Source organism: Cervus elaphus, chromosome 19 (genome assembly GCF_910594005.1).
Source record: "Cervus elaphus chromosome 19, mCerEla1.1, whole genome shotgun sequence".
NCBI lineage: Eukaryota > Metazoa > Chordata > Mammalia > Artiodactyla > Cervidae > Cervus > Cervus elaphus.
In genome coordinates this window covers 102,199,728-102,270,453 of record NC_057833.1, presented here as the reverse complement: position 1 = coordinate 102,270,453, position 70,726 = coordinate 102,199,728, and positions in this window count along the sequence as shown.

The following is a 70,726-nucleotide window of genomic DNA, read 5'->3' as shown; positions in this document are numbered from 1 at the left end:
TTTTTCTCGAGTTGCGGCGGGAACCTGGGGTATATTCTCGAGTTACGACGGGGGTGGCCCTTCCACCCACGTGTTTGTTCAGCGACGTCAGGACTCCTGCCTAGTTGCGAGGGACAACTCGGGATTCTCCTCGAGGCTTGGCAGGGCAATTGGGACGCCTCTCCACCTGAGGCGGGAGACCAAGGATCCCTTTCCACGTGCCACAGGAATCCTGGGACTCCTATCAAGTTTCACGAGGAGTCAGGCATCGTCTCCTTTGGAGGCACTGATCTCCGCGTACCTCTGGAGTTTTCAAAGGATGTGAGGCCTCCGGTCGCGATGAGGTGGGGAACTAGGTCTTTCTCTGTGGTCTACACAGGTGATTCAGACATCCTTTCGTCTTGGGAGATGCAAGACGAGCCTGCATTCAAGTCACTGCAGGGATATCCGGCCTTATTTCGCGTCAGGGCATCGCGGTGTCCATTCCACTTGAGGCTGCAAACTCAGGGTCCCTCTCACATACCTAGAGCTGAGAGAAGCCTCCTCTTGAGGTGCTTGTGGTAAGGTGGTATTCCTCTGGAGTCGAAGCCAGGGACTAACCTCTCATCTCGAGTTGATTTTTGGTCCACGGAGCTCTTTCGTGTTGCTACAGTGACCTCGGGATCCCTCTAGCCTTGAAACAGTGTTCTTGGGGTTTCTCTGGAGTGCCATCAAGGAAATCAAGGCTCCTTTCATGTGTGATGTGCAACACGGAATTGCTCTGCACGCAGTGCAGGGGAATCGGGCCTCATCTCGCGGCGAGGGGGAAGTCTCATGGTTTTTCTCGAGTTGCGGCGGGAACCTGGGGTATATTCTCGAGTTACGACGGGGACGGTCCTTCCACACACGTGTTAGTTCAGCGACGGCAGGACACCTGCCTAGTTGCGAGGGACAACTCGGGATTCTCCTCGAGGCTTGGCAGGGCAATTGGGACGCCTCTCCAGCTGAGGCGGGAGACCAAGGGTCCCTTTCCACGTGCCACAGGAATCCTGGGACTCCTATCAAGTTTCACGAGGAGTCAGGCATCGTCTCCTTTGGAGGCACTGATCTCCGCGTACCTCTGGAGTTTTCAAAGGATGTGAGGCCTAAGGTCGCGATGAGGTGGGGAACTAGGTCTTTCTCTGTGGTCTCCACAGGGGATTCAGACATCCTTTCGTCTTGGGAGATGCAAGACGAGCCTGCATTCAAGTCACTGCAGGGATATCCGGCCTTATTTCGCGTCAGGGCATCGCGGTGTCCATTCCACTTGAGGCTGCAAACTCAGGGTCCCTCTCACATACCTAGAGCTGAGAGAAGCCTCCTCTTGAGGTGCTTGTGCAAGGTGGTATTCCTCTGGAGTCGAAGCCAGGGACTAACCTCTCATCTCGAGTTGATTTTTGGTCCACGGAGCTCTTTCGTGTGGCTACAGTGACCTCAGGATCCCTCTAGCCTTGAAACAGTGTTCTTGGGGTTTCTATGGAGTGCCATCAAGGAAATCAAGGCTACTTTCATGTTTGATGTTCAACACGGAATTGCTCTCCACGCAGTGCAGGGGAATCGGGCCTCATCTCACGGCGAGGGGGAATTCTCATGGTTTTTCTCGATTTCCGGCGGGAACCTGGGGTATATTCTCGAGTTACGACGGGGATGGCCCTTCCACCCACGTGTTTGTTCAGCGACGTCAGGACTCCTGCCTAGTTGCGAGGGACAACTCGGGATTCTCCTCGAGGCTTGGCAGGGCAATTGGGACGCCTCTCCACCTGAGGCGGGAGACCAAGGATCCCTTTCCACGTGCCACAGGAATCCTGGGACTCCTATCAAGTTTCACGAGGAGTCAGGCATCGTCTCCTTTGGAGGCACTGATCTCCGCGTACCTCTGGAGTTTTCAAAGGATGTGAGGCCTCCGGTCGCGATGAGGTGGGGAACTAGGTCTTTCTCTGTGGTCTACACAGGTGATTCAGACATCCTTTCGTCTTGGGAGATGCAAGACGAGCCTGCATTCAAGTCACTGCAGGGATATCCGGCCTTATTTCGCGTCAGGGCATCGCGGTGTCCATTCCACTTGAGGCTGCAAACTCAGGGTCCCTCTCACATACCTAGAGCTGAGAGAAGCCTCCTCTTGAGGTGCTTGTGGTAAGGTGGTATTCCTCTGGAGTCGAAGCCAGGGACTAACCTCTCATCTCGAGTTGATTTTTGGTCCACGGAGCTCTTTCGTGTTGCTACAGTGACCTCAGGATCCCTCTTGCCTTGAAACAGTGTTCTTGGGGTTTCTCTGGAGTGCCATCAAGGAAATCAAGGCTCCTTTCATGTGTGATGTGCAACACGGAATTGCTCTGCACGCAGTGCAGGGGAATCGGGCCTCATTTTGCGGCGAGAGGGAAGTCTCATGGTTTTTCTCGAGTTGCGGCGGGATCCTGGGGTATATTCTCGAGTTACGACGGGGACGGCCCTTCCACACACGTGTTAGTTCAGCCGCCGGCAGGACACCTGCCTAGTTGCGAGGGACAACTCGGGATTCTCCTCGAGGCTTGGCAGGGCAATTGGGACGCCTCTCCAGCTGAGGCGGGAGACCAAGGGTCCCTTTCCACGTGCCACAGGAATCCTGGGACTCCTATCAAGTTTCACGAGGAGTCAGGCATCGTCTCCTTTGGAGGCACTGATCTCCGTGTACCTCTGGAGTTTTCAAAGGATGTGTGGCCTCCGGTCGCCATGAGGTGGGGAACTAGGTCTTTCTCTGTGGTCTCCATAGGGGATTCAGACATCCTTTCATCTTGGGAGATGCAAGAAGAGCCTGCATTCAAGTCACTGCAGGGATATCCGGCATTATTTTGCGTCAGGGCATCGCAGTGTCCATTCCACTTGAGGCCGCAAAATCAGGGTCCCTCTCACATACCTAGAGCTGAGAGAAGCCTCCTCTTGAGGTGCTTGTGGTAAGGTGGTATTCCTCTGGAGTCGAAGCCAGGGACTAACCTCTCATCTCGAGTTGATTTTTCGTCCACGGAGCTCTTTCGGGTGGCTACAGTGACCTCAGGATCCCTCTAGCCTTGAAACAGTGTTCTTGGGTTTTCTCTGGAGTGCCATCAAAGAAATCAAGGCTACTTTCATGTGTGATGTGCAACACGGAATTGCTCTGCACGCAGTGCAGGGGAATCGGGCCTCATCTCGCGGCTTGGGGGAAGTCTCATGGTTTTTCTCAAGTTGCGGCGGGAACCTGGGGTATATTCTCGAGTTACGACGGGGATGGCCCTTCCACCCACGTGTTTGTTCAGCGACGTCAGGACTCCTGCCTAGTTGCGAGGGACAACTCGGGATTCTCCTCGAGGCTTGGCAGGGCAATTGGGACGCCTCTCCACCTGAGGCGGGAGACCAAGGGTCCCTTTCCACGTGCCACAGGAATCCTGGGACTCCTATCAAGTTTCACGAGGAGTCAGGCATCGTCTCCTTTGGAGGCACTGATCTCCGCGTACCTCTGGAGTTTTCAAAGGATGTGAGGCCTCCGGTCGCGATGAGGTGGGGAACTAGGTCTTTCTCAGTGGTCTACACAGGTGATTCAGACATCCTTTCGTCTTGGGAGATGCAAGACGAGCCTGCATTCAAGTCACTGCAGGGATATCCGGCCTTATTTCGCGTCAGGGCATCGCGGTGTCCATTCCACTTGAGGCTGCAAACTCAGGGTCCCTCTCACATACCTAGAGCTGAGAGAAGCCTCCTCTTGAGGTGCTTGTGGTAAGGTGGTATTCCTCTGGAGTCGAAGCCAGGGACTAACCTCTCATCTCGAGTTGATTTTTGGTCCACGGAGCTCTTTCGTGTTGCTACAGTGACCTCGGGATCCCTCTAGCCTTGAAACAGTGTTCTTGGGGTTTCTCTGGAGTGCCATCAAGGAAATCAAGGCTCCTTTCATGTGTGATGTGCAACACGGAATTGCTCTGCACGCAGTGCAGGGGAATCGGGCCTCATCTCGCGGCGAGGGGGAAGTCTCATGGTTTTTCTCGAGTTGCGGCGGGAACCTGGGGTATATTCTCGAGTTACGACGGGGACGGCCCTTCCACCCACGTGTTTGTTCAGCGACGTCAGGACTCCTGCCTAGTTGCGAGGGACAACTCGGGATTCTCCTCGAGGCTTGGCAGGGCAATTGGGACGCCTCTCCAGCTGAGGCGGGAGACCAAGGGTCCCTTTCCACGTGCCACAGGAATCCTGGGACTCCTATCAAGTTTCACGAGGAGTCAGGCATCGTCTCCTTTGGAGGCACTGATCTCCGCGTACCTCTGGAGTTTTCAAAGGATGTGAGGCCTCCGGTCGCGATGAGGTGGGGAACTAGGTCTTTCTCTGTGGTCTCCACAGGGGATTCAGACATCCTTTCGTCTTGGGAGATGCAAGACGAGCCTGCATTCAAGTCACTGCAGGGATATCCGGCCTTATTTCGAGTCAGGGCATCGCGGTGTCCATTCCATTTGAGGCCGCAAACTCAGGGTCCCTCTCACATACCTAGAGCTGAGAGAAGCCTCCTCTTGAGGTGCTTGTGCAAGGTGGTATTCCTCTGGAGTCGAAGCCAGGGACTAACCTCTCATCTCGAGTTGATTTTTGGTCCACGGAGCTCTTTCGTGTGGCTACAGTGACCTCAGGATCCCTCTAGCCTTGAAACAGTGTTCTTGGGGTTTCTATGGAGTGCCATCAAGGAAATCAAGGCTACTTTCATGTATGATGTTCAACACGGAATTGCTCTCCACGCAGTGCAGGGGAATCGGGCCTCATCTCACGGCGAGGGGGAATTCTCATGGTTTTTCTCGAGTTGCGGCGGGAACCTGGGGTATATTCTCGAGTTACGACGGGGGTGGCCCTTCCACCCACGTGTTTGTTCAGCGACGTCAGGACTCCTGCCTAGTTGCGAGGGACAACTCGGGATTCTCCTCGAGGCTTGGCAGGGCAATTGGGACGCCTCTCCACCTGAGGCGGGAGACCAAGGATCCCTTTCCACGTGCCACAGGAATCCTGGGACTCCTATCAAGTTTCACGAGGAGTCAGGCATCGTCTCCTTTGGAGGCACTGATCTCCGCGTACCTCTGGAGTTTTCAAAGGATGTGAGGCCTCCGGTCGCGATGAGGTGGGGAACTAGGTCTTTCTCTGTGGTCTACACAGGTGATTCAGACATCCTTTCGTCTTGGGAGATGCAAGACGAGCCTGCATTCAAGTCACTGCAGGGATATCCGGCCTTATTTCGCGTCAGGGCATCGCGGTGTCCATTCCACTTGAGGCTGCAAACTCAGGGTCCCTCTCACATACCTAGAGCTGAGAGAAGCCTCCTCTTGAGGTGCTTGTGGAAAGGTGGTATTCCTCTGGAGTCGAAGCCAGGGACTAACCTCTCATCTCGAGTTGATTTTTGTTCCACGGAGCTCTTTCGTGTTGCTACAGTGACCTCGGGATCCCTCTTGCCTTGAAACAGTGTTCTTGGGGTTTCTCTGGAGTGCCATCAAGGAAATCAAGGCTCCTTTCATGTGTGATGTGCAACACGGAATTGCTCTGCACGCAGTGCAGGGGAATCGGGCCTCATTTTGCGGCGAGGGGGAAGTCTCATGGTTTTTCTCGAGTTGCGGCGGGAACCTGGGGTATATTCTCGAGTTACGACGGGGACGGCCCTTCCACACACGTGTTAGTTCAGCGACGGCAGGACACCTGCCTAGTTGCGAGGGACAACTCGGGATTCTCCTCGAGGCTTGGCAGGGCAATTGGGACGCCTCTCCAGCTGAGGAGGGAGACCAAGGGTCCCTTTCCACGTGCCACAGGAATCCTGGGACTCCTATCAAGTTTCACGAGGAGTCAGGCATCGTCTCCTTTGGAGGCACTGATCTCCGTGTACCTCTGGAGTTTTCAAAGGATGTGTGGCCTCCGGTCGCCATGAGGTGGGGAACTAGGTCTTTCTCTGTGGTCTCCATAGGGGATTCAGACATCCTTTCATCTTGGGAGATGCAAGACGAGCCTGCATTCAAGTCACTGCAGGGATATCCGGCATTATTTTGCGTCAGGGCATCGCAGTGTCCATTCCACTTGAGGCCGCAAAATCAGGGTCCCTCTCACATACCTAGAGCTGAGAGAAGCCTCCTCTTCAACTGATTGTGGTAAGGTGGTATTCCCCTGGAGTCGAAGCCAGGGACTAACCTCTCATCTCGAGTTGACTTTTGGTCCACGGAGCTCTTTCGTGTTGCTACAGTGACCTCAGGATCCCTCTAGCCTTGAAACAGTGTTCTTGGGGTTTCTCTGGAGTGCCAGCAAGGAAATCAAGGCTCCTTTCATTTGTGATGTGCAACATGGAATTGCTCTGCACGCAGTGCAGTGTATCGGGCTTTATTTTGCGACAAGGGGGAAGTCTCATGGTTTTTCTCGAGTTGCGATGAGAACCTGGGGTATATTCTCGAGTTACGACGGGGATGGCCCTTCCTCCCACGTGTTTCTTCAGCGACGTCAGACTCCTGCCTATTTGCGAGGGACAACTCGGGATTCTCCTCGAGGCTTGGCAGGGCAATTGGGACGCCTCTCCAGCTGAGGCGGGAGACCAAGGGTCCCTTTCCACGTGCCACAGGAATCCTGGGACTCCTATCAAGTTTCACGAGGAGTCAGGCATCGTCTCCTTTGGAGGCACTGATCTCCGCGTACCTCTGGAGTTTTCAAAGGATGTGAGGCCTCCGGTCGCCATGAGGTGGGGAACTAGGTCTTTCTCTGTGGTCTCCACAGGGGATTCAGACATCCTTTCGTCTTGGGAGATGCAAGACGAGCCTGCATTCAAGTCACTGCAGGGATATCCGGCCTTATTTCGAGTCAGGGCATCGCGGTCTCCATTCCACTTGAGGCCGCAAACTCAGGGTCCCTCTCACATACCTAGAGCTGAGAGAAGCCTCCTCTTGAGGTGCTTGTGGTAAGGTGGTATTCCTCTGGAGTCGAAGCCAGGGACTAACCTCTCATCTCGAGTTGATTTTTGGTCCATGGAGCTCTTTCCTGTTGCTACAGTGACCTCAGGATCCCTCTAGCCTTGAAACAGTGTTCTTGGGGTTTCTCTGGAGTGCCATCAAGGAAATCAAGGCTCCTTTCATGTGTGATGTGCAACACGGAATTGCTCTGCACGCAGTGCAGGGGAATCGGGCCTCATCTCGCGGCCAGGGGGAAGTCTCATGGTTTTTCTCGAGTTGCGGCGGGAACCTGGGGTATATTCTCGAGTTACGACGGGGATGGCCCTTCCACACACGTGTTTCTTCAGCGACGTCAGGACTCCTGCCTAGTTGCGAGGGACAACTCGGGATTCTCCTCGAGGCTTGGCAGGGCAATTGGGACACCTCTCCAGCTGAGGCGGGAGACCAAGGGTCCCTTTCCACGTGCCACAGGAATCCTGGGACTCCTATCAAGTTTCACAAGGAGTCAGGCATCGTCTCCTTTGGAGGCACTGATCTCCGCGAACCTCTGGAGTTTTCAAAGGATGTGAGGCCTCCGGTCGCCATGAGGTGGGGAACTAGGTCTTTCTCTGTGGTCTCCACAGGGGATTCAGACATCCTTTCATCTTGGGAGATGCAAGACGAGCCTGCATTCAAGTCACTGCAGGGATATCCGGCCTTATTTCACGTCAGGGCTTCGCAGTGTCCATTCCACTTGAGGCCGCAAAATCAGGGTCCCTCTAACATACCTAGAGCTGAGAGAAGCCTCCTCTTGAGGTGCTTGTGGTAAGGTGGTATTCCTCTGGAGTCGAAGCCAGGGACTAACCTCTCATCTCGAGTTGATTTTTGGTCCACGGAGCTATTTCGTGTGGCTACAGTGGCCTCAGGATCCCTCTAGCCTTGAAACAGTGTTCTTGGGGTTTCTATGGAGTGCCATCAAGGAAATCAAGGCTACTTTCATGTTTGATGTGCAACACGGAATTGCTCTCCACGCAGTGCAGGGGAATCGTGCCTCATCTCACGGCGAGGGGGAAGTCTCATGGTTTTTCTCGAGTTGCGGCGGGAACCTGGGGTATATTCTCGAGTTACGACGGGGATGGCCCTTCCACCCACGTGTTTGTTCAGCGACGTCAGGACTCCTGCCTAGTTGCGAGGGACAACTCGGGATTCTCCTCGAGGCTTGGCAGGGCAATTGGGACGCCTCTCCAGCTGAAGCCGGAGACCAAGGGTCCCATTCCACGTGCCACAGGAATCCTGGGACTCCTATCAAGTTTCACGAGGAGTCAGGCATCGTCTCCTTTGGAGGCACTGATCTCCGCGTACCTCTGGAGTTTTCAAAGGATGTGAGGCCTCCGGTCGCGATGAGGTGGGTAACTAGGTCTTTCTCTGTGGTCTACACAGGTGATTCAGACATCCTTTCGTCTTGGGAGATGCAAGACGAGCCTGCATTCAAGTCACTGCAGGGATATGCGGCCTTATTTCGAGCCAGAGCATCGCGGTGTCCATTCCACTTGAGGCCGCAAACTCAGGGTCCCTCTCACAAACCTAGAGCTGAGAGAAGCCTCCTCTTGAGGTGCTTGTGGTAAGGTGGTATTCCTCTGGAGTCGAAGCCAGGGACTAACCTCTCATCTCGAGTTGATTTTTGGTCCACGGAGCTCTTTCGTGTTGCTACAGTGACCTCAGGATCCCTCTCGCCTTGAAACAGTGTTCTTGGGGTTTCTCTGGATTGCCATCAAAGAAATCAAGGCTCCTTTCATGTGTGATGTGCAACACGGAATTGCTCTGCATGCAGTGCAGGGGAATCGGGCCTCATCTCGCGGCGAGGGGGAAGTCTCATGGTTTATCTCGAGTTGCGGCGGGAACCTGGGGTATATTCTCGAGTTACGACGGGGATGGCCCTTCCACCCACGTGTTTGTTCAGCGACGTCAGGACTCCTGCCTAGTTGCGAGGGACAACTCGGGATTCTCCTCGAGGCTTGGCAGGGCAATTGGGACACCTCTCCAGCTGAGGCGGGAGACCAAGGGTCCCTTTCCACGTGCCACAGGAATCCTGGGACTCCTATCAAGTTTCACGAGGAGTCAGGCATCGTCTCCTTTGGAGGCACTGATCTCCGCGTACCTCTGGAGTTTTCAAAGGATGTGAGGCCTCCGGTCGCGATGAGGTGGGGAACTAGGTCTTTCTCTGTGGTCTCAACAGGGGATTCAGACATCCTTTCGTCTTGGGAGATGCAAGACGAGCCTGCATTCAAGTCACTGCAGGGATATCCGGCCTTATTTCGCGTCAGGGCTTCGCAGTGTCCATTCCACTTGAGGCCGCAAAATCAGGGTCCCTCTAACATACCTAGAGCTGAGAGAAGCCTCCTCTTGAGGTGCTTGTGGTAAGGTGGTATTGCTCTGGAGTCGAAGCCAGGGACTAACCTCTCATCTCGAGTTGATTTTTGGTCCACGGAGCTATTTCGTGTGGCTACAGTGGCCTCAGGATCCCTCTAGCCTTGAAACAGTGTTCTTGGGGTTTCTATGGAGTGCCATCAAGGAAATCAAGGCTACTTTCATGTTTGATGTGCAACACGGAATTGCTCTCCACGCAGTGCAGGGGAATCGTGCCTCATCTCACGGCGAGGGGGAAGTCTCATGGTTTTTCTCGAGTTGCGGCGGGAACCTGGGGTATATTCTCGAGTTACGACGGGGATGGCCCTTCCACACACGTGTTTGTTCAGTGACGTCAGGACTCCTGCCTAGTTGCGAGGGACAACTCGGGATTCTCCTCGAGGCTTGGCAGGGCAATTGGGACGCCTCTCCAGCTGAAGCCGGAGACCAAGGGTCCCTTTCCACGTGCCACAGGAATCCTGGGACTCCTATCAAGTTTCACGAGGAGTCAGGCATCGTCTCCTTTGGAGGCACTGATCTCCGCGTACCTCTGGAGTTTTCAAAGGATGTGAGGCCTCCGGTCGCGATGAGGTGGGTAACTAGGTCTTTCTCTGTGGTCTACACAGGTGATTCAGACATCCTTTCGTCTTGGGAGATGCAAGACGAGCCTGCATTCAAGTCACTGCAGGGATATGCGGCCTTATTTCGAGCCAGAGCATCGCGGTGTCCATTCCACTTGAGGCCGCAAACTCAGGGTCCCTCTCACAAACCTAGAGCTGAGAGAAGCCTCCTCTTGAGGTGCTTGTGGTAAGGTGGTATTCCTCTGGAGTCGAAGCCAGGGACTAACCTCTCATCTCGAGTTGATTTTTGGTCCACGGAGCTCTTTCGTGTTGCTACAGTGACCTCAGGATCCCTCTCGCCTTGAAACAGTGTTCTTGGGGTTTCTCTGGATTGCCATCAAAGAAATCAAGGCTCCTTTCATGTGTGATGTGCAACACGGAATTGCTCTGCATGCAGTGCAGGGGAATCGGGCCTCATCTCGCGGCGAGGGGGAAGTCTCATGGTTTTTCTCGAGTTGCGGCGGGAACCTGGGGTATATTCTCGAGTTACGACGGGGATGGCCCTTCCACCCACGTGTTTGTTCAGCGACGTCAGGACTCCTGCCTAGTTGCGAGGGACAACTCGGGATTCTCCTCGAGGCTTGGCAGGGCAATTGGGACGCCTCTCCAGCTGAGGCGGGAGACCAAGGGTCCCTTTCCACGTGCCCCAGGAATCCTGGGACTCCTATCAAGTTTCACGAGGAGTCAGGCATCGTCTCCTTTGGAGGCACTGATCTCCGCGTACCTCTGGAGTTTTCAAAGGATGTGAGGCCTCCGGTCGCCATGAGGTGGGGAACTAGGTCTTTCTCTGTGGTCTCCACAGGGGATTCAGACATCCTTTCGTCTTGGGAGATGCAAGACGAGCCTGCATTCAAGTCACTGCAGGGATATTCGGCCTTATTTCGCGTCAGGGCATCGCGGTGTCCATTCCATTTGAGGCCGCAAACTCAGGGTCCCTCTCACATACCTAGAGCTGAGAGAAGCCTCCTCTTGAGGTGCTTGTGGAAAGGTGGTATTCCTCTGGAGTCGAAGCCAGGGACTAACCTCTCATCTCGAGTTGATTTTTGGTCCACGGAGCTCTTTCGTGTTGCTACAGTGACCTCGGGATCCCTCTTGCCTTGAAACAGTGTTCTTGGGGTTTCTCTGGAGTGCCATCAAGGAAATCAAGGCTCCTTTCATGTGTGATGTGCAACACGGAATTGCTCTGCACGCAGTGCAGGGGAATCGGGCCTCATCTCGCGGCGAGGGGGAAGTCTCATGGTTTTTCTCGAGTTGCGGCGGGAACCTGGGGTATATTCTCGAGTTACGACGGGGACGGCCCTTCCACACACGTGTTAGTTCAGCGACGGCAGGACACCTGCCTAGTTGCGAGGGACAACTCGGGATTCTCCTCGAGGCTTGGCAGGGCAATTGGGACGCCTCTCCAGCTGAGGCGGGAGACCAAGGGTCCCTTTCCACGTGCCACAGGAATCCTGGGACTCCTATCAAGTTTCACGAGGAGTCAGGCATCGTCTCCTTTGGAGGCACTGATCTCCGTGTACCTCTGGAGTTTTCAAAGGATGTGTGGCCTCCGGTCGCCATGAGGTGGGGAACTAGGTCTTTCTCTGTGGTCTCCATAGGGGATTCAGACATCCTTTCATCTTGGGAGATGCAAGAAGAGCCTGCATTCAAGTCACTGCAGGGATATCCGGCATTATTTTGCGTCAGGGCATCGCAGTGTCCATTCCACTTGAGGCCGCAAAATCAGGGTCCCTCTCACATACCTAGAGCTGAGAGAAGCCTCCTCTTGAACTGATTGTGGTAAGGTGGTATTCCCCTGGAGTCGAAGCCAGGGACTAACCTCTCATCTCGAGTTGACTTTTGGTCCACGGAGCTCTTTCGTGTTGCTACAGTGACCTCAGGATCCCTCTAGCCTTGAAACAGTGTTCTTGGGGTTTCTCTGGAGTGCCATCAAGGAAATCAAGGCTCCTTTCGTTTGTGATGTGCAACATGGAATTGCTCTGCACGCAGTGCAGTGTATCGGGCTTTATTTTGCGACGAGGGGGAAGTCTCATGGTTTTTCTCGAGTTGCGATGAGAACCTGGGGTATATTCTCGAGTTACGACGGGGATGGCCCTTCCTCCCACGTGTTTCTTCAGCGACGTCAGACTCCTGCCTATTTGCGAGGGACAACTCGGGATTCTCCTCGAGGCTTGGCAGGGCAATTGGGACGCCTCTCCAGCTGAGGCCGGAGACCAAGGGTCCCTTTCCACGTGCCACAGGAATCCTGGGACTCCTATCAAGTTTCACGAGGAGTCAGGCATCGTCTCCTTTGGAGGCACTGATCTCCGCGTACCTCTGGAGTTTTCAAAGGATGTGAGGCCTCCGGTCGCCATGAGGTGGGGAACTAGGTCTTTCTCTGTGGTCTCCACAGGGGATTCAGACATCCTTTCGTCTTGGGAGATGCAAGACGAGCCTGCATTCAAGTCACTGCAGGGATATCCGGCCTTATTTCGAGTCAGGGCATCGCGGTCTCCATTCCACTTGAGGCCGCAAACTCAGGGTCCCTCTCACATACCTAGAGCTGAGAGAAGCCTCCTCTTGAGGTGCTTGTGGTAAGGTGGTATTCCTCTGGAGTCGAAGCCAGGGACTAACCTCTCATCTCGAGTTGATTTTTGGTCCATGGAGCTCTTTCCTGTTGCTACAGTGACCTCAGGATCCCTCTAGCCTTGAAACAGTGTTCTTGGGGTTTCTCTGGAGTGCCATCAAGGAAATCAAGGCTCCTTTCATGTGTGATGTGCAACACGGAATTGCTCTGCACGCAGTGCAGGGGAATCGGGCCTCATCTCGCGGCGAGGGGGAAGTCTCATGGTTTTTCTCGAGTTGCGGCGGGAACCTGGGGTATATTCTCGAGTTACGACGGGGATGGCCCTTCCACACACGTGTTTCTTCAGCGACGTCAGGACTCCTGCCTAGTTGCGAGGGACAACTCGGGATTCTCCTCGAGGCTTGGCAGGGCAATTGGGACACCTCTCCAGCTGAGGCGGGAGACCAAGGGTCCCTTTCCACGTGCCACAGGAATCCTGGGACTCCTATCAAGTTTCACAAGGAGTCAGGCATCGTCTCCTTTGGAGGCACTGATCTCCGCGAACCTCTGGAGTTTTCAAAGTATGTGAGGCCTCCGGTCGCCATGAGGTGGGGAACTAGGTCTTTCTCTGTGGTCTCCACAGGGGATTCAGACATCCTTTCATCTTGGGAGATGCAAGACGAGCCTGCATTCAAGTCACTGCAGGGATATCCGGCCTTATTTCGCGTCAGGGCTTCGCAGTGTCCATTCCACTTGAGGCCGCAAAATCAGGGTCCCTCTAACATACCTAGAGCTGAGAGAAGCCTCCTCTTGAGGTGCTTGTGGTAAGGTGGTATTCCTCTGGAGTCGAAGCCAGGGACTAACCTCTCATCTCGAGTTGATTTTTGGTCCACGGAGCTATTTCGTGTGGCTACAGTGGCCTCAGGATCCCTCTAGCCTTGAAACAGTGTTCTTGGGGTTTCTATGGAGTGCCATCAAGGAAATCAAGGCTACTTTCATGTTTGATGTGCAACACGGAATTGCTCTGCACGCAGTGCAGGGGAATCGTGCCTCATCTCACGGCGAGGGGGAAGTCTCATGGTTTTTCTCGAGTTGCGGCGGGAACCTGGGGTATATTCTCGAGTTACGACGGGGATGGCCCTTCCACCCACGTGTTTGTTCAGCGACGTCATGACTCCTGCCTAGTTGCGAGGGACAACTCGGGATTCTCCTCGAGGCTTGGCAGGGCAATTGGGACGCCTCTCCAGCTGAAGCCGGAGACCAAGGGTCCCATTCCACGTGCCACAGGAATCCTGGGACTCCTATCAAGTTTCACGAGGAGTCAGGCATCGTCTCCTTTGGAGGCACTGATCTCCGCGTACCTCTGGAGTTTTCAAAGGATGTGAGGCCTCCGGTCGCGATGAGGTGGGTAACTAGGTCTTTCTCTGTGGTCTACACAGGTGATTCAGACATCCTTTCGTCTTGGGAGATGCAAGACGAGCCTGCATTCAAGTCACTGCAGGGATATGCGGCCTTATTTCGAGCCAGAGCATCGCGGTGTCCATTCCACTTGAGGCCGCAAACTCAGGGTCCCTCTCACAAACCTAGAGCTGAGAGAAGCCTCCTCTTGAGGTGCTTGTGGTAAGGTGGTATTCCTCTGGAGTCGAAGCCAGGGACTAACCTCTCATCTCGAGTTGATTTTTGGTCCACGGAGCTCTTTCGTGTTGCTACAGTGACCTCAGGATCCCTCTCGCCTTGAAACAGTGTTCTTGGGGTTTCTCTGGATTGCCATCAAAGAAATCAAGGCTCCTTTCATGTGTGATGTGCAACACGGAATTGCTCTGCATGCAGTGCAGGGGAATCGGGCCTCATCTCGCGGCGAGGGGGAAGTCTCATGGTTTTTCTCGAGTTGCGGCGGGAACCTGGGGTATATTCTCGAGTTACGACGGGGATGGCCCTTCCACCCACGTGTTTGTTCAGCGACGTCAGGACTCCTGCCTAGTTGCGAGGGACAACTCGGGATTCTCCTCGAGGCTTGGCAGGGCAATTGGGACGCCTCTCCAGCTGAGGCGGGAGACCAAGGGTCCCTTTCCACGTGCCACAGGAATCCTGGGACTCCTATCAAGTTTCACGAGGAGTCAGGCATCGTCTCCTTTGGAGGCACTGATCTCCGCGTACCTCTGGAGTTTTCAAAGGATGTGAGGCCTCCGGTCGCGATGAGGTGGGGAACTAGGTCTTTCTCTGTGGTCTCCACAGGGGATTCAGACATCCTTTCGTCTTGGGAGATGCAAGACGAGCCTGCATTCAAGTCACTGCAGGGATATTCGGCCTTATTTCGCGTCAGGGCATCGCGGTGTCCATTCCATTTGAGGCCGCAAACTCAGGGTCCCTCTCACATACCTAGAGCTGAGAGAAGCCTCCTCTTGAGGTGCTTGTGCAAGGTGGTATTCCTCTGGAGTCGAAGCCAGGGACTAACCTCTCATCTCGAGTTGATTTTTGGTCCACGGAGCTCTTTCTTGTTGCTACAGTGACCTCTGGATCCCTCTAGCCTTGAAACAGTGTTCTTGGGGTTTCTCTGGAGTGCCATCAAGGAAATCAAGGCTCCTTTCATGTGTGATGTGCAACACGGAATTGCTCTGCACGCAGTGCAGGGGAATCGGGCCTCATCTCGCGGCGAGGGGGAAGTCTCATGGTTTTTCTCGAGTTGCGGCGGGAACCTGGGGTATATTCTCGAGTTACGACGGGGATGGCACTTCCACCCACGTGTTTGTTCAGCGACGTCAGGACTCCTGCCTAGTTGCGAGGGACAACTCGGGATTCTCCTCGAGGCTTGGCAGGGCAATTGGGACACCTCTCCAGCTGAGGCGGGAGACCAAGGGTCCCTTTCCACGTGCCACAGGAATCCTGGGACTCCTATCAAGTTTCACGAGGAGTCAGGCATCGTCTCCTTTGGAGGCACTGATCTCCGCGTACCTCTGGAGTTTTCAAAGGATGTGAGGCCTCCGGTCGCCATGAGGTGGGGAACTAGGTCTTTCTCTGTGGTCTCCACAGGGGATTCAGACATCCTTTCGTCTTGGGAGATGCAAGACGAGCCTGCATTCAAGTCACTGCAGGGATATCCGGCCTTATTTCGCGTCAGGGCTTCGCAGTGTCCATTCCACTTGAGGCCGCAAAATCAGGGTCCCTCTAACATACCTAGAGCTGAGAGAAGCCTCCTCTTGAGGTGCTTGTGGTAAGGTGGTATTGCTCTGGAGTCGAAGCCAGGGACTAACCTCTCATCTCGAGTTGACTTTTGGTCCACGGAGCTCTTTCGTGTTGCTACAGTGACCTCAGGATCCCTCTAGCCTTGAAACAGTGTTCTTGGGGTTTCTCTGGAGTGCCATCAAGGAAATCAAGGCTCCTTTCATTTGTGATGTGCAACATGGAATTGCTCTGCACGCAGTGCAGTGTATCGGGCTTTATTTTGCGACGAGGGGGAAGTCTCATGGTTTTTCTCGAGTTGCGATGAGAACCTGGGGTATATTCTCGAGTTACGACGGGGATGGCCCTTCCTCCCACGTGTTTCTTCAGCGACGTTAGACTCCTGCCTATTTGCGAGGGACAACTCGGGATTCTCCTCGAGGCTTGGCAGGTCAATTGGGACGCCTCTCCAGCTGAGGCGGGAGACCAAGGGTCCCTTTCCACGTGCCACAGGAATCCTGGGACTCCTATCAAGTTTCACGAGGAGTCAGGCATCGTCTCCTTTGGAGGCACTGATCTCCGCATACCTCTGGAGTTTTCAAAGGATGTGAGGCCTCCGGTCGCCATGAGGTGGGGAACTAGGTCTTTCTCTGTGGTCTCCACAGGGGATTCAGACATCCTTTCGTCTTGGGAGATGCAAGACGAGCCTGCATTCAAGTCACTGCAGGGATATCCGGCCTTATTTCGAGTCAGGGCATCGCGGTCTCCATTCCACTTGAGGCCGCAATCTCAGGGTCCCTCTCACATACCTAGAGCTGAGAGAAGCCTCCTCTTGAGGTGCTTGTGGTAAGCTGGTATTCCTCTGGAGTCGAAGCCAGGGTCTAACCTCTCATCTCGAGTTGATTTTTGGTCCACGGAGCTCTTTCCTGTTGCTACAGTGACCTCAGGATCCCTCTAGCCTTGAAACAGTGTTCTTGGGGTTTCGCTGGAGTGCCGTCAAGGAAATCAAGGCTCCTTTCATGTGTGATGTGCAACACGGAATTGCTCTGCACGCAGTGCAGGGGAATCGGGCCTCATCTCGCGGCGAGGGGGAAGTCTCATGGTTTTTCTCGAGTTGCGGCGGGAACCTGGGGTATATTCTCGAAGTTCGACGGGGATGACCCTTCCAACCACGTGTTTGTTCAGCGACGTCAGGACTCCTGCCTAGTTGCGAGGGACAACTCGGGATTCTCCTCAAGGCTTGGCAGGGCAATTGGGACGCCTGTCCAGCTGAGGCGGGAGACCAAGGCTCCCTTTCCACGTGCCACAGGAATCCTGGGACTCCTATCAAGTTTCACGAGGAGTCAGGCATCGTCTCCTTTGGAGGCACTGATCTCGGCGTACCTCTGGAGTTTTCAAAGGATGTGAGGCCTCCGGTCGCGATGAGGTGGGGAACTAGGTCTTTCTCTGTGGTCTCCACAGGGGATTCAGACATCCTTTCGTCTTGGGAGATGCAAGACGAGCCTGCATTCAAGTCACTGCAGGGATATCCGGCCTTATTTCGTGTCAGGGCTTCGCGGTGTCCATTCCACTTGAGGCCGCAAACTCAGGGTCCCTCTCACAAACCTAGAGCTGAGAGAAGCCTCCTCTTGAGGTGCTTCTGGTGAGGTGGTATTCCTCTGGAGTCAAAGCCAGGGACTAACCTCTCATCTCGAGTTGATTTTTGGTCCACGGAGCTCTTTCCTGTTGCTACAATGACCTCAGGATCCCTCTAGCCTTGAAACAGTGTTCTTGGGGTTTCGCTGGAGTGCCGTCAAGGAAATCAAGGCTCCTTTCATGTGTGATGTGCAACACGGAATTGCTCTGCACGCAGTGCAGGGGAATCGTGCCTCATCTCGCGGCGAGGGGGAAGTCTCATGGTTTTTCTCGAGTTGCGGCGGGAACCTGGTGTATATTCTCGAGTTACGACGAGGATGGCCCTTCCACCCACGTGTTTCTTCAGCGACGTCAGGACTCCTGCCTAGTTGGGAAGGACAACTCGGGATTCTCCTCGAGGCTCGGAAGGGCAATTGGGACGCCTCTCCAGCTGAGGCGGGAGACCAAGGGTCCCTTTCCACGTGCCACAGGAATCCTGGGACTCCTATCAAGTTTCACGAGGAGTCAGGCATCGTCTCCTTTGGAGGCACTGATCTCTGCGTACCTCTGGAGTTTTCAAAGGATGTGAGGCCTCCGGTCGCCATGAGGTGGGGAACTAGGTCTTTTTCTGTGGTCTCCACAGGGGATTCAGACATCCTTTCGTCTTGGGAGATGCAAGACGAGCCTGCATTCAAGTCACTGCAGGGATATCCGGCCTTATTTCGAGTCAGGGCATCGCGGTGTCCATTCCACTTGAGGCCGCAAACTCAGGGTCCCTCTCACATACCTAGAGCTGAGAGAAGCCTCCTCTTGAGGTGCTTGTGGTAAGGTGGTATTTCTCTGGAGTCGAAGCCAGGGACTAACCTCTCATCTAGAGTTGATTTTTGGTCCACGGAGCTCTTTCGTGTTGCTACAGTGACCTCAGGATCCCTCTAGCCTTGAAACAGTGTTCTTGGGGTTTCTCTGGAGTGCCCTCAAGGAAATCAAGGCTCCTTTCATGTGTGATGTGCAACACGGAATTGCTCTGCACGCAGTGCAGGGGAATCGGGCCTCATCTCGCGGCGAGGGGGAAGTCTCATGGTTTTTCTCGAGTTGCGGCGGGAACCTGGGGTATATTCTCGAGTTACGACGGGGATGGCCCTTCCACCCACGTGTTTCTTCAGCGACGTCAGGACTCCTGTCTAGTTGCGAGGGACAACTCGGGATTCTCCTCGAGGCTTGGCAGGGCAATTGGGACGCCTCTCCAGCTGAGGCGGGAGACCAAGGGTCCCTTTCCACGTGCCACAGGAATCCTGGGACTCCTATCAAGTTTCACGAGGAGTCAGGCATCGTCTCCTTTGGAGGCACTGATCTCCGCGTACCTCTGGAGTTTTCAAAGGATGTGAGGCCTCCGGTCGCCATGAGGTGGGGAACTAGGTCTTTCTCTGTGGTCTCCACAGGGGATTCAGACATCCTTTCGTCTTGGGAGATGCAAGACGAGCCTGCATTCAAGTCACTGCAGGGATATTCGGCCTTATTTCGCGTCAGGGCTTCGCAGTGTCCATTCCACTTGAAGCCGCAAAATCAGGGTCCCTCTCACATACCTAGAGCTGAGAGAAGCCTCCTCTTGAGGTGCTTGTGGTAAGGTGGTATTCCTCTGGAGTCGAAGCCAGGGACTAACCTCTCATCTCGAGTTGATTTTTCGTCCACGGAGCTCTTTCGGGTGGCTACAGTGACCTCAGGATCCCTCTAGCCTTGAAACAGTGTTCTTGGGGTTTCTCTGGAGTGCCATCAAAGAAATCAAGGCTCCTTTCATGTGTGATGTGCAACACGGAATTGCTCTGCACGCAGTGCAGGGGAATCGGGCCTCATCTCGCGGCGAGGGGGAAGTCTCATGGTTTTTCTCAAGTTGCGGCGGGAACCTGGGGTATATTCTCGAGTTACGACGGGGATGGCCCTTCCACCCACGTGTTTGTTCAGCCACGTCAGGACTCCTGCCTAGTTGCGAGGGACAACTCGGGATTCTCCTCGAGGCTTGGCAGGTCAATTGGGACGCCTCTCCACCTGAGGCGGGAGACCAAGTGTCCCTTTCCACGTGCCACAGGAATCCTGGGACTCCTATCAAGTTTCACGAGGAGTCAGGCATCGTCTCCTTTGGAGGCACTGATCTCCGCGTACCTCTGGAGTTTTCAAAGGATGTGAGGCCTCCGGTCGCGATGAGGTGGGGAACTAGGTCTTTCTCTGTGGTCTACACAGGTGATTCAGACATCCTTTCGTCTTGGGAGATGCAAGACGAGCCTGCATTCAAGTCACTGCAGGGATATCCGGCCTTATTTCGCGTCAGGGCATCGCGGTGTCCATTCCACTTGAGGCTGCAAACTCAGGGTCCCTCTCACATACCTAGAGCTGAGAGAAGCCTCCTCTTGAGGTGCTTGTGGAAAGGTGGTATTCCTCTGGAGTCGAAGCCAGGGACTAACCTCTCATCTCGAGTTGATTTTTGGTCCACGGAGCTCTTTCGTGTTGCTACAGTGACCTCGGGATCCCTCTAGCCTTGAAACAGTGTTCTTGGGGTTTCTCTGCAGTGCCATCAAGGAAATCAAGGCTCCTTTCATGTGTGATGTGCAACACGGAATTGCTCTGCACGCAGTGCAGGGGAATCGGGCCTCATTTTGCGGCGAGGGGGAAGTCTCATGGTTTTTCTCGAGTTGCGGCGGGAACCTGGGGTATATTCTCGAGTTACGACGGGGACGGCCCTTCCACACACGTGTTAGTTCAGCGACGGCAGGACACCTGCCTAGTTGCGAGGGACAACTCGGGATTCTCCTCGAGGCTTGGCAGGGCAATTGGGACGCCTCTCCAGCTGTGGCGGGAGACCAAGGGTCCCTTTCCACGTGCCACAGGAATCCTGGGACTCCTATCAAGTTTCACGAGGAGTCAGGCATCGTCTCCTTTGGAGGCACTGATCTCCGCGTACCTCTGGAGTTTTCAAAGGATGTGAGGCCTCCGGTCGCGATGAGGTGGGGAACTAGGTCTTTCTCTGTGGTCTCCACAGGGGATTCAGACATCCTTTCGTCTTGGGAGATGCAAGACGAGCCTGCATTCAAGTCACTGCAGGGATATCCGGCCTTATTTCGAGTCAGGGCATCGCGGTGTCCATTCCATTTGAGGCCGCAAACTCAGGGTCCCTCTCACATACCTAGAGCTGAGAGAAGCCTCCTCTTGAGGTGCTTGTGCAAGGTGGTATTCCTCTGGAGTCGAAGCCAGGGACTAACCTCTCATCTCGAGTTGATTTTTGGTCCACGGAGCTCTTTCGTGTGGCTACAGTGACCTCAGGATCCCTCTAGCCTTGAAACAGTGTTCTTGGGGTTTCTATGGAGTGCCATCAAGGAAATCAAGGCTACTTTCATGTGTGATGTGCAACACGGAATTGCTCTCCACGCAGTGCAGGGGAATCGGGCCTCATCTCACGGCGAGGGGGAATTCTCATGGTTTTTCTCGAGTTGCGGCGGGAACCTGGGGTATATTCTCGAGTTACGACGGGGGTGGCCCTTCCACCCACGTGTTTGTTCAGCGACGTCAGGACTCCTGCCTAGTTGCGAGGGACAACTCGGGATTCTCCTCGAGGCTTGGCAGGGCAATTGGGACGCCTCTCCACCTGAGGCGGGAGACCAAGGATCCCTTTCCACGTGCCACAGGAATCCTGGGACTCCTATCAAGTTTCACGAGGAGTCAGGCATCGTCTCCTTTGGAGGCACTGATCTGCGCGTACCTCTGGAGTTTTCAAAGGATGTGAGGCCTCCGGTCGCGATGAGGTGGGGAACTAGGTCTTTCTCTGTGGTCTACACAGGGGATTCAGACATCCTTTCGTCTTGGGAGATGCAAGACGAGCCTGCATTCAAGTCACTGCAGGGATATCCTGCCTTATTTCGCGTCAGGGCATCGCGGTGTCCATTCCATTTGAGGCCGCAAACTCAGGGTCCCTCTCACATACCTAGAGCTGAGAGAAGCCTCCTCTTGAGGTGCTTGTGGAAAGGTGGTATTCCTCTGGAGTCGAAGCCAGGGACTAACCTCTCATCTCGAGTTGATTTTTGGTCCACGGAGCTCTTTCGTGTTGCTACAGTGACCTCGGGATCCCTCTTGCCTTGAAACAGTGTTCTTGGGGTTTCTCTGGAGTGCCATCAAGGAAATCAAGGCTCCTTTCATGTGTGATGTGCAACACGGAATTGCTCTGCACGCAGTGCAGGGGAATCGGGCCTCATCTCGCGGCGAGGGGGAAGTCTCATGGTTTTTCTCGAGTTGCGGCGGGAACCTGGGGTATATTCTCGAGTTACGACGGGGACGGCCCTTCCACACACGTGTTAGTTCAGCGACGGCAGGACACCTGCCTAGTTGCGAGGGACAACTCGGGATTCTCCTCGAGGCTTGGCAGGGCAATTGGGACGCCTCTCCAGCTGAGGCGGGAGACCAAGGGTCCCTTTCCACGTGCCACAGGAATCCTGGGACTCCTATCAAGTTTCACGAGGAGTCAGGCATCGTCTCCTTTGGAGGCACTGATCTCCGTGTACCTCTGGAGTTTTCAAAGGATGTGTGGCCTCCGGTCGCCATGAGGTGGGGAACTAGGTCTTTCTCTGTGGTCTCCATAGGGGATTCAGACATCCTTTCATCTTGGGAGATGCAAGAAGAGCCTGCATTCAAGTCACTGCAGGGATATCCGGCATTATTTTGCGTCAGGGCATCGCAGTGTCCATTCCACTTGAGGCCGCAAAATCAGGGTCCCTCTCACATACCTAGAGCTGAGAGAAGCCTCCTCTTGAACTGATTGTGGTAAGGTGGTATTCCCCTGGAGTCGAAGCCAGGGACTAACCTCTCATCTCGAGTTGACTTTTGGTCCACGGAGCTCTTTCGTGTTGCTACAGTGACCTCAGGATCCCTCTAGCCTTGAAACAGTGTTCTGGGGTTTCTCTGGAGTGCCATCAAGGAAATCAAGGCTCCTTTCATTTGTGATGTGCAACATGGAATTGCTCTGCACGCAGTGCAGTGTATCGGGCTTTATTTTGCGACGAGGGGGAAGTCTCATGGTTTTTCTCGAGTTGCGATGAGAACCTGGGGTATATTCTCGAGTTACGACGGGGATGGCCCTTCCTCCCACGTGTTTCTTCAGCGACGTCAGACTCCTGCCTATTTGCGAGGGACAACTCGGGATTCTCCTCGAGGCTTGGCAGGGCAATTGGGACGCCTCTCCAGCTGAGGCGGGAGACCAAGGGTCCCTTTCCACGTGCCACAGGAATCCTGGGACTCCTATCAAGTTTCACGAGGAGTCAGGCATCGTCTCCTTTGAAGGCACTGATCTCTGCGTACCTCTGGAGTTTTCAAAGGATGTGAGGCCTCCGGTCGCGATGAGGTGGGGAACTAGGTCTTTTTCTGTGGTCTCCACAGGGGATTCAGACATCCTTTCGTCTTGGGAGATGCAAGACGAGACTGCATTCAAGTCACTGCAGGGATATCCGGCCTTATTTCGAGTCAGGGCATCGCGGTCTGCATTCCACTTGAGGCCGCAAACTCAGGGTCCCTCTCACATACCTAGAGCTGAGAGAAGCCTCCTCTTGAGGTGCTTGTGGTGAGGTGGTATTAATCTGGAGTCGAAGCCAGGGACTAACCTCTCATCTCGAGATGATTTTTGGTCCACAGAGCTCTTTCGTGTTGCTACAGTGACCTCAGGATTCCTCTAGCCTTGAAACAGTGTTCTTGGCGTTTCTCTGGAGTGCCATCAAGGAAATCAAGGCTCCTTTCATGTGTGATGTGCAACACGGAATTGCTCTGCACGCAGTGCAGGGGAATCGGGCCTCATTTCGCGGCGAGGGGGAAGTCTCATGGTTTTTCTCGAGTTGCGGCGGGAACCTGGGGTATATTCTCGAGTTACGACGGGGATGGCACTTCCACCCACGTGTTTGTTAAGCGACGTCAGGACTCCTGCCTAGTTGCGAGGGACAACTCGGGGTTCTCCTCGAGGCTTGGCAGGGCAATTGGGACGCCTCTCCAGCTGAGGCGGGAGACCAAGGGTCCCTTTCCACGTGCCACAGGAATCCTGGGACTCCTATCAAGTTTCACGAGGAGTCAGGCATCGTCTCCTTTGGAGGCACTGATCTCCGCGTACCTCTGGAGTTTTCAAAGGATGTGAGGCCTCCGGTCGCCATGAGGTGGGGAACTAGGTCTTTCTCTGTGGTCTCCACAGGGGATTCAGACATCCTTTCGTCTTGGGAGATGCAAGACGAGCCTGCATTCAAGTCACTGCAGGGATATCCGGCCTTATTTCGAGTCAGGGCATCGCGGTCTCCATTCCACTTGAGGCCGCAAACTCAGGGTCCCTCTCACATACCTAGAGCTGAGAGAAGCCTCCTCTTGAGGTGCTTGTGGTAAGCTGGTATTCCTCTGGAGTCGAAGCCAGGGACTAACCTCTCATCTCGAGTTGATTTTTGGTCCACGGAGCTCTTTCCTGTTGCTACAGTGACCTCAGGATCCCTCTAGCCTTGAAACAGTGTTCTTGGGGTTTCGCTGGAGTGCCGTCAAGGAAATCAAGGCTCCTTTCATGTGTGATGTGCAACACGGAATTGCTCTGCACGCAGTGCAGGGGAATCGGGCCTCATCTCGCGGCGAGGGGGAAGTCTCATGGTTTTTCTCGAGTTGCGGCGGGAACCTGGGGTATATTCTCGAAGTACGACGGGGATGACCCTTCCAACCACGTGTTTCTTCAGCGACGTCAGGACTCCTGCCTAGTTGCGAGGGACAACTCGGGATTCTCCTCAAGGCTTGGCAGGGCAATTGGGACGCCTCTCCAGCTGAGGCGGGAGACCAAGGCTCCCTTTCCACGTGCCACAGGAATCCTGGGACTCCTATCAAGTTTCACGAGGAGTCAGGCATCGTCTCCTTTGGAGGCACTGATCTCCGCGTACCTCTGGAGTTTTCAAAGGATGTGAGGCCTCCGGTCGCGATGAGGTGGGGAACTAGGTCTTTCTCTGTGGTCTCCACAGGGGATTCAGACATCCTTTCGTCTTGGGAGATGCAAGACGAGCCTGCATTCAAGTCACTGCAGGGATATCCGGCTTTATTTCGTGTCAGGGCATCGCGGTGTCCATTCCACTTGAGGCCGCAAACTCAGGGTCCCTCTCACATACCTAGAGCTGAGAGAAGCCTCCTCTTGAGGTGCTTCTGGTGAGGTGGTATTCCTCTGGAGTCGAAGCCAGGGACTAACCTCTCATCTCGAGTTGATTTTTGGTCCACGGAGCTCTTTCCTGTTGCTACAATGACCTCAGGATCCCTCTAGCCTTGAAACAGTGTTCTTGGGGTTTCGCTGGAGTGCCGTCAAGGAAATCAAGGCTCCTTTCATGTGTGATGTGCAACACGGAATTGCTCTGCACGCAGTGCAGGGGAATCGTGCCTCATCTCGCGGCGAGGGGGAAGTCTCATGGTTTTTCTCGAGTTGCTGTGGGAACCTGGGGTATATTCTCGAGTTACGACGAGGATGGCCCTTCCACCCACGTGTTTCTTCAGCGACGTCAGGACTCCTGCCTAGTTGGGAAGGACAACTCGGGATTCTCCTCGAGGCTCGGAAGGGCAATTGGGACGCCTCTCCAGCTGAGGCGGGAGACCAAGGGTCCCTTTCCACGTGCCACAGGAATCCTGGGACTCCTATCAAGTTTCACGAGGAGTCAGGCATCGTCTCCTTTGGAGGCACTGATCTCTGCGTACCTCTGGAGTTTTCAAATGATGTGAGGCCTCCGGTCGCGATGAGGTGGGGAACTAGGTCTTTTTCTGTGGTCTCCACAGGGGATTCAGACATCCTTTCGTCTTGGGAGATGCAAGACGAGCCTGCATTCAAGTCACTGCAGGGATATCCGGCCTTATTTCGAGTCAGGGCATCGCGGTGTCCATTCCACTTGAGGCCGCAAACTCAGGGTCCCTCTCACATACCTAGAGCTGAGAGAAGCCTCCTCTTGAGGTGCTTGTGGTAAGGTGGTATTCCTCTGGAGTCGAAGCCAGGGACTAACCTCTCATCTAGAGTTGATTTTTGGTCCACGGAGCTCTTTCGTGTTGCTACAGTGACCTCAGGATACCTCTAGCCTTGAAACAGTGTTCTTGGGGTTTCTCTGGAGTGCCCTCAAGGAAATCAAGGCTCCTTTCATGTGTGATGTGCAACACGGAATTGCTCTGCACGCAGTGCAGGGGAATCGGGCCTCATCTCGCGGCGAGGGCGAAGTCTCATGGTTTTTCTCGAGTTGCGGTGGGAACCTGGGGTATATTCTCGAGTTACGACGGGGATGGCCCTTCCAACCACGTGTTTGTTCAGCAACGTCAGGACTCCTGCCTAGTTGAGAGGGACAATTCGGGAATCTCCTCGAGGCTTGGCAGGGCAATTGGGACGCCTCTCCAGCTGAGGCGGGAGACCAAGGGTCCCTTTCCATGTGCCACAGGAATCCTGGGACTCCTATCAAGTTTCACGAGGAGTCAGGCATCGTCTCCTTTGGAAGCACTGATCTCCGCGTACCTCTGGAGTTTTCAAAGGATGTGAGGCCTCCGGTCGCGATGAGGTGGGCAACTAGGTCTTTCTCTGTGGTCTCCACAGGGGATTCAGACATCCTTTCGTCTTGGGAGATGCAAGACGAGCCTGCATTCAAGTCACTGCAGGGATATCCGGCCTTATTTCGAGTCAGGGCATCGCGGTCTCCATTCCACTTGAGGCCGCAATCTCAGGGTCCCTCTCACATATATAGAGCTGAGAGAAGCCTCCTCTTGAGGTGCTTGTGGTAAGGTGGTATTCCTCTGGAGACGAAGCCAGGGACTAACCTCTCATCTCGAGTTGATTTTTGGTCCACGGAGCTCTTTCCTGTTGCTACAGTGACCTCAGGATCCCTCTAGCCTTGAAACAGTGTTCTTGGGGTTTCTCTGGAGTGCCATCAAGGAAATCAAGGCTCCTTTCATGTGTGATGTGCAACACGGAATTGCTCTGCACGCAGTGCAGGGGAATCGGTCATCATATCGCGGCGAGGGGGAAGTCTCATGGTTTTTCTCGAGTTGCGGCGGGAACCTGGGGTATATTCTCGAGTTACGACGGGGATGGCCCTTCCACCCACGTGTTTCTTCAGCGACGTCAGGACTCCTGCCTAGTTGCGAGGGACAACACGGGGTTCTCCTCGAGGCTTGGCAGGGCAATTGGGACGCCTCTCCAGCTGAGGCGGTAGACCAAGGGTCCCTTTCCACGTGCCACAGGAATCCTGGGACTCCTATCAAGTTTCACGAGGAGTCAGGCATCGTCTCCTTTGGAGGCACTGATCTCCGCGTACCTCTGGAGTTTTCAAAGGATGTGAGGCCTCCGGTCGCGATGAGGTGGGGAACTAGGTCTTTCTCTGTGGTCTACAGAGGTGATTCAGACATCCTTTCGTCTTGGGAGATGCAAGACGAGCCTGCATTCAAGTCACTGCAGGGATATCCGGCCTTATTTCGAGTCAGGGCATCGCGGTGTCCATTCCACTTGAGGCTGCAAACTCAGGGTCCCTCTCACATACCTAGAGCTGAGAGAAGCCTCCTCTTGAGGTGCTTGTGGTAAGGTGGTATTCCTCTGGAGTCGAAGCCAGGGACTAACCTCTCATCTCGAGTTGATTTTTGGTCCACGGAGCTCTTTCGTGTTGCTACAGTGACCTCGGGATCCCTCTAGCCTTGAAACAGTGTTCTTGGGGTTTCTCTGGAGTGCCATCAAGGAAATCAAGGCTCCTTTCATGTGTGATGTGCAACACGGAATTGCTCTGCACGCAGTGCAGGGGAATCGGGCCTCATCTCGCGGCGAGGGGGAAGTCTCATGGTTTTTCTCGAGTTGCGGCGGGAACCTGGGGTATATTCTCGAGTTACGACGGGGACGGCCCTTCCACACACGTGTTAGTTCAGCGACGGCAGGACACCTGCCTAGTTGCGAGGGACAACTCGGGATTCTCCTCGAGGCTTGGCAGGGCAATTGGGACGCCTCTCCAGCTGAGGCGGGAGACCAAGGGTCCCTTTCCACGTGCCACAGGAATCCTGGGACTCCTATCAAGTTTCACGAGGAGTCAGGCATCGTCTCCTTTGGAGGCACTGATCTCCGCGTACCTCTGGAGTTTTCAAAGGATGTGAGGCCTCCGGTCGCGATGAGGTGGGAAACTAGGTCTTTCTCTGTGGTCTCCACAGGGGATTCAGACATCCTTTCGTCTTGGGAGATGCAAGACGAGCCTGCATTCAAGTCACTGCAGGGATATCCGGCCTTATTTCGAGTCAGGGCATCGCGGTGTCCATTCCATTTGAGGCCGCAAACTCAGGGTCCCTCTCACATACCTAGAGCTGAGAGAATCCTCCTCTTGAGGTGCTTGTGCAAGGTGGTATTCCTCTGGAGTCGAAGCCAGGGACTAACCTCTCATCTCGAGTTGATTTTTTGGTCCACGGAGCTCTTTCGTGTGGCTACAGTGACCTCAGGATCCCTCTAGCCTTGAAACAGTGTTCTTGGGGTTTCTATGGAGTGCCATCAAGGAAATCAAGGCTACTTTCATGTGTGATGTGCAACACGGAATTGCTCTCCACGCAGTGCAGGGGAATCGGGCCTCATCTCACGGCGAGGGGGAATTCTTATGGTTTTTCTCGAGTTGCGGCGGGAACCTGGGGTATATTCTCGAGTTACGACGGGGGTGGCCCTTCCAACCACGTGTTTGTTCAGCGACGTCAGGACTCCTGCCTAGTTGCGAGGGACAACTCGGGATTCTCCTCGAGGCTTGGCAGGGCAATTGGGACGCCTCTCCACCTGAGGCGGGAGACCAAGGATCCCTTTCCACGTGCCACAGGAATCCTGGGACTCCTATCAAGTTTCACGAGGAGTCAGGCATCGTCTCCTTTGGAGGCACTGATCTCCGAGTACCTCTGGAGTTTTCAAAGGATGTGAGGCCTCCGGTCGCGATGAGGTGGGGAACTAGGTCTTTCTCTGTGGTCTACACAGGGGATTCAGACATCCTTTCGTCTTGGGAGATGCAAGACGAGCCTGCATTCAAGTCACTGCAGGGATATCCGGCCTTATTTCGCGTCAGGGCATCGCGGTGTCCATTCCACTTGAGGCTGCAAACTCAGGGTCCCTCTCACATACCTAGAGCTGAGAGAAGCCTCCTCTTGAGGTGCTTGTGGAAAGGTGGTATTCCTCTGGAGTCGAAGCCAGGGACTAACCTCTCATCTCGAGTTGATTTTTGGTCCACGGAGCTCTTTCGTGTTGCTACAGTGACCTCGGGATCCCTCTAGCCTGGAAACAGTGTTCTTGGGGTTTCTCTGGAGTGCCATCAAGGAAATCAAGGCTCCTTTCATGTGTGATGTGCAACACGGAATTGCTCTGCACGCAGTGCAGGGGAATCGGGCCTCATTTTGCGGCGAGGGGGAAGTCTCATGGTTTTTCTCGAGTTGCGGCGGGAACCTGGGGTATATTCTCGAGTTACGACGGGGATGGCCCTTCCACACACGTGTTAGTTCAGCGACGGCAGGACACCTGCCTAGTTGCCAGGGACAACTCGGGATTCTCCTCGAGGCTTGGCAGGGCAATTGGGACGCCTCTCCAGCTGAGGCGGGAGACCAAGGGTCCCTTTCCACGTGCCACAGGAATCCTGGGACTCCTATCAAGTTTCACGAGGAGTCAGGCATCGTCTCCTTTGGAGGCACTGATCTCCGTGTACCTCTGGAGTTTTCAAAGGATGTGTGGCCTCCGGTCGCCATGAGGTGGGGAACTAGGTCTTTCTCTGTGGTCTCCATAGGGGATTCAGACATCCTTTCATCTTGGGAGATGCAAGAAGAGCCTGCATTCAAGTCACTGCAGGGATATCCGGCATTATTTTGCGTCAGGGCATCGCAGTGTCCATTCCACTTGAGGCCGCAAAATCAGGGTCCCTCTCACATACCTAGAGCTGAGAGAAGCCTCCTCTTGAACTGATTGTGGTAAGGTGGTATTCCCCTGGAGTCGAAGCCAGGGACTAACCTCTCATCTCGAGTTGACTTTTGGTCCACGGAGCTCTTTCGTGTTGCTACAGTGACCTCAGGATCCCTCTAGCCTTGAAACAGTGTTCTTGGGGTTTCTCTGGAGTGCCATCAAGGAAATCAAGGCTCCTTTCATTTGTGATGTGCAACATGGAATTGCTCTGCACGCAGTGCAGTGTATCGGGCTTTATTTTGCGACGAGGGGGAAGTCTCATGGTTTTTCTCGAGTTGCGATGAGAACCTGGGGTATATTCTCGAGTTACGACGGGGATGGCCCTTCCTCCCACGTGTTTCTTCAGCGACGTCAGACTCCTGCCTATTTGCGAGGGACAACTCGGGATTCTCCTCGAGGCTTGGCAGGTCAATTGGGACGCCTCTCCAGCTGAGGCGGGAGACCAAGGGTCCCTTTCCACGTGCCACAGGAATCCTGGGACTCCTATCAAGTTTCACGAGGAGTCAGGCATCGTCTCCTTTGGAGGCACTGATCTCGGCATACCTCTGGAGTTTTCAAAGGATGTGAGGCCTCCGGTCGCCATGAGGTGGGGAACTAGGTCTTTCTCTGTGGTCTCCACAGGGGATTCAGACATCCTTTCGTCTTGGGAGATGCAAGACGAGCCTGCATTCAAGTCACTGCAGGGATATCCGGCCTTATTTCGAGTCAGGGCATCGCGGTCTCCATTCCACTTGAGGCCGCAATCTCAGGGTCCCTCTCACATACCTAGAGCTGAGAGAAGCCTCCTCTTGAGGTGCTTGTGGTAAGCTGGTATTCCTCTGGAGTCGAAGCCAGGGACTAACCTCTCATCTCGAGTTGATTTTTGGTCCACGGAGCTCTTTCCTGTTGCTACAGTGACCTCAGGATCCCTCTAGCCTTGAAACAGTGTTCTTGGGGTTTCGCTGGAGTGCCGTCAAGGAAATCAAGGCTCCTTTCATGTGTGATGTGCAACACGGAATTGCTCTGCACGCAGTGCAGGGGAATCGGGCCTCATCTCGCGGCGAGGGGGAAGTCTCATGGTTTTTCTCGAGTTGCGGCGGGAACCTGGGGTATATTCTCGAAGTACGACGGGGATGACCCTTCCAACCACGTGTTTGTTCAGCGACGTCAGGACTCCTGCCTAGTTGCGAGGGACAACTCGGGATTCTCCTCAAGGCTTGGCAGGGCAATTGGGACGACTCTCCAGTTGAGGTGGGAGACCAAGTGTCCCTTTCCACGTGCCACAGGAATCCTGGGACTCCTATCAAGTTTCACGAGGAGTCAGGCATCGTGTCCTTTATAGGCACTGATCTCCGCGTACCTGTGGAGTTTTCAAAGGATGTGAGGCCTCCGGTCGCGATGAGGTGGGGAACTAGGTCTTTCTCTGTGGTCTCCACAGGGGATTCAGACATCCTTTCGTCTTGGGAGATGCAAGACGAGCCTGCATTCAAGTCACTGCAGGGATATCCGGCCTTATTTCGAGTCAGGGCATCGCGGTGTCCATTCCACTTGAGGCCGCAATCTCAGGGTCCCTCTCACATAGCTGGAGCGGAGAGAAGCCTCCTCTTGAGGTGCTTGTGGTAAGGTGGTATTCCTCTGGAGTCGAAGCCAGGGACTAAGCTGTCATCTCGAGTTGATTTTTGGTCCACGGAGCTCTTTCGTGTGGCTACAGTGACCTCAGGATCCCTCTAGCCTTGAAACAGTGTTCTTGGGGTTTCGCTGGAGTGCCGTCAAGGAAATCAAGGCTCCTTTCATGTGTGATGTGCAACACGGAATTGCTCTGCACGCAGTGCAGGGGCATCGGACCTCATGTCGTGGCGAGGGGGAAGTCTCATCGTTTTTCTCGAGTTGCGGCGGGAACCTGGAGTATATTCTCTAAGTACGATGGGGATGGCCCTTCCAACCACGTGTTTGTTCAGCGACGTCCGGACTCCTGCCTAGTTGCGAGGGACAACTCGGGGTTCTCCTCGAGACTTGGCAGGGCAATTGGGACGCTTCTCCAGCTGAGACGGGAGACCAAGGGTCCCTTTCCACGTGCCACAGGAATCCTGGAACTCCTATCAAGTTTCACGAGGAGTCAGGCATCGTCTCCTTTGGAGGCACTGATCTCCACGTACCTCTCGAGTTTCCAAAGGATGTGAGGCCTCCGGTCGCGATGAGGTGGGGACCTAGGTCTTTCTCTGTGGTCTCCACAGGGGATTCAGACATCCTTTCGTCTTGGGAGATGCAAGACGAGCCTGCATTCAAGTCACTGCAGGGATATCCGGCCTTATTTCGAGTCAGGGCATCGCGGTGTCCATTCCACTTGAGGCCGCAAACTCAGGGTCCCTCTCACATACCTAGAGCTGAGAGAAGCCTCCTCTTGAGGTGCTTGTGGTGAGGTGGTATTCCTCTGGAGTCGAAGCCAGGGACTACCCTCTCATCTCGAGTTGATTTTTGGTCCACGGAGCTCTTTCGTGTTGCTACAGTGACCTCAGGATCCCTCTAGCCTTGAAACAGTGTTGTTGGGGTTTCTCTGGAGTGCCACCAAGGAAATCAAGGCTCCTCTCATGTGTGATGTGCAACACGGAATTGCTCTGCACGCAGTGCAGGGGAATCGGGCCTCATATCGCAGCGAGGGGGAAGTCTCGTGGTTTTTCTCGAGTTGCGGCGGGAACCTGGGGTATATTCTCGAGTTACGTCGGGGATGGCCCTTCCACACACGTGTTTGTTCAGCGACGTCAGGGCTCCTGCCTAGTTGCGAGGGACATCTCGGGATTCTCCTCGAGGCTTGGCAGGGCAATTGGGACGCCTTTCCAGCTGAGGCGGGAGACCAAGTGTCCCATTCCACGTGCACAGGTATTCTGGGACTCCTATAAAGTTTCACGAGGAGTCAGGCATCGTCTCCTTTGGAGGCACTGATCTCCGCGTACCTCTGAAGTTTTCAAAGGATGTGAGGCCTCCGTTCGCGATGATGTGGGGAAGTAGATCATTCTCTGTGATCTCCACAGGGGATTCAGACATCCTTTCGTCTTGGGAGATGCAAGACGAACCTGCATTCAAGTCACTGCAGGGATATCCGGCCTTATTTCGAGTCAGGGCATCGCGGTGTCCTTTCCACTTGAGGCCGCAAACTCAGGGTCCCTCTCACATACCTAGAGCTGAGAGAAGCCTCCTCTTGAGGTGCTTGTGGTAAGGTGGTATTCCTCTGGAGTCGAAGCCAGGGACTAACCTCTCATCTCGAGTTGATTTTTGGTCTATGGAGCTCTTTCGTGTTGCTACAGTGACCTCAGGATCCCTCTAGCCTTGAAACAGTGTTCTTGGGGTTTCTCTGGAGTGCCATCAAGGAAATCAAGGCTCCTTTCATGTGTGATGTGCAACACGGAATTGCTCTGCACATAGTGCAGGGGAATCGGGCCTCATCTCGCAGCGAGGGGGAAGTCTCATGGTTTTTCTCGAGTTGCGGCGGGAACCTGGGGTATATTTTCGAGTTACGACGGGGATGGCCCTTCCACCCACGTGTTTGTTCAGCGATGTCAGGACTCCTGCCTAGTTGCGAGGGAAAACTCGGAATTCTCCTCGAGGCTTGGCAGGGCAATTGGGACGCCTCTCCAGCTGAGGCGGGAGACCGAGGGTCCCTTTCCACGTGCCACAGGAATCCTGGGACTCCTATCAAGTTTCACGAGGAGTCAGGCATCGTCTCCTTTGGAGGCACTGATCTCCGCGTACCTCTGGAGTTTTCAAAGGATGTGAGGCCTCCGGTCGCGATGAGCTGGGGAACTAGGTCTTTCTCTGTGGTCTCCACAGGGGATTCAGACATCCTTTCGTCTTGGGAGATGCAAGACGAGCCTGCATTCAAGTCACTGCAGGGATATCCGGCCTTATTTCGAGCCAGGGCATCGCGGTGTCCATTCCACTTGAGGCCGCAAATCAGGGTCCCTCTCACATACCTAGAGCTGAGAGAAGCCTCCTCTTGAGGTGCTTGTGGTAAGGTGGTATTCCTCTGGAGTCGAAGTTAGGGACTAACCTCTCATCTCGAGTTGATTTTTGGTCCACGGAGCTCTTTCGTGTTGCTACAGTGACCTCAGGATCCCTCTAGCCTTGAAACAGTGTTCTTGGGGTTTGTCTGGAGTGCCATCAAGGAAATCAAGGCTCCTTTCATGTGTGATGTGCAACACGGAATTGCTCTGCACGCAGTGCAGGGGAATCAGGCCTCATCTCGCGGCGAGGGGGAAGTCTCATGGTTTTTCTCGAGTTGCGGCGGGAAACTGGGGTATATTCTCGAGTTACGACGGGGATGGCCCTTCCACACACGTGTTTCTTCAGCGACGTCAGGACTCCTGCCTAATTGCGAGGGACAAGTCGGGATTCTCCTCGAGGCTTGGCAGGCCAATTGGGACGCCGCTCCAGCTGAGGCGGGAGACCAAGGGTCCCTTTCCACGTGCCACAGGAATCCTGGGACTCCTATCAAGTTTCACGAGGAGCCAGGCATCGTCTCCTTTGGAGGCACTGATCTCTGCGTACCTCTGGAGTTTTCAAAGGATGTGAGGACTCCGGTCGCGATGAGGTGGGGAAGTAGGTTTTCTCTGTGGTCTCCACAGGCGATTCAGACATGCTTTCGTCATGGGAGATTCAGGACGAGCCTGCATTCAATTCACTGCAGGGATATCCGGCCTTATATCGAGTCAGGGCATCGCGGTGTCCATTTCACTTGAGGCCGCAAAATCAGGGTCCCTCTCACATACCTAGAGCTGAGAGAAGCCTCCTCTTGAGGTGCTTGTGGTAAGGTGGTATTCCTCTGGAGTCGAAGCCAGGGACTAACCTCTCATCTCGAGTTGATTCTTGGTCCACGGAGCTCTTTCGTGTTGCTACAGTGACCTCAGTTTCCCTCTAGCCTTGAAACAGTGTTCTTGGGGTTTCTCTGGAGTGCCATCAAGGAAATCAAGGCTCCATTCATGTGTGATGTTCAACAGGGAATTGCTCTGCACGCAGTGCAGGGTATCGGGCCTCATTTTGCGGCGAGGGGGAAGTCTCATGGTTTTTCTCGAGTTGCTGTGGGAACCTGGGGTATATTCTCGAGTTACGACGGAGATGGCCCTTCCACACACGTGTTTCTTCAGCGACGTCAGGACTGCTGCCTAGTTGCGAGGGACAACTCGGGATTCTCCTCGAGGCTTGGCAGGGCAATTGGGATGCCTCTCCAGCTGAGACGGGAGACCAAGGGTCCCTTTCCACGTGCCACAGGAATCCTGGGACTCCTATTAAGTTTAACGAGGAGTCAGGCATCGTCTCCTTTGGAGGCACTGATCTCCGCGTACCTCTGGAGTTTTCAAAGGATGTGAGGCCTCCGGTCGCGATGAGGTGGGGAAGTAGGTCTTTCTCTGTGGTCTCCACAGGGGATTCAGACATCCTTTCGTCTTAGGAGATGCAAGACGAGCCTGCATTGAAGTCACTGCCGGGATATCCGGCCTTACTTCGAGTCAGGGCATCGCGGTATCCATTCCACTTGAGGCCGCAAACTCAGGGTCCCTCTCACATAGCTAGAGCTGAGAGAAGCCTCCTCTTGAGGTGCTTGTGGTAAGTTGGTATTCCTCTGGAGTCGAAGCCAGGGACTAACCTCTCATCTCGAGTTGATTTTTGGTCCACATAGCTCTTTCTTGTTGCTACAGTGACCTCAGGATCCCTCTAGACTTGAAACAGTGTTCTTGGGGTTTCTCTGGAGTGCCATCAAGGAAATCAAGGCTCCTTTCATGTGTGATGTGCAACAGGGAATTGCTCTGCACGCAGTGCAGGGGAATCGGGCCTCATCTCGCGGCGAGGGGGAAGTCTCATGGTTTTTCTCTAGTTGCGATGGGAACCTGGGGTATATTCTCGAGTTACGACGGGGATGGCCCTTCCACCCACGTGTTTGTTCAGTGACGGCAGGACTCCTGCCTAGTTGCGAGGGACAACTCGGGAATCTCCTGGAGGCTTGGCAGGGCAATTGGGACGCCTCTCCAGCTGAGGCGGGAGACCAAGGGTCCCTTTCCACGTGCCACAGGAATCCTGGGACTCCTATCAAGTTTCACGAGGAGTCAGGCATCGTCTCCTTTGGAGGCACTGATCTCCGCGTACCTCTGAAGTTTTCAAAGGATGTGAGGCCTCCGGTCGCGATGAGGTGGGCAACTAGGTCTTTCTCTGTGGTCTCCACAGGGGTTTCAGATATCCTTTCGTCTTGGGAGATGCAAGACGAGCCTGCATTCAAGTCACTGCAGGGATATCCGGCCTTATTTCGAGTCAGGGCATCGCGGTGTCCATTCCACTTGAGGCCGCAACCTCAGGGTCCCTCTCACATATCTAGAGCTGAGAGAAGCCTCCTCTTGAGGTGCTTGTTGTAAGGTGGTATTCCTCTGGAGTCGAAGCCAGGGACTAACCTCTCATCTCGAGTTGATTTTTCGTCCACGGAGGTCTTTCTAGTTGCTACAGTGACCTCAGGATCCCTCTAGCCTTGAAACACTGTTCTTGGGGTTTCTCTGGAGTGCCATCAAGGAAATCAAGGCTCCTTTCATGTGTGATGTGCAACACGGAATTGCTCTGCACGCAGTGCAGGGGAATCGGGCCTCATCTCGTGGCGAGGGGGAAGTCTCATTGTTTTTCTCGAGTTGCGGCGGGAACCTGGGGTATATTCTCGAGTTACAACGGGGATGGCCCTTCCACCCACGTGTTTGTTCAGCGACGTAAGGACTCCTGCCTAGTTGCGAGGGACAACTCGGGGTTCTCTTCGAGGCTTGGCAGGGCAATTGGGACGACTCTCCAGCTGAGGCGGGAAACCAAGGGTCCCTTTCCACGTGCCACAGGAATCCTGGGACTCCTATCAAGTTTCACGAGGAGTCAGGCATCGTCTCCTTTGGAGGCACTGATCTCCGTGTACCTCTGGAGTTTTTAAAGAATGTGAGGCCTCCGGTCGCGATGAGGTGGAGAACTAGTTCTTTTTCTGTGGTCTCCACAGGGGAGTCAGACATTCTTTCGTCTTGGGAGATGTAAGACGAGCCTGTATTCAAGTCACTGCAGGGATATCCGGCCTTATTTTGAGTCAGGGCAACGCGGTGTCCATTCCACTTGAGGCCGCAAATCAGGGTCCCTCTCACATACCTAGAGCTGAGAGAAGCCTCCTCTTGAGGTGCTTCTGGTAAGGTGATATTCCTCTGGAGTCGAAGCCAGGAACTAACCTCTCATCTCGAGTTGATTTTTGGTCCACGGAGCTCTTTCGTGTGGTTACAGTGATCTCAGGATCCCTCTAGCCTTGAAACAGTGTTCTTGGGGTTTTTCTGGAGTGCCATCAAGGAAATCAAGGCTCCTTTCATGTGTGATGTGCAACAGGGAATTGCTCTGCACGCAGTGCAGGGGAATCGGGCCTCATCTCGCGGCGAGGGGGAAGTCTCATGGTTTTTCTCGAGTTGCGGCGGGAACCTGGGGTATATTCTCGAGTTACGACGGGGATGGCCCTTCCACCCACGTGTTTGTTCAGCGACGGCAGGACTCCTGCCTAGTTGCGAGGGACAACTCGGGGTTCTCCTCGAGGCTTGGCAGGGCAATTGGGACGCCTCTCCAGCTGAGGCGGAAGACCAAGGGTTCCTCTCCACGTGCCACAGGAATCCTGGGACTCCTATCAAGTTTCACGAGGAGTCAGGCATCGTCTCCTTTGGAGGCACTGATCTCCGCGTACCTCTGGAGTTTTCAAAGGATGTGAGGCCTCCGGTCGCGATGAGCTGGGGAACTAGGTCTTTCTCTGTGGTCTCCACAGGGGATTCAGACATCCTTTCGTCTTGGGAGATGCAAGACGAGCCTGCATTCAAGTCACTGCAGGGATATCCGGCCTTATTTCACGTCAGGGCATCGCGGTGTCCATTCCACTTGAGGCCGCAAACTCAGGGTCCCTCTCACATACCTGGAGATGAGAGAAGCCTCCTCTTGAGGTGCTTGTGGTAAGGTGGTATTCCTCTGGAGTCGAAGCCAGGGACTAACCCCTCTTCTCGAGTTGATTTTTGGTCCACGGAGCTCTTTCTTGTTGCTACAATGACCTCAGGATCCCTCTAGCCTTGAAACAGTGTTCTTGGTGTTTCTCTGGAGTGCCATCAAGGATATCAAGGCTCCTTTCATGTGTGATGTGCAACAGGGAATTGCTCTGCACGCAGTGCAGGGGAATCGGGCCTCATCTCGCGGCGAGGGGGAAGTCTCATGCTTTTTCTCGAGTTGCGGCGGGAACCTGGGGTATATTCTCGAGTTACGACGGGGATGGCACTTCCACACACGTGTTAGTTCAGCGACGGCAGGACACCTGCCTAGTTGCGAGGGACAACTCGGGATTCTCCTCGAGGCTTGGCAGGGCAATTGGGACGCCTCTCCAGCTGAGGCGGGAGACCAAGGGTCCCGTTCCACGTGCCACAGGAATCCTGGGACTCCTATCAAGATTCACGAGGAGTCAGGCATCATCTCCTTTGGAGGCACTGATCTCCGCGTACCTCTGGAGTTTTCAAAGGATGTGAGGCCTCCGGTCGTGATGAGGTGGGGAACTAGGTCTTTCTCAGTGGTCTCCACAGGGGTTTCAGATATCCTTTCGTCTTAGGAGATGAAAGACGAGCCTGCATTCAAGTCACTGCAGGGATATCCGGCCTTATTTCGAGTCAGGGCATCGCGGTGTCCATTCCACTTGAGGCCGCAAACTCAGGGTCCCTCTCACATATATAGAGCTGAGAGAAGCCTCCTCTTGAGGTGCTTGTGGTAAGGTGGTATTCCTCTGGAGTCGAAGCCAGGGACTAACCTCTCATCTCGAGTTGATTTTTGGTCCACGGAGCTCTTTTTTGTTGCTACAGTGACCTGAGGATCCCTCTAGCCTTGAAACAGTGTTCTTGGGGTTTCTCTGGAGTGCCATCAAGGAAATCAAGGCTCCTTTCATGTGTGATGTGCAACACGGAATTGCTCTGCCCGCAGTGCAGGGGAATCAAGCCTCATCTCGCGGCGAGGGGGAAGTCTCATGGTTTTTCTCGAGTTGCGGCGGCAACCTGGGGTATATTCTCGAGTTACGACGGGGATGGCCCTTCCACCCACGTGTTTGTTCAGCGAAGTCAGGACTCCTGCCTAGTTGCGAGGGACAACTTTGGATTCTCCTGGGGTCTTGGCAGGGCAATTGGGACGCCTCTCCAGCTGAGGCGGTAGACCAAGGGTCCCTTTCCACGTGCCACAGGAATCCTGGGACTCCTATCAAGTTTCTCGAGGAGTCAGGCATCGTCTCCTTTGTAGGCACTGATCTCCGCGTACCTCTGGAGTTTTCAAAGGATGTGAGGACTCCGGTCGCGATGAGGTGGGGAAGTAGGTTTTCTCTGTGGTCTCCACAGGCGATTCAGACATCCTTTCGTCATGGGAGATGCAAGACGAGCCTGCATTCAATTCACTGCAGGGATATCCGGCCTTATATCGAGTCAGGGCATCGCGGTGTCCATTTCACTTGAGGCCGCAAAATCAGGGTCCCTCTCACATACCTAGAGCTGAGAGAAGCCTCCTCTTGAGGTGCTTGTGGTAAGGTGGTATTCCTCTGGAGTCGAAGCCAGGGACTAACCTCTCATCTCGAGTTGATTCTTGGTCCACGGAGCTCTTTCGTGTTGCTACAGTGACCTCAGGATCCCTTTAGCCTTGAAACAGTGTTCTTGGGGTTTCTCTGGAGTGCCATGAAGGAAATCAAGGCTCCTTTCATGTGTGATGTGCAACACGGAATTGCTCTGCACGCAGTGCAGGGGAATCGGGCCTCATCTCGCGGCGAGGGGGAAGTCTCATGGTTTTTCTCGAGTTGCGGCGGGAACCTGGGGAATATTCTCGACTTACGACGGAGATGGTCCTTCCACACACGTGTTTGTTTAGCGACGGCAAGACTCCTGCCTAGTTGCGAGGGACAACTCGGGATTCTCCTCGAGGCTTGGCAGGGCAATTGGGACGCATCTCCAGCTGAGGCGGGACACCAAGGGTCCCTTTCCACGTGCCACAGGAATCCTGGGGCTCCTATCAATTTTCACGAGGAGTCAGGCATCGTCTCCTTTGGAGGCACTGATCTCCGTGTACCTCTGGAGTTTTCAAAGGATGTGAGGCCTCCGGTCGCGATGAGGTGGGGAAGTAGGTCTTTCTCTGTGGTCTCCACAGGGGATTCAGACATCCTTTCATCTTGGGAGATGCAAGACGAGCCTGCATTCAAGTCACTGCAGGGATATCCGGCCTTATTTCGAGTCAGGGCATCGCGGTATCCATTCCACTTGAGGCCGCAAACTCAGGGTTCCACTCACATATCTAGAGCTGAGAGAAGCCTCCACTTAAGGTGCTTGTGGTAAGGTGGTATTCCTCTGGAGTCGAAGCCAGGAACTAACCTCTCATCTCGAGTTGATTTTTGGTCCACGGAGCTCTTTCGTGTGGTTACAGTGATCTCAGGATCCCTCTAGCCTTGAAACAGTGTTCTTGGGGTTTTTCTGGAGTGCCATCAAGGAAATCAAGGCTCCTTTCATGTGTGATGTGCAACAGGGAATTGCTCTGCACGCAGTGCAGGGGAATCGGGCCTCATCTCGCGGCGAGGGGGAAGTCTCATGGTTTTTCTCGAGTTGCGGCGGGAACCTGGGGTATATTCTCGAGTTACGACGGGGATGGCCCTTCCACCCACGTGTTTGTTCAGCGACGGCAGGACTCCTGCCTAGTTGCGAGGGACAACTCGGGGTTCTCCTCGAGGCTTGGCAGGGCAATTGGGACGCCTCTCCAGCTGAGGCGGAAGACCAAGGGTTCCTCTCCACGTGCCACAGGAATCCTGGGACTCCTATCAAGTTTCACGAGGAGTCAGGCATCGTCTCCTTTGGAGGCACTGATCTCCGCGTACCTCTGGAGTTTTCAAAGGATGTGAGGCCTCCGGTCGCGATGAGCTGGGGAACTAGGTCTTTCTCTGTGGTCTCCACAGGGGATTCAGACATCCTTTCGTCTTGGGAGATGCAAGACGAGCCTGCATTCAAGTCACTGCAGGGATATCCGGCCTTATTTCACGTCAGGGCATCGCGGTGTCCATTCCACTTGAGGCCGCAAACTCAGGGTCCCTCTCACATACCTGGAGATGAGAGAAGCCTCCTCTTGAGGTGCTTGTGGTAAGGTGGTATTCCTCTGGAGTCGAAGCCAGGGACTAACCCCTCTTCTCGAGTTGATTTTTGGTCCACGGAGCTCTTTCTTGTTGCTACAATGACCTCAGGATCCCTCTAGCCTTGAAACAGTGTTCTTGGTGTTTCTCTGGAGTGCCATCAAGGATATCAAGGCTCCTTTCATGTGTGATGTGCAACAGGGAATTGCTCTGCACGCAGTGCAGGGGAATCGGGCCTCATCTCGCGGCGAGGGGGAAGTCTCATGCTTTTTCTCGAGTTGCGGCGGGAACCTGGGGTATATTCTCGAGTTACGACGGGGATGGCACTTCCACACACGTGTTAGTTCAGCGACGGCAGGACACCTGCCTAGTTGCGAGGGACAACTCGGGATTCTCCTCGAGGCTTGGCAGGGCAATTGGGACGCCTCTCCAGCTGAGGCGGGAGACCAAGGGTCCCGTTCCACGTGCCACAGGAATCCTGGGACTCCTATCAAGATTCACGAGGAGTCAGGCATCATCTCCTTTGGAGGCACTGATCTCCGCGTACCTCTGGAGTTTTCAAAGGATGTGAGGCCTCCGGTCGTGATGAGGTGGGGAACTAGGTCTTTCTCAGTGGTCTCCACAGGGGTTTCAGATATCCTTTCGTCTTAGGAGATGAAAGACGAGCCTGCATTCAAGTCACTGCAGGGATATCCGGCCTTATTTCGAGTCAGGGCATCGCGGTGTCCATTCCACTTGAGGCCGCAAACTCAGGGTCCCTCTCACATATATAGAGCTGAGAGAAGCCTCCTCTTGAGGTGCTTGTGGTAAGGTGGTATTCCTCTGGAGTCGAAGCCAGGGACTAACCTCTCATCTCGAGTTGATTTTTGGTCCACGGAGCTCTTTTTTGTTGCTACAGTGACCTGAGGATCCCTCTAGCCTTGAAACAGTGTTCTTGGGGTTTCTCTGGAGTGCCATCAAGGAAATCAAGGCTCCTTTCATGTGTGATGTGCAACACGGAATTGCTCTGCCCGCAGTGCAGGGGAATCAAGCCTCATCTCGCGGCGAGGGGGAAGTCTCATGGTTTTTCTCGAGTTGCGGCGGCAACCTGGGGTATATTCTCGAGTTACGACGGGGATGGCCCTTCCACCCACGTGTTTGTTCAGCGAAGTCAGGACTCCTGCCTAGTTGCGAGGGACAACTTTGGATTCTCCTGGGGTCTTGGCAGGGCAATTGGGACGCCTCTCCAGCTGAGGCGGTAGACCAAGGGTCCCTTTCCACGTGCCACAGGAATCCTGGGACTCCTATCAAGTTTCTCGAGGAGTCAGGCATCGTCTCCTTTGTAGGCACTGATCTCCGCGTACCTCTGGAGTTTTCAAAGGATGTGAGGACTCCGGTCGCGATGAGGTGGGGAAGTAGGTTTTCTCTGTGGTCTCCACAGGCGATTCAGACATCCTTTCGTCATGGGAGATGCAAGACGAGCCTGCATTCAATTCACTGCAGGGATATCCGGCCTTATATCGAGTCAGGGCATCGCGGTGTCCATTTCACTTGAGGCCGCAAAATCAGGGTCCCTCTCACATACCTAGAGCTGAGAGAAGCCTCCTCTTGAGGTGCTTGTGGTAAGGTGGTATTCCTCTGGAGTCGAAGCCAGGGACTAACCTCTCATCTCGAGTTGATTCTTGGTCCACGGAGCTCTTTCGTGTTGCTACAGTGACCTCAGGATCCCTTTAGCCTTGAAACAGTGTTCTTGGGGTTTCTCTGGAGGGCCATGAAGGAAATCAAGGCTCCTTTCATGTGTGATGTGCAACACGGAATTGCTCTGCACGCAGTGCAGGGGAATCGGGCCTCATCTCGCGGCGAGGGGGAAGTCTCATGGTTTTTCTCGAGTTGCGGCGGGAACCTGGGGAATATTCTCGACTTACGACGGAGATGGTCCTTCCACACACGTGTTTGTTTAGCGACGGCAAGACTCCTGCCTAGTTGCGAGGGACAACTCGGGATTCTCCTCGAGGCTTGGCAGGGCAATTGGGACGCATCTCCAGCTGAGGCGGGACACCAAGGGTCCCTTTCCACGTGCCACAGGAATCCTGGGGCTCCTATCAATTTTCACGAGGAGTCAGGCATCGTCTCCTTTGGAGGCACTGATCTCCGTGTACCTCTGGAGTTTTCAAAGGATGTGAGGCCTCCGGTCGCGATGAGGTGGGGAAGTAGGTCTTTCTCTGTGGTCTCCACAGGGGATTCAGACATCCTTTCATCTTGGGAGATGCAAGACGAGCCTGCATTCAAGTCACTGCAGGGATATCCGGCCTTATTTCGAGTCAGGGCATCGCGGTATCCATTCCACTTGAGGCCGCAAACTCAGGGTTCCACTCACATATCTAGAGCTGAGAGAAGCCTCCACTTAAGGTGCTTGTGGTAAGGTGGTATTCCTTTGGAGTCGAAGCCAGGGACTAACCTCTCATCTCGATTTGATTTTTGGTCCACGGAGCTCTTTCTTGTTGCTACAGTGACCTCAGGATCCCTCTAGTCTTGAAACAGTGTTCTTGGGGTTTCTCTGGAGTGCCATCAAGGAAATCAAGGCTCCTTTCATGTGTGATGTGCAAGACGGAATTGCTCTGCACGCAGTGCAGGGGAATCTGGCCTCATATCGCGGCGAGGGGGAAGTCTCATGGTTTTTCTCGAGTTGCGGCGGGAACCTGGGGTATATTCTCGAGTTACGGCGGGGATGGCCCTTCCACCCACGTGTTTGTTCAGCGACGGCAGGACTCCTGCCTAGTTGCGAGGGACAACTCGGGATTCTCCTCGAGGCTTGGCAGGGCAATTGGGACGCCTCTCCAGCTGAGGCGGGAGACCAAGGGTCCCGTTCCACGTGCCACAGGAATCCTGGGACTCCTATCAAGTTTCACGAGGAGTCAGGCATCGTCTCCTTTGGAGGCACTGATCTCCGCGTACCTCTGGAGTTTTCAAAGGATGTGAGGCCTCCGGTCGTGATGAGGTGGGGAACTAGGTCTTTCTCAGTGGTCTCCACAGGGGTTTCAGATATCCTTTCGTCTTGGGAGATGCAAGACGAGCCTGCATTCAAGTCACTGCAGGGATATCCGGCCTTATTTCGAGTCAGGGCATCGCGGTGTCCATTCCACTTGAGGCCGCAAACTCAGGGTCCCTCTCACATATATAGAGCTGAGAGAAGCCTCCTCTTGAGGTGCTTGTGGTAAGGTGGTATTCCTCTGGAGTCGAAGCCAGGGACTAACCTCTCATCTCGAGTTGATTTTTGGTCCACGGAGCTCTTTTTTGTTGCTACAGTGACCTGAGGATCCCTCTAGCCTTGAAACAGTGTTCTTGGGGTTTCTCTGGAGTGCCATCAAGGAAATCAAGGCTCCATTCATGTGTGATGTTCAACAGGGAATTGCTCTGCACGCAGTGCAGGGGAATCGGGCCTCATTTTGCGGCGAGGGGGAAGTCTCATGGTTTTTCTCGAGTTGCTGTGGGAACCTGGGGTATATTCTCGAGTTACGACGGGGATGGCCCTTCCACACACGTGTTTCTTCAGCGACGTCAGGACTCCTGCCTAGTTGCGAGGGACAACTCGGGATTCTCCTCGAGGCTTGGCAGGGCAATTGGGATGCCTCTCCAGCTGAGACGGGAGACCAAGGGTCCCTTTCCACGTGCCACAGGAATCCTGGGACTCCTATTAAGTTTAACGAGGAGTCAGGCATCGTCTCCTTTGGAGGCACTGATCTCCGCGTACCTCTGGAGTTTTCAAAGGATGTGAGGCCTCCGGTCGCGATGAGGTGGGGAACTAGGTCTTTCTCTGTGGTCTCCACAGGGGATTCAGACATCCTTTCGTCTTAGGAGATGCAAGACGAGCCTGCATTCAAGTCACTGCCGGGATATCCGGCCTTACTTCGAGTCAGGGCATCGCGGTATCCATTCCACTTGAGGCCGCAAACTCAGGGTTCCACTCACATAGCTAGAGCTGAGAGAAGCCTCCTCTTGAGGTGCTTGGGTAAGGTGGTATTCCTCTGGAGTCGAAGCCAGGGACTAACCTCTCATCTCGAGTTGATTTTTGGTCCACATAGCTCTTTCTTGTTGCTACAGTGACCTCAGGATCCCTCTAGCCTTGAAACAGTGTTCTTGGGGTTTCTCTGGAGTGCCATCAAGGAAATCAAGGCTCCTTTCATGTGTGATGTGCAACACGGAATTGCTCTGCCCGCAGTGCAGGGGAATCGGGCCTCATCTCGCGGCGAGGGGGAAGTCTCATGGTTTTTCTCGAGTTGCGGCGGGAACCTGGGGTATATTCTCGAGTTACGACGGGGATGGCCCTTCCACCCACGTGTTTGTTCAGCGACGGCAGGACTCCTGCCTAGTTGCGAGGGACAACTCGGGATTCTCCTGGAGGCTTGGCAGGGCAATTGGGACGCCTCTCCAGGTGAGGCGGGAGACCAACGGTCCCTTTCCATGTGCCACAGGATTCCTGGGACTCCTATCAAGTTTCACGAGGAGTCAGGCATCGTCTCCTTTGGAGGCACTGATCTCCGCGTACCTCTGGAGTTTTCAAAGGATGTGAGGCCTCCGGTCGCGATGAGGTGGGGAAGTAGGTTTTCTCTGTGGTCTCCACAGAGGATTCAGACATCCTTTCGTCTTGGGAGATGCAAGACGAGCCTGCATTCAAGTCACTGCAGGGATATTCGGCCTTATTTCGAGTCAGGACATCGCGGTCTCCATTCCACTTGAGGCCGCAAACTCAGGGTCCCTCTCACATATATAGAGCTGAGAGAAGCCTCCTCTTGAGGTGCTTGTGGTTAGGTGGTATTCTTCTGGAGTCCATGCCAGGGACTAACCTCTCATCTCGAGTTGATTTTTGGTCCACGGATCTCTTTCGCGTTGCTGCAGTGACCTCAGGATCCCTCTAGCCTTGAAACAGTGTTCTTGGGGTTTCTCTGGAGTGCCATCAAGGAAATCAAGGCTCCTTTCATGTGTGATGTGCAACACGGAATTGCTCTGCACGCAGTGCAGGGGAATCGGGCCTCATTTTGCGGCGAGGGGGAAGTCTCATGGTTTTTCTCGAGTTGCGGCGGGAACCTGGGGTATATTCTCGAGTTACCACGGGGATGGCCCTTCCACACACGTGCTTGTTCAGTGACGTCAGGACTCCTGCCTAGTTGCGAGGGAGAACTTGGGATTCTCCTCGAGGCTTGGCAGGGAAACTGGGACGCCTCTCCAGCTGAGGAGGGAGACCAAGTGTCCCTTTCCACGTGCCACAGGAATCCTGGGACTCCTATCAAGTTTCACGAGGAGTCAGGCATCGTCTCCTTTGGAGGCACTGATCTCCGCGTACCTCTGGAGTTTTCAAAGGATGTGAGGCCTCCGGTCGCGATGAGGTGGGGAAGTAGGTTTTCTCTGTGATCTCCACAGAGGATTCAGACATCCTTTCGTCTTGGGAGCTGCAAGACGAGCCTGCATTCAAGTCACTGCAGGGATATTTGGCCTTATTTCGAGTCAGGGCATCGCGGTATCCATTCCACTTGAGGCCGCAAACTCAAGGTCCCTCTCACATACCTAGAGCTGAGAGAAGCCTGCTCTTGAGGTGCTTGTGGTAAGGTGGTATTCCTCTGGAGTCGAAGCCAGGGACTAACCTCTCATCTCGAGTTGATTTTTGGTCCACGGAGCTCTTTCGTGTTGCTACAGTGACCTCAGGATCCCTCTAGCCTTGAAACAGTGTTCTTGGGGTTTCTCTGGAGTGCCATCAAGGAAATCAAGGCTCCTTTCATGTGTGATGTGCAACAGGGAATTGCTCTGCCCGCAGTGCAGTGTATCGGGCCTCATCTCGCGGCGAGGGGGAAGTCTCATGGTTTTTCTCGAGTTGCGGCGGGAACCTGGGGTATATTCTCGAGTTACGACGGGGATGGCCCTTCCACCCACGTGTTTGTTCAGCGACGTCAGGACTCCTGCCTAGTTGCGAGGGACAACTCGGGATTCTCCTCGAGGCTTGGCAGGGCAATTGGGATGCCTCTCCAGCTGAGACGGGAGACCAAGGGTCCCTTTCCACGTGCCACAGGAATCCTGGAACTCCTATTAAGTTTCACGAGGAGTCAGGCATCGTCTCCTTTGGAGGCACTGATCTCCGCGTACCTCTGGAGTTTTCAAAGGATGTGAGGCCTCCGGTCGCGATGAAGTGGGGAACTAGGTCGTTCTCTGTGGTCTCCACAGGGGTTTCAGATATCCTTTCGTCTTGGGAGATGCAAGACGAGCCTGCATTCAAGTCACTGCAGGGATATCCGGCCTTATTTCGAGTCAGGGCATTGCGGTGTCCATTCCACTTGAGGCCGCAAACTCAGGGTCCCTCTCACATACTTAGAGCTGAGAGAAGTCTCCTCTTGAGGTGCTTGTGGTAAGGTGGTATTCCTCTGGAGTCGAAGCCAGGGACTAACCTCTCATCTCGAGTTGATTTTTGGTCCCCGGAGCTCTTTCGTGTTGCTACAGTGACCTCAGGATCCCTCTAGCCTTGAAACAGTGTTCTTGGGGTTTCTCTGGAGTGCCATCAAGGAAATCAAGGCTCCTTTCATGTGTGATGTGCAACACGGAATTGCTCTGCCCGCAGTGCAGGGGAATCGGGCCTCATCTTGCGGCGAGTGGGAAGTCTCATGGTTTTTCTCGAGTTGCGGCGGGAACCTGGGGTATATTCTCGAGTTACGACGGGGATGGCCCTTCCACACACGTGTTTGTTCAGCGACGTCAGGACTCCTGCCTAGTTGCGAGGGACAACTCGGGATTCTCCTCGAGGCTTGGCAGGGCAATTGGGATGCCTCTCCAGCTGAGACGGGAGACCAAGGGTCCCTTTCCACGTGCCACAGGAATCCTGGGACTCCTATCAAGTTTCACGAGGAGTCAGGCATCGTCTCCTTTGGAGGCACTGATCTCCGCGTACCTCTCGAGTTTTCAAAGGATGTGAGGCCTCTGGTCGCGATGAGGTGGGGAAGTAGGTTTTCTCTGTGGTCTCCACAGGGGATTCAGACATCCTTTCGTCTTGGGAGATGCAAGACGAGCCTGCATTCAAGTCACTGCAGGGATATTCGGCCTTATTTCGAGTCAGGGCATCGCGGTCTCCATTCCACTTGAGGCCGCAAACTCCGGGTCCCTCTCACATACCTAGAGCTGAGAGAAGCCTCCTCTTGAGGTGCTTGTGGTAAGGTGGTATTCCTCTGGAGTCGAAGCCAGGGACTAACCTCTCATCTCGAGTTGATTCTTGGTCCACGGAACTCTTTCGTGTTGCTACAGTGACCTCAGTTTCCCTCTAGCCTTGAAACAGTGTTCTTTGGGTTTCTCTGGAGTGCCATCAAGGAAATCAAGGCTCCTTTCATGTGTGATGTGCAACAGGGAATTGCTCTGCACGCAGTGCAGGGTATCGGCCCTCATTTTGCGGCGACGGGGAAGTCTCATGGTTTTTCTCGAGTTGCTGTGTGAACCTGGGGTGTATTCTCGAGTTACGACGGGGATGGCCCTTCCACCCACGTGTTTTTTCAGCGACATCAGGACTCCTGCCTAGTTGCGAGGGACAACTCGGGATTCTCCTCGAGGCTTGGCAGGGCAATTGGGATGCATCTCCAGCTGAGACGGGAGACCAAGGGTCCCTTTCCACGTGCCACAGGAATCCTGGGACTCCTATCAAGTTTCACGAGGAGTCAGGCACCGTCTCCTTTGGAGGAACAGGTCTCCGCGTACCTCTGGGGTTTTCAAAGGATGTGAGGCCTCCGGTCGCGATGAGGTGGGGAACTAGGTCTTTCTCTGTGGTCTCCACAGGGGTTTCAGATATCCTTTCGTCTTGGGAGATGCAAGACGAGCCTGCATTCAAGTCACTGCAGGGATATCCGGCCTTATTGCGAGTCAGGGCATCGCGGTGTCCATTCCACTTGAGGCCGCAAACTCAGGGTCCCTCTGACATATCTAGAGCTGAGAGAAGCCTCCTTTTGAGGTGCTTGTGGTAAGGTGGTATTCCTCTGGAGTCGAAGCCAGGGACTAACCTCTCATCTCGAGTTGATTTTTGGTCCACGGAGGTCTTTCTTGTTGCTACAGTGACCTCAGGATCCCTCTAGCCTTGAAACAGTGTTCTTGGGGTTTCTCTGGAGTGCCATCAAGGAAATCAAGGCTCCTTTCATGTGTGATGTGCAACACGGAATTGCTCTGCCCGCAGTGCAGGGGAATCGGGCCTCATCTCGCGGCGAGGGGGAAGTCTCATGGTTTTTCTCGAGTTGCGGCGGGAACCTGGGGAATATTCTCGACTTACGACGGGGATGGTCCTTCCACACACGTGTTTGTTTAGCGACGGCAAGACTCCTGCCTAGTTGCGAGGGACAACTCGGGATTCTCCTCGAGGCTTTGTAGGGCAATTGGGACGCATCTCCAGCTGAGGCGGGAGACCAAGGGTCCCTTTCCACGTGCCACAGGAATCCTGGGGCTCCTATCAAGTTTCACGAGGAGTCAGGCATCGTCTCCTTTGGAGGCACTGATCTCCGTGTACCTCTGGAGTTTTCAAAGGATGTGAGGCCTCCGGTCGCGATGAGGTGGGGAAGTAGGTCTTTCTCTGTGGTCTCCACAGGGGATTCAGACATCCTTTCATCTTGGGAGATGCAAGACGAGCCTGCATTCAAGTCACTGCAGGGATATCCGGCCTTATTTCGAGTCAGGGCATCGCGGTATCCATTCCACTTGAGGCCGCAAACTCAGGGTTCCACTCACATATCTAGAGCTGAGAGAAGCCTCCACTTAAGGTGCTTGTGGTAAGGTGGTATTCCTTTGGAGTCGAAGCCAGGGACTAACCTCTCATCTCGATTTGATTTTTGGTCCACGGAGCTCTTTCTTGTTGCTACAGTGACCTCAGGATCCCTCTAGTCTTGAAACAGTGTTCTTGGGGTTTCTCTGGAGTGCCATCAAGGAAATCAAGGCTCCTTTCATGTGTGATGTGCAAGACGGAATTGCTCTGCACGCAGTGCAGTGGAATCGGGCCTCATATCGCGGCGAGGGGGAAGTCTCATGGTTTTTCTCGAGTTGCGGCGGGAACCTGGGATATATTCTCGAGTTACGGCGGGGATGGCCCTTCCACCCACGTGTTTGTTCAGCGACGGCAGGACTCCTGCCTAGTTGCGAGGGACAACTCGGGATTCTCCTCGAGGCTTGGCAGGGCAATTGGGACGCCTCTCCAGCTGAGGCGGGAGACCAAGGGTCCCGTTCCACGTGCCACAGGAATCCTGGGACTCCTATCAAGTTTCACGAGGAGTCAGGCATCGTCTCCTTTGGAGGCACTGATCTCCGCGTACCTCTGGAGTTTTCAAAGGATGTGAGGCCTCCGGTCGTGATGAGGTGGGGAACTAGGTCTTTCTCTGTGGTCTCCACAGGGGTTTCAGATATCCTTTCGTCTTGGGAGATGCAAGACGAGCCTGCATTCAAGTCACTGCAGGGATATCCGGCCTTATTTCGAGTCAGGGCATCGCGGTGTCCATTCCACTTGAGGCCGCAAACTCAGGGTGCCTCTCACATAGCTAGAGCTGAGAGAAGCCTCCTCTTGAGGTGCTTGTGGTAAGGTGGTATTCCTCTGGAGTCGAAGCCAGGGACTAACCTCTCATCTCGAGTTGATTTTTGGTCCACATAGCTCTTTCTTGTTGCTACAGTGACCTCAGGATCCCTCTAGACTTGAAACAGTGTTCTTGCGGTTTCTCTGGAGTGCCATCAAGGAAATCAAGGCTCCTTTCATGTGTGATGTGCAACACGGAATTGCTCTGCCCGCAGTGCAGGGGAATCGGGCCTCATCTCGCGGCGAGGGGGAATTCTCATGGTTTTTCTCTAGTTGCGATGGGAACCTGGGGTATATTCTCGAGTTACGAAGGGGATGGCCCTTCCACCCACGTGTTTGTTCAGTGACGGCAGGACTCCTGCCTAGTTGCGAGGGACACCTCGGGAATCTCCTGGAGGCTTGGCAGGGCAATTGGGACGCCTCTCCAGCTGAGGCGGGAGACCAAGGGTCCCTTTCCACGTGCCACAGGAATCCTGGGACTCCTATCAAGTTTCACGAGGAGTCAGGCATCGTCTCCTTTGGAGGCACTGATCTCCGTGTACCTCTGGAATTTTCAAAAGATGTGAGGCCTCCGGTCGCGATGAGGTGGGGAAGTAGGTCTTGCTCTGTGGTAACCACAGGGGATTCAGACATCCTTTTATCTTGGGAGATGCAAGACGAGCCTGCATTCAAGTCACTGCAGGGATATCCGGCCTTATATCGAGTCAGGGCATCGCGGTCTCCATTCCACTTGAGGCCGCAAAATCAGGGTCCCTCTCACATACCTAGAGCTGAGAGAAGCCTCCTCTTGAGGTGCTTGTGGTAAGGTGGTATTCCTCTGGAGTCGAAGCCAGGGACTAACCTCTCATCTCGAGTTGATTCTTGGTCCACGGAGCTGTTTCGTGTTACTACAGTGACCTCAGTTTCCCTCTAGCCTTCAAACAGTGTTCTTGGGGTTTCTCTGGAGTGCCATCAAGGTAATCAAGCCTCCTTTCATGTGTGATGTGCAACAGGGAATTGCTCTGCACGCAGTGCAGTGTATCGGGCCTCATTTTGCGGCGAGGGGGAAGTCTCATGGTTTTTCTCGAGTTGCTGTGGGAACCTGGGGTATATTCTCGAGTTACGACGGGGATGGCCCTTCCACCCACGTGTTTGTTCAGCGACATCAGGACTCCTGCCTATTTGCGAGGGACAACTCGGGATTCTCCTCGAGGCTTGGCAGGGCAATTGGGATGCCTCTCCAGCTGAGACGGGAGACCAAGGGTCCCTTTCCACGTGCCACAGGAATCCTGGAACTCCTATTAAGTTTAACGAGGAGTCAGGCATCGTCTCCTTTGGAGGCACTGATCTCCGCGTACCTCTGGAGTTTTCAAAGGATGTGAGGCCTCCGGTCGCGATGAAGTGGGGAACTAGGTCGTTCTCTGTGGTCTCCACAGGGGTTTCAGATATCCTTTCGTCTTGGGAGATGCAAGACGAGCCTGCATTCAAGTCACTGCAGGGATATCCGGCCTTATTTCGAGTCAGGGCATTGCGGTGTCCATTCCACTTGAGGCCGCAAACTCAGGGTCCCTCTCACATACTTAGAGCTGAGAGAAGTCTCCTCTTGAGGTGCTTGTGGTAAGGTGGTATTCCTCTGGAGTCGAAGCCAGGGACTAACCTCTCATCTCGAGTTGATTTTTGGTCCCCGGAGCTCTTTCGTGTTGCTACAGTGACCTCAGGATCCCTCTAGCCTTGAAACAGTGTTCTTGGGGTTTCTCTGGAGTGCCATCAAGGAAATCAAGGCTCCTTTCATGTGTGATGTGCAACACGGAATTGCTCTGCCCGCAGTGCAGGGGAATCGGGCCTCATCTTGCGGCGAGGGGGAAGTCTCATGGTTTTTCTCGAGTTGCGGCGGGAACCTGGGGTATATTCTCGAGTTACGACGGGGATGGCCCTTCCACACACGTGTTTGTTCAGCGACGTCAGGACTCCTGCCTAGTTGCGAGGGACAACTCGGGATTCTCCTCGAGGCTTGGCAGGGCAATTGGGATGCCTCTCCAGCTGAGACGGGAGACCAAGGGTCCCTTTCCACGTGCCACAGGAATCCTGGGACTCCTATCAAGTTTCACGAGGAGTCAGGCATCGTCTCCTTTGGAGGCACTGATCTCCGTGTACCTCTGGAATTTTCAAAAGATGTGAGGCCTCCGGTCGCGATGAGGTGGGGAAGTAGGTCTTGCTCTGTGGTCTCCACAGGGGATTCAGACATCCTTTCGTCTTGGGAGATGCAAGACGAGCCTGCATTCAAGTCACTGCAGGGATATTCGGCCTTATTTCGAGTCAGGGCATCGCGGTCTCCATTCCACTTGAGGCCGCAAACTCCGGGTCCCTCTCACATACCTAGAGCTGAGAGAATCCTCCTCTTGAGGTGCTTGTGGTAAGGTGGTATTCCTCTGGAGTCGAAGCCAGGGACTAACCTCTCATCTCCAGTTGATTCTTGGTCCACGGAGCTCTTTCGTGTTGCTACAGTGACCTCAGTTTTCCTCTAGCCTTGAAACAGTGTTCTTTGGGTTTCTCTGGAGTGCCATCAAGGAAATCAAGGCTCCTTTCATGTGTGATGTGCAACAGGGAATTGCTCTGCACGCAGTGCAGGGTATCGGCCCTCATTTTGCGGCGACGGGGAAGTCTCATGGTTTTTCTCGAGTTGCTGTGGGAACCTGGGGTATATTCTCGAGTTACGACGGGGATGGCCCTTCCACCCACGTGTTTTTTCAGCGACATCAGGACTCCTGCCTAGTTGCGAGGGACAACTCGGGATTCTCCTCGAGGCTTGGAAGGGCAATTGGGATGCATCTCCAGCTGAGACGGGAGACCAAGGGTCCCTTTCCACGTGCCACAGGAATCCTGGGACTCCTATCAAGTTTCACGAGGAGTCAGGCACCGACTCCTTTGGAGGAACAGGTCTCCGCGTACCTCTGGGGTTTTCAAAGGATGTGAGGCCTCCGGTCGCGATGAGGTGGGGAACTAGGTCTTTCTCTGTGGTCTCCACAGGGGTTTCAGATATCCTTTCGTCTTGGGAGATGCAAGATGAGCCTGCATTCAAGTCACTGCAGGGATATCCGGCCTTATTGCGAGTCAGGGCATCGCGGTGTCCATTCCACTTGAGGCCGCAAACTCAGGGTCCCTCTCACATATCTAGAGCTGAGAGAAGCCTCCTTTTGAGGTGCTTGTGGTAAGGTGGTATTCCTCTGGAGTCGAAGCCAGGGACTAACCTCTCATCTCGAGTTGATTTTTGGTCCACGGAGGTCTTTCTTGTTGCTACAGTGACCTCAGGATCCCTCTAGGCTTGAAACAGTGTTCTTGGGGTTTCTCTGGAGTGCCATCAAGGAAATCAAGGCTCCTTTCATGTGTGATGTGCAACACGGAATTGCTCTGCCCGCAGTGCAGGGGAATCGGGCCTCATCTCGTGGCGAGGGGGAAGTCTCATGGTTTTTCTCGAGTTGCGGCGGGAACCTGGGGTATATTCTCGAGTTACGACGGGGATGGCCCTTCCACCAACGTGTTTGTTCAGCGACGTCAGGACTCCTGCCTAGTTGCGAGGGACAACTCGGGATTTTCCTGGAGGCTTGGCAGGGCAATTGGAACGCCTCTCCAGGTGAGGCGGGAGACGAAGGGTCCCTTTCCATGTGCCACAGGATTCCTGGGACTCCTATCAAGTTTCACGAGGAGTCAGGCATCGTCTCCTTTGGAGGCACTGATCTCCGCGTACCTCTGGAGTTTTCAAAGGATGTGAGGCCTCCGGTCGCGATGAGGTGGGGAAGTAGGTTTTCTCTGTGGTCTCCACAGAGGATTCAGACATCCTTTCGTCTTGGGAGATGCAAGACAAGCCTGCATTCAAGTCACTGCAGGGATATTCGGCCTTATTTCGAGTCAGGACATCGCGGTCTCCATTCCACTTGAGGCCGCAAACTCAGGGTCCCTCTCACATACCTAGAGCTGAGATAAGCCTGCTCTTGAGGTGCTTGTGGTTAGGTGGTATTCCTCTGGAGTCCAAGCCAGGGACTAACCTCTCATCTCGAGTTGATTTTTGGTCCACGGATCTCTTTCGCTTTGCTACAGTGACCTCAGGATCCCTCTAGCCTTGAAACAGTGTTCTTGGGTTTTCTCTGGAGTGCCATCAAGGAAATCAAGGCTCCTTTCATGTGTGATGTGCAACACGGAATTGCTCTGCACGCAGTGCAGGGGAATCGGGCCTCATTTTGCGGCGAGGGGGAAGTCTCATGGTTTTTCTCGAGTTGCGGCGGGAACCTGCGGTATATTCTCGAGTTACCACGGGGATGGCCCTTCCACACACGTGCTTGTTCAGCGACGTCAGGACTCCTGCCTAGTTGCGAGGGAGAACTCGGGATTCTCCTCGAGGCTTGGCAGGGAAACTGGGACGCCTCTCCAGCTGAGGAGGGAGACCAAGTGTCCCTTTCCACGTGCCACAGGAATCCTGGGACTCCTATCAAGGTTCACGAGGAGTCAGGCATCGTCTCCTTTGGAGGCACTGATCTCCCCGTACCTCTGGAGTTTTCAAAGGATGTGAGGCCTCCGGTCGCGATGAGGTGGGGAACTAGGTCTTTCTCTGTGGTCTCCACAGGGGATTCAGACATCCTTTCGTCTTGGGAGATGCAAGACGAGCCTGCATTCAAGTCACTGCAGGGATATCCGGCCTTATATCGAGTCAGGGCATCGCGGTGTCCATTCCACTTGAGGCCGCAAATCAGGGTCCCTCTCACATACCTAGAGCTGAGAGAAGCCTCCTCTTGAGGTGCTTGTGGTAAGGTGGTATTCCTCTGGAGTCAAAGCCAGAGACTAAGCTCTCATCTCGAGTTGATTCTTCGTCCACGGAGCACTTTCGTGTTGCTACAGTGACCTCAGGATCCCTCTAGCCTTGAAACAGTGTTCTTGGAATACTCTGGAGTGCCATCAAGGAAATCAAGGCTCCTTTCATGTGTGATGTGCAACACCGAATTGCTCTGCACGCAGTGCATGGGAATCGGGCCTCATCTCACGGCGAGGGGGAAGTCTCATGGTTTTTCTCGAGTTGCGGCGGGAACCTGGGGTATATTCTCGAGTTACGACGGTGATGGCCCTTCCACCCACGTGTTTGTTCAGCGACGGCAGGACTCCTGCCTAGTTGCGAGGGACAACTCGGGGTTCTCCTCGAGGCTTGGCAGGGCAATTCGGACGCCTCTCCAGCTGAGGCGGGAGACCAAGGGTTCCTCTCCACGTGCCACAGGAATCCTGGGACTCCTATCAAGTTTCACGAGGAGTCAGGCATCGTCTCCTTTGGAGGCACTGATCTCCGTGTACCCCTGGAGTTTTCAAAAGATGTGATGCCTCCGGTCGCGATGAGGTGGGGAAGTAGGTCTTTCTCTGTGGTCTCCACAGGGGATTCAGACATCCTTTCATCTTGGGAGATGCAAGACGAGCCTGCATTCAAGTCACTGCAGGGATATCCGGCCTTATTTCGAGTCAGGGCATCGCGGTATCCATTCCTCTTGAGGCCGCAAACTCAGGGTTACACTCACATATCTAGAGCTGAGAGAAGCCTCCTGTTAAGGTGCTTGTGGTAAGGTGGTATTCCTCTGGAGTCGAAGCCAGGGACTAACCTCTCATCTCGAGTTGATTTTTGGTCCACGGAGCTCTTTCTTGTTGCTACAGTAACCTCAGGATCCCTCTAGTCTTGAAACAGTATTCTTGGGGTTTCTCTGGAGTGCCATCAAGGAAATCAAGGCTCCTTTCATGTGTGATGTGCAACACGGAATTGCTCTGCCCGCAGTGCAGGGGAATCGGGCCTCATCTCGCGGCGAGGGGGAAGTCTCATGGTTTTTCTCGAGTTGCGGCGGGAACCTGGGGTATATTCTCGAGTTACGACGGGGAAAGCCCTTCCACCCACCAGTTTGTTCAGCGACATAAGGACTCCTGCCTAGTTGCGAGGGACAACTGTGGATTCTCCTGGGGGCTTGGCAGGGCAATTGGGATGCCTCTCCAGCTGAGGCGGTAGACCAAGGGTCCCTTTCCACGTGCCACAGGAATCCTGGGACTCCTATCAAGTTTCACGAGGAGTCAGGCATCGTCTCCTTTGGAGGCACTGATCTCCGCGTACCTCTGGAGTTTTCAAAGGATGTGAGGCCTCCGGTCGCGATGAGGTGGGGAAGTAGGTTTTCTCTGTGATCTCCACAGAGGATTCAGACATCCTTTCGTCTTGGGAGATGCAAGACGAGCCTGCATTCAAGTCACTGCAGGGATATTCGGCCTTATTTCGAGTCAGGGCATCGCGGTCTCCATTCCACTTGAGGCCGCAAACTCAGGGTCCCTCTCACATACCTAGAGCTGAGAGAAGCCTGCTCTTGAGGTGCTTGTGGTAAGGTGGTATTCCTCTGGAGTCGAAGCCAGGGACTAACCTCTCATCTCGAGTTGATTTTTGGTCCACGGAGCTCTTTCGTGTTGCTACAGTGACCTCAGGATCCCTCTAGCCTTGAAACAGTGTTCTTGGGGTTTCTCTGGAGTGCCATCAAGGAAATCAAGGCTCCTTTCATGTGTGATGTGCAACAGGGAATTGCTCTGCACGCACTGCAGGGGAATCGGGCCTCATCTCGCGGCGAGGGGGAAGTCTCATGGTTTTTCTCGAGTTGCGGCGGGAACCTGGGGTATATTCTCGAGTTACGACGGGGATGGCCCTTCCACACACGTGCTTGTTCAGCGACGTCAGGACTCCTGCCTAGTTGCGAGGTACAACTCGGGATTATCCTCGAGGCTTGGCAGGGCAATTGGGACACCTCTCCAGCTGAGGCGGTAGACCAAGTGTCCCTTTCCACGTGCCACAGGAATCCTGGGACTCCTATCAAGGTTCACGAGGAGTCAGGCATCGTCTCCTTTGGAGGCACTGATCTCCGCGTACCTCTGGAGTTTTCAAAGGATGTGAGGCCTTTGGTCGCGATGAGGTGGGGAACTAGGTCTTTCTCTGTGGTCTCCACAGGGGATTCAGACATCCTTTCGTCTTAGGAGATGCAAGACGAGCCTGCATTCAAGTCACTGCAGGGATATCTGGCCTTATTTCGAGTCAGGGCATCGCGGTGTCCATTCCACTTGAGGCCGCAAATCAGGGTCCCTCTCACATACCTAGAGCTGAGAGAATCCTCCTCTTGAGGTGCTTGTGGTGAGGTGGTATTCCTCTGGAGTCGAAGCCAGGGACTAAGCTCTCATCTCGAGTTGATTCTTGGTCCACGGAGCTCTTATGTGTTGCTACAGTGACCTAGTTTCCCTCTAGCTTTGAAACAGTGTTCTTGTGGTTTCTCTGGAGTGCCATCAAGGAAATCAAGGCTCCTTTCATGTGTGATGTGCAACAGGGAATTGCTCTGCACGCATTGCAGGGTATCGTGCCTCATTTTGCGGCGAGGGGGAAGTCTCATGGTTTTTCTCGAGTTGCTGTGGGAACCTGGGGTATATTCTCGAGTTACGACGGGGATGGCCTTTCCACCCACGTGTTTGTTCAGCGACGTCAGGACTCCTGCCTAGTTGCGAGGGACAACTCGGGATTCTCCTGGGGGCTTGGCAGGGCAATTGGGACGCCTCTCCAGCTGAGGCGGGAGACCAAGGGTCCCTTTCCATGTGCCACAGGAATCCTGGGACTCCTATCAAGTTTCACGAGGAGTCAGGCATCGTCTCCTTTGGAGGCACTGATCTCTGTGTACCTCTGGAGTTTTCAAAGGATGTGAGGCCTCCGGTCGTGATGAGGTGGGGAAGTAGGTTTTCTCTGTGGTCTTCACAGTGGATTCAGACATCCTTTCATCTTGGGAGATGCAAGACGAGCCTGCATTCAAATCACTGCAGGGATATTCGGCCTTATTTCGAGTCAGGGCATCGCGGTGTCCATTCCACTTGAGGCCGCAAATTCTGGGTCCCTCTCACATACCTAGAGCTGAGATAATCCTGCTCTTGAGGTGCTTGTGGTAAGGTGGTATTCCTCTGGAGTCGAAGCCAGGGACTAACCTCTCATCTCGAGTTGATTGTTGGTCCACGGAGCTCTTTCGTGTTGCTACAGTGACCTCAGGATCCCTCTAGCCTTGAAACAGTGTTCTTGGGGTTTCTCTGGAGTGCCATCAAGGAAATCAAGGCTCCTTTCATGTGTGATGTGCAACACGGAATTGCTCTGCACGCAGTGCAGGGGAATCGGGCCTCATCTCGCGTGGAGGGGGAAGTCTCATGGTTTTTCTCGAGTTGCGGCGGGAACCTGGGGTATATTCTCGAGTTACGACAGGGATGGCCCTTCCAACCACGTGTTTGTTCAGCGACGGCAGGACTCCTGCCTAGTTTCGAGGGACAGCTCGGGAATCTCCTCGAGGCTTGGCAGGGCAAATGGGACGCCTCTCCAGCTGAGGCGGGAGTCCAAGGGTCCCTTTCCACGTGCCACAGGAATCCTGGGACTCCTATCAAGTTTCACGAGGAGTCAGGCATCGTCTCCTTTGGAGTTACTGATCTCCGCGTACCTCTGGAGTTTTCAAAGGATGTGAGGCCTCCGGTCGCGATGAGGTGGGGAACTAGATCTTTCTCTGAATCTCCACAGGAGATTCAGACATCCTTTCGTCTTGGGAGATGCAAGACGAGCCTGCATTCAAGTCACTGCAGGGATATCCGGCCTCATTTCGAGTCAGGGCATCACGGTGTATATTCCACTTGAGGCCGCAAACTCAGGGTCCCTCTCACATACCTAGAGCTGAGAGAAGCCTCCTCTTGAGGTGCGTGTGGTAAGGTGGTATTCCTCTGGAGTCGAAGCCAGGGACTAACCTCTCATCTCGCGTTGATTTTTGGTCCACGGAGCTCTTTCGTGTGGCTACAGAGAACTCAAGATCCCTCTAGCCTTGAAACAGTGTTCTTGGGGTTTCTCTGGAGTGCCATCAAGGAAATCAAGGCTCCTTTCATGTGTGATGTGCAACACGGAATTGCTCTACACGCAGTGCAGGGGAATCAGGCCTCATCTCGCGGCGAGGGGGAAGTCTCATGGTTTTTCTCGAGTTGCGGCGGGAACCTGGGGTATATTCTCGAGTTAAGACGAGGATGGCCCTTCCACACACGTGTTTGTTCAGCGATGGCAGGACTCCTACCTAGTTGCGAGGGACAACTCGGGATTCTCCTCGAGGCTTGGCAGGGCAATTGGGACGCCTCTCCAGCTGAGGCGGGAGACCAAGGGTCCCTTTCCACGTGCCACAGGAATCCTGGGACTCCTATCAAGTTTCACGAGGAGTCAGGCATCGTCTCCTTTGGAGGCACTGATCTCCGCGTACCTCTATAGTTTTCAAATGATGTGAGGCCTCCGGTCGCGATGAGGTGGGGAACTAAGTCTTTCTCTGTGGTCTCCACAGGGGATTCAGACATCCTTTCATCTTGGGAGATGCAAGCGAGCCTGCATTCAAGTCACTGCAGGGATATCCGGCCTTATTTCGCGTCAGGGCATCGCAGTGTCCATTCCACCTGAGGCCGCAAAATCAGGGTCCCTCTCACATACCTAGAGCTGAGAGAAGCCTCCTCTTGAGGTGCTTGTGGTAAGGTGGTATTCCTCTGGAGTCGAAGCCAGGGACTAACCTCTCATCTCGAGTTGATTCTCGGTCCACGGAACTCTTTCGTGTTGCTACAGTGACCTCAGGATCCCTCTAGCCTTGAAACAGTGTTCTTGGGGTTTCTCTGGAGTGCCATCAAGGAAATCAAGGCTCCTTTCATGTGTGATGTGCAAGACGGAATTGCTCTGCACCCAGTGGAGGGGAATCGGGCCTCATCTCGCGGCGAGGGGGAAGTCTCATGGTTTTTCTCGAGTTGCGGCGGGAACCTGGGGTATATTCTCGAGTTACGATGGGGATGGCCCTTCCACCCACCTGTTTGTTCACCGATGTCAGGACTCCTGCCTAGTTGCGAGGGACAACTCGGGATTCTCCTCGAGGCTTGGCAGGGCAATTGGGACGCCTCTCCAGCTAAGGCGGGTGTCCAAGTGTCCCTTTCCATGTGCCACAGGAAACCTAGGACTCCTATCAAGTTTCACGAGGGGTCAGGCATCGTCTCCTTTGGAGGCACTGATCTCCGCGTACCTCTGGAGTTTTCAAAGGATGTGAGGCCTCCGGTCGCGAAGAGGTGGGGAACTAGGTCTTTCTCTGTGGTCTCCACAGGGGATTCAGACATCCTTTCATCTTGGGAGATGCAAGACGAGCCTGCATTCAAATCACTGCAGGGATATCCAGCATTATTTCGCGTCAGGGCATCGCAGTGTCCATTCCACTTGAGGCCGCAAACTCAAGGTCCCTCTCACATACCTAGAGCTGAGAGAAGCCTCCTCTTGAGGTGCTTGTGGTAAGGTGGTATTCCTCTGCAGTCGAAGCCAGGGACTAACTTCTCATCTCGAGTTGATTTATGGCCCATCAAGCTGTTTCATGTTGCTACAGTGACCTCAGAATCCCTCTAGCCTTGAAACAGTGTTCTTGGGGTTTCTCTGGAGTGCCATCAAGGAAATCAAGGCTCCTTTCATGTGTGATGTGCAACACGGAATTGCTCTGCACGCAGTGCAGGGGAATCAGGCCTCATCTCTCGGCGAGGGGGAAGTCTCATGGTTTTTCTCGAGTTGCGACGGGAACCTGAGGTATATTCTCGAGTTACGACGGGGATGGCCCTTCCACACACGTGTTTGTTCAGCGATGGCAGGACTCCTGCCTAGGTGCGAGGGACAACTCGGGATTCTCCTGGAGGCTTGGCAGGGCAATTGGGACGCCTCTCCAGCTGAGGCGGGAGACCAAGGGTCCCTTTCCACGTGCCACAGGAATCCTGGGACTCCTATCAAGTTTCACGAGGAGTCAGGCATCGTCTCCTTTGGAGGCACTGATCTCCGCGTACCTCTGGAGTTTTCAAAGAATGTGAGGCCTCCGGTCGCGATGAGGTGGGGAACTAAGTCTTTCTCTGTGGTCTCCACAGGGGATTCAGACATCCTTTCATCTTGGGAGATGCAAGACGAGCCTGCATTCAAGTCACTGCAGGGATATCCGGCCTTATTTCGCGTCAGGGCATCGCAGTGTCCATTCCATTTGAGGCCGCAAACTCAGGGTCCCTCTCACATACCTAGAACTGAGAGAAGCCTCCTCTTGAGGTGCTTGTGGTTAGGTGGTATTCCTCTGGAGTCGAAGCCAGGGACTAACCTCTCATCTCGAGTTGATTCTTGGTCCACGGAACTCTTTCATGTTGCTACAGTGACCTCAGGATCCCTCTAGCCTTGAAACAGTGTTCTTGGGGTTTCTCTGGAGTGCCATCAAGGAAATCAAGGCTCCTTTCATGTGTGATGTGCAAGACGGAATTGCTCTGCACGCAGTGCAGGGGAATCGGGCCTCATCTCGCGGCGAGGGGGAAGTCTCATGGTTTTTCTCGAGTTGCGGCGGGAACCTGGGGTATATTCTCGAGTTACGACGGGGATGGCCCTTCCACCCACGTGTTTGTTCAGCGACGGCAGGACTCCTGCCTAGTTGGGAGGGACAACTCGGGATTCTCCTCTAGGCTTGGCAGGGCAATTGGGACGCCTCTCCAGCTGAGGCGGGAGACCAAGGGTCCCTTTCCACGTGCCACAGGAATCCTGGGACTCCTATCAAGTTTCACGAAAAGTCAGGCATCGTCTCCTATGGAGGCTCTGATCTCCGCGTACCTCTGGAGTTTTCAAAGGATGTGAGGCCTCCGGTCGCGATGAGGTGGGGAACTAGATCTTTCTCTGAGGTCTCCACAGGGGATTCAGGCATCCTTTCGTCTTGGGAGATGCAAGACGCGCCTGCATTCAAGTCACTGCAGGGATGTCCGGCTTTATTTCGAGTCAGGGCATCGCAGTGTCCATTCCACTTGAGGCTGCAAACTCAGGATCCCTCTCACATACCTAGAGCTGAGAGAAGCCTCCTCTTGAGGAGCTTGTGGTGAGGTGGTATTCCTCTGGAGTCGAAGCCAGGGACTTACCTCTCATCTCGAGTTGATTTTTAGTCCACGGAGATCTTTCGTGTTGCCACAGTGACCTCAGGATCACTCTAGCCTTGAAACAGTGTTTTTGGGGTTTCTCTGGAGTGCCATCAAGGAAATCAAGGCTCCTTTCATGTGTGATGTGCAACAGGGAATTGCTCTGGACGCAGTGCAGGGGAATCGGGCCTCATCTCGCGGAGAGGGGGAAGTCTAATGGTTTTTCTCGAGTTGCGGCGGGAACCTGGGGTATATTCTCGAGTTACGACGAGGATGGCCATTCCACCCACGAGTTTGTTCAGCGACGTCAGGACTCCTGCCTAGGTGCGAGGGACAACTCGGGATTCTCCTCGAGGCTTGGCAGGGCAATTGGGACGTCTCTCCAGCTGAGGCGGGAGACCAAGGGTCCCTTTCCACGTGCCACAGGAATCCTGGGACTTCTATCAAGTTTCACGAGGAGTCAGCCATCGTCTCCTTTGGAGGCACTGATCTCCGCGTACCTCTGGAGTTTTCAAAGGATGTGAGGCCTCCGGTCGCAATGAGGTGGGGAACTAGGTCTTTCTCTGTGGTCTCCACAGGGGATTCAGACATCCTTTCATCTTGGGAGATGCAAGACGAGCCTGCATTCAAGTCACTGCAGGGATATTCGGCCTTATATCGAGTCAGGGCATCGCGGTGTCCATTCCACTTGAGGCCGCAAACTCAGGGTCCCTCTCACATACCTAGAGCTGAGAGAAGATTCCTCTTGAGGTGCTTGTGGTAAGGTGGTATTCCTCTGGAGTCGAGGCCAGGGACTAACCTCTCATCTCGAGTTAATTCTTGGTCCACGGAGCTCTTTCATGTTGCTTCAGTGACCTCAGGATCCTTGGAGCCATGAAACAGTGTTCTTGGGGTTTCTCGGGAGTGCCATCAAGGAAATCAAGGCTCCTTTCATGTGTGATGTGCAACACGGAATTGCTCTGCACGCAGTGCAGGGGAATCGGGCCTCATCTCGCGGCGAGGGAAAAGTCTCATGGTTTTCCTCGAGTTGCGGCGGGAACCTGGGGTGTATTCTCGAGTTACGACGGGGATGGCCCTTCCACCCACGTGTTTGTTCAGCGACGTCAGGACTCCTGCCTAGGTGCGAGGGACAACTCGGGATTCTCCTCGAGGCTTGGCAGGGCTATTGGGACGCCTCTCCAGCTGAGGCGGGAGACCAAGGGTCCCTTTCCACGTGCCACAGGAATCCTGGGACTCCAATCAAGTTTCACGAGGAGTCAGCCATCGTCTCCTTTGGAGGCACTGATGTCCGCGTACCTCTGGAGTTTTCAAAGGATGTGAGGCCTCCGGTCGCGATGAGGTGGGGAACTAGGCCTTTTTCTGTGGTCTCTGCAGGGGATTCAGACATCCTTTCATCTTGGGAGATGCAAGACGAGCCTGCATTCAAGTCACTGCAGGGATATCCGGCGTTATAGCGAGTCAGGGCATCGCGGTGTCCATTCCACTTGAGGCTGCAAACTCAGGGTCCCTCTCACATACCTAGAGCTGAGAGAAGCCTCCTCTTGAGGTGCTTGTGGTAAGGTGGTATTCCTCTGGATTAGAAGCCAGAGACTAACCTCTCATCTCGAGTTGACTTTTGGTCCACGGAGCTCATTCGTGTTGCTACAGTGACCTCAGGATCCCTCTAGACTTGAAACAGTGTTCTTGGGGTTTCTCTGGAGTGCCATGAAGGAAATCAAGGCTCCTTTCATGTGTGATGTGCAACACGGAATTGCTCTGCACGCAGTGCAGGGGAATCGGGCCTCATCTCTCGGCGAGGGGGAAGTCTCATGGTTTTTCTCGAGTTGCGGCGGGAACCTGGGGTATATTCTCGAGTTACGACGGGGATGGCCCTTCCACCCACGTGTTTGTTCAGCCACATCAGGACTCCTGCCTAGTTGCAAGGGACAAGTCGGGATTCTCCTCGAGGCCTGGCAGGGCAATTGGGACGCCTGTCCAGCTGAGGCGGGAGACCAAGGGTCCCTTTCCACGTGCCACAGGAATCCTGGGACTCCTATCAAGTTTCTCGAGGAGTCAGGCATCGTCTCCTTTGGAGGCACTTATCTCCGCATACCTCTGGAGTTTTCAAAGGATGTGAGGCCTCCGGTCGCGATGACGTGGGGAACTAGGTCTTTCTCTGTGGTCTCCACAGGGGATTCAGACATCCTTTCATTTTGGGAGATGCAAGACGAGCCTGCATTCAAGTCACTGCAGTGATATCCCCCATTATTTCGCGTCAGGGCCTCGCAGTGTCCATTCCACTTGAGGCCGCAAACTCAAGGTCCCTCTCACATACCTAGAGCTGAGAGAAGCCTCCTCTTGAGGTGCTTGTGGTAAGGTGCTATTCCTCTGCAGTCGAAGCCAGGGACTAACTTCTCATCTCGAGTTGATTTATGGCCCATCGAGTTCTTTCGTGTTGCTACAGTGACCTCAGAATCCCTCTAGCCTTGAAACAGTGTTCTTGGGGTTTCTCTGGAGTGCCATCAAGGAAATCAAGGCTCCTTTCATGTGTGATGTGCAACACGGAATTGCTCTGCACGCAGTGCAGGGGAATCAGGCCTCATCTCGCGGCGAGGGGGAAGTCTCATGGTTTTTCTCGAGTTGCGGCGGGAACCTGAGGTATATTCTCGAGTTACGACGGGGATGGCCCTTCCACACACGTGTTTGTTCAGCGATGGCAGGACTCCTGCCTAGGTGCGAGGGACAACTCGGGATTCTCCTCGAGGCTTGGCAGGGCAATTGGGACGCCTCTCCAGCTGAGGCGGGAGACCAAGGGTCCCTTTCCACGTGCCACAGGAATCCTGGGACTCCTATCAAGTTTCACGAGGAGTCAGGCATCGTCTCCTTTGGAGGCACTGATCTCCGCGTACCTCTGGAGTTTTCAAAGAATGTGAGGCCTCCGGTCGCGATGAGGTGGGGAACTAAGTCTTTCTCTGTGGTCTCCACAGGGGATTCAGACATCCTTTCATCTTGGGAGATGCAAGACGAGCCTGCATTCAAGTCACTGCAGGGATATCCGGCCTTATTTCGCGTCAGGGCATCGCAGTGTCCATTCCACTTGAGGCCGCAAACTCAGGGTCCCTCTCACATACCTAGAGCTGAGAGAAGCCTCCTCTTGAGGTGCTTGTGGTTAGGTGGTATTCCTCTGGAGTCGAAGCCAGGGACTAACCTCTCATCTCGAGTTGATTCTTGGTCCACGGAACTCTTTCATGTTGCTACAGTGACCTCAGGATCCCTCTAGCCTTGAAACAGTGTTCTTGGGGTTTCTCTGGAGTGCCATCAAGGAAATCAAGGCTCCTTTCATGTGTGATGTGCAAGACGGAATTGCTCTGCACGCAGTGCAGGGGAATCGGGCCTCATCTCGCGGCGAGGGGGAAGTCTCATGGTTTTTCTCGAGTTGCGGCGGGAACCTGGGGTATATTCTCGAGTTACGACGGGGATGGCCCTTCCACCCACGTGTTTGTTCAGCGACGGCAGGACTCCTGCCTAGTTGCGAGGGACAACTCGGGATTCTCCTCGAGGCTTGGCAGGGCAATTGGGACGCCTCTCCAGCTGAGGCGGGAGACCAAGGGTCCCTTTCCACGTGCCACAGGAATCCTGGGACTCCTATCAAGTTTCACGAAAAGTCAGGCATCGTCTCCTTTGGAGGCTCTGATCTCCGCGTACCTCTGGAGTTTTCAAAGGATGTGAGGCCTCCGGTCGCGATGAGGTGGGGAACTAGATCTTTCTCTGAGGTCTCCACAGGGGATTCAGACATCCTTTCGTCTTGGGAGATGCAAGACGCGCCTGCATTCAAGTCACTGCAGGGATATCCGGCCTTATTTCGAGTCAGGGCATCGCGGTGTCCATTCCATTTTAGGCCGCAAACTCAGCACATAGCTAGAGCTGAGAGAAGCCTCCTCTTGAGGTGCTTGTGGTAACATGGTATTCCTCTGGAGTCGAAGCCAGGGACTAACCTCCCATCTCGAGTTGATTTTGGCCCACGGAGCTCTTTCGTGTTGCTACAGTGACCTCAGGATCCCTCTAGTCTTGAAACAGTGTTCTTGGGGTTTCTCTGGAGTGCCATCAAGGAAATCAAGGCTCCTTTCATGTGTGATGTGCAACACGGAATTGCTCTGCACGCAGTGCAGGGGAATCGGGCCTCATCTCACGGCGAGGGAAAAGTCTCATGGTTTTTCTTGAGTTGCGGCGGGAACCTGGGGTATATTCTCGAGTTACGACGGGGATGGCCCTTCCACCCACGTGTTTGTTCAGCGAAGGCAGGACTCCTGCCTAGTTGCGAGGGACAAGTCGGGATTCTCCTCGAGGCTTGGCAGGGCAATTGGGACGCCTGTCCAGCTGAGGCGGGAGACCAAGGGTCCCTTTCCACGTGCCACAGGAATCCTGGGACTCCTATCAAGTTTCACGAGGAGTCAGGCATCGTCTCCTTTGGAGGAACTGATCTCCGCGTACCTCTGGAGTTTTCAAAGGATGTGAGGCCTCCGGTCGCCATGAGGTGGGAAACTAGGTCTTTCTCTGTGGTCTCCACAGGGGATTCAGACATCCTTTCGTCTTGGGAGATTCAAGTCAAGCCTGCATTCAAGTCACTGCAGGGATATCCGGCCTTATTTCACGTCAGTGCATCACGGTGTCCATTCCACTTGAGGCCGCTAACTCAGGGTCAGTCTCACATACCTAGAGCTGAGAGAAGCCTCCTCTTGAGGTGCTTGTGGTAACATGGTATTCCTCTGGAGTCGAAGCCAGGGACTAACCTCCCATCTCGAGTTGATTTTGGCCCACGGAGCTCTTTCGTGTTGCTACAGTGACCTCAGGATCCCTCTAGCCTTGAAACAGTGTTCTTGGGGTTTTTCTGGAGTGCCATCAAGGAAATCAAGGCTCCTTTCATGTGTGATGTGCAACACGGAATTGCTCTGCACGCAGTGCAGGGGAATCGGGCCTCATCTCGCGGCGAGGGAAAAGTCTCATGGTTTTTCTCGAGTTGCGGCGGGAACCTGGGGTATATTCTCGAGTTACGACGAGGATGGCCCTTCCACCCACGTGTTTGTTCAGCGACGTCAGGACTCCTGCCTAGGTGCGAGGGACAACTCGGGATTCTCCTCGAGGCTTGACAGGGCAATTGGGACGCCTCTCCAGCTGAGGAGGGAGACCAAGGGTCCCTTTCCACGTGCCACAGGATTCCTGGGACTCCTATCAAGTTTCACGAGGAGTCAGCCATCGTCTCCTTTGGAGGCACTGATGTCCGCGTACCTCTGGAGTTTTCAAAGGATGTGAGGCCTCCGGTCGCGATGAGGTGGGGAACTAGGCCTTTCTCTGTGGTCTCTCCAGGGGATTCAGACATCCTTTCATCTTGGGAGATGCAAGACGAGCCGGCATTCAAGTCACTGCAGGGATATCCGGCGTTATATCGAGTCAGGGCATCGCGGTGTCCATTACACTTGAGGCTGCAAACTCAGGGTCCCTCTCACATACCTAGAGCTGAGAGAAGCCTCGTCTTGAGGTGCTTGTGGTAAGGCGGTATTCCTCTGGAGTAGAAGCCAGAGACTAACCTCTCATCTCGAGTTGACTTTTGGTCCACGGATCGTTCGTATTGCTACAATGACCTCAGGATCCCTCTAGACTTGAAACAGTGTTCTTGGGGTTTCTTTGGAGTGCTATCAAGGAAATCAAGGCTCCTTTCATGTGTGATGTGCAACACGGAATTGCTCTGCACGCAGTGCAGGGGAATCGGGCCTCATCTCGCGGCGAGGGGGAAGTCTCATGGTTTTTCTCGAGTTGCGGCGGGAACCTGGGGTATATTCTCGAGTTACGACGGGGATGGCCCTTCCACCCAGCTGTTTGTTCACCGATGTCAGGACTCCTGCCTAGTTGCGAGGGACAACTCGGGATTCTCCTCGAGGCTTGGCAGGGCAATTGGGACGCCTCTCCAGCTGAGGCGGGAGACCAAGGGTCCCTTTCCACGTGCCACAGGAATCCTGGGACTCCTATCAAGTTTCACGAGGAGTCAGGCATCGTCTCCTTTGGAGGCACTGATCTCCGCGTACCTCTGGAGTTTTCAAAGGATGTGAGGCCTCCGGTCGCGATGAGGTGGGGAACTAGGTCTTTCTCTGTGGTCTCCACAGGGGATTCAGACATCCTTTCATCTTGGGAGATGCAAGACGAGCCGGCATTCAAGTCACTGCAGTGATATCTGGCCTTATTTCGAGTCAGGGCATCGTGGTGTCCTTTCCACTTGAGGCCGCAAACTCAGGGTCACTCTCACATACCTAGAGCTGAGAGAAGCCTCCTCTTGAGGTGCTTGTGGTAACATGGTATTCCTCTGGAGTCGAAACCAGGGACTAACCTCCCATCTCGAGTTGATTTTGGCCCACGGAGCTCTTTCGTGTTGCTACAGTGACCTCAGGATCCCTCTAGCCTTGAAACAGTGTTCTTGGGGTTTCTCTGGAGTGCCATCAAGGAAATCAAGGCTCCTTTCATGTGTGATGTGCAACACGGAATTGCTCTGCACGCAGTGCAGGATATCGGGCCTCATTTTGCGGCGAGGGGCAAGTCTCATGGTTTTTCTCGAGTTGCGATGGGAACCTGGGGTTTATTCTCGAGTTACGACGGGGATGGCCCTTCCACACACGTGTTTGTTCACCGATGTCAGGACTCCTGCCTAGTTGCGAGGGACAACTCGGGATTCTCCTCGAGGCTTGGCAGGGCAATTGGGACGCCTCTCCAGCTAAGGCGGGAGACCAAGGGTCCCTTTCCACGTGCCACAGGAATCCTAGGACTCCTATCAAGTTTCACGAGCGGTCAGGCATCGTCTCCTTTGGAGGCACTGATCTTCGCGTACCTCTGGAGTTTTCAAAGGATGTGAGGCCTCCGGTCGCAATGAGGTGGGGAACTAGGTCTTTCTCTGTGGTCTCCACAGGGGATTCAGACATCCTTTCGTCTTGGGAGATGCAAGACGAGCCTGCATTCAAGTCACTGCAGGGATATCCGGCCTTATTTCGAGTCAGGGCATCGCGGTGTCCATTCCACTTGAGGCCGCAAACTCAGGGTCCCTCTCACATACCTAGAGCTGAGAGAAGCCTCCTCTTGAGGTGCTTGTGGTAAGGTGGTATTCCTCTGGAGTCGAAGCCAGGGACTAACCTCTCATCTCGAGTTGATTTTTGGTCCACGGAGATCTTTCGTGTTGCTACAGTGACCTCAGGATCCCTCTAGCCTTGAAACTGTGTTCTTGGGGTTTCTCTGGAGTGCCATCAAGGAAATCAAGGCTCCTTTCATGTGTGATGTGCAACACGGAATTGCTCTGCCCGCAGTGCAGGGGAATCGGGCCTCATCTCGCGGCGAGGGGGAAGTCTCATGGTTTTTCTCGAGTTGCAGCGGGAACCTGGGGTATATTCTCGAGTTACGACGGAGATGGCCCTTCCACCCACGTGTTTGTTCAGCCACGTCAGGACTACTACCTAGTTGGGAGGGACAACTCGGGATTCTCCTCGAGGCTTGGCAGGGCAATTGGGACGCCTCTCCAGCTGAGGCGGGAGACCAAGGGTCCCTTTCCACGTGCCACAGGAATCCTGGGACTCCTATCAAGTTTCACGAGGAGTCAGGCATCGTTCCTTTTGGAGGCACTGATCTCCGCGTACCTCTGGAGTTTTCAAAGGATGTGAGGCCTCCGGTCGCGATGAGGTGGGGAACTAGGCCCTTCTCTGTGGTGTCTCCAGGGGATTCAGACATCCTTTCGTCTTGGGAGATGCAAGACGAGCCTGCATTCAAGTCACTGCAGGGATATCCGGCCTTATTTCGAGTCAGGGAATCGCGGTGTCCATTCCACTTGAGGCCGCAAACTCAGGGTCCCTCTCACATACCTAGAGCTGAGAGAAGCCTCCTCTTGAGGTGCTTGTGGTAAGGTGGTATTCCTCTGGAGTCGAAGCCAGGGACTAACCTCTCATCTCGAGTTGATTTTTGGTCCACGGAGATCTTTCGTGCTGCTACAGTGACCTCAGAATCCCTCTAGCCTTGAAACTGTGTTCTTGGGGTTTCTCTGGAGTGCCATCAAGGAAATCAAGGCTCCTTTCATGTGTGATGTGCAACACGGAATTGCTCTGCACGCAGTGCAGGATATCGGGCCTCATTTTGCGGCGAGGGGCAAGTCTCATGGTTTTTCTCGAGTTGCGATGGGAACCTGGGGTATATTCTCGAGTTACGAAGGGGATGGCCCTTCCACACACGTGTTTGTTCAGCGACGTCAGGACTCCTGCCTAGTTGCAAGGGACAAGTCGAGATTCTCCTCGAGGCTTGGCAGGGCAATTGGGACGCCTGTCCAACTGAGGCGGGAGACCAAGGGTCCCTTTCCACGTGCCACAGGAATCCTGGGACTCCTATCAAGTTTCACGAGGAGTCAGGCATCGTCTCCTTTGGAGACACTGATCTCCGCGTACCTCTGGAGTTTTCAAAGGATGTGAGGCCTCCGGTCGCGATGAGGTGGGGAACTAGGTCTTTCTCTGTGGTCTCCACAGGGGATTCAGACACCCTTTCATCTTGGGACATGCAAGACGAGCCTGCATTCAAGTCACTGCAGGGATAGCCGGCCTTATATCGAGTCAGGGCATCGCGGTGTCCATTCCACTTGAGGCCGCAAACTCAGGGTCCCTCTCACATACCTAGAGCTGAGAGAAGCCTCCTCTTGAGGTGCTAGTGGTAAGGTGGTATTCCTTTGGAGTCGAAGCCAGGGACTAACCTCTCATCTTGAGTTGATTTTTGGTCCACGGAGCTCTTTCGTGTTGCTACAGTGACCTCAGGATCCCTCTAGCCTTGAAACAGTGTTCTTGGGGTTTCTCTGGAGTGCCATCAAGGTAATCAAGGCTCCTTTCATGTGTGATTTGCAACACGGA